Source organism: Asterias rubens, chromosome 2 (genome assembly GCF_902459465.1).
Source record: "Asterias rubens chromosome 2, eAstRub1.3, whole genome shotgun sequence".
NCBI classification, from domain to species: Eukaryota; Metazoa; Echinodermata; class Asteroidea; order Forcipulatida; family Asteriidae; genus Asterias; species Asterias rubens.
The window spans coordinates 3,419,528-3,491,616 of NC_047063.1; the positions used below are offsets into that span (position 1 = coordinate 3,419,528).

At 38.8% G+C, this 72,089-nt stretch overlaps 2 protein-coding genes across 2 annotated transcripts in view; both read right to left on the reverse strand.

Annotated features, from left to right (window-relative positions):
* The window catches only part of LOC117307394 (THO complex subunit 7 homolog), a 6,907-nt gene extending 5,961 nt beyond the window's left edge, over positions 1-946 (reverse strand). Inside the window, exon 1 of the mRNA XM_033792135.1 lies at positions 937-946. Within this exon, the coding sequence (XP_033648026.1) occupies positions 937-946 (10 nt within the window). The remainder of the gene's footprint in view (positions 1-936) is intronic.
* A 6,087-nt stretch (positions 947-7,033) lies between these two features.
* Positions 7,034-52,704, reverse strand: LOC117307130. The gene is made up of 19 exons (XM_033791798.1): positions 51,648-52,704; positions 47,253-47,352; positions 45,164-45,255; positions 42,843-42,991; positions 29,819-29,946; positions 28,786-28,809; positions 28,139-28,210; positions 27,515-27,555; positions 26,877-26,975; positions 24,793-24,960; positions 23,619-23,714; positions 22,829-22,930; positions 21,856-21,966; positions 20,623-20,797; positions 13,781-13,896; positions 12,628-12,721; positions 11,281-11,508; positions 10,238-10,335; positions 7,034-8,573 (listed from the first exon to the last, which is right to left on the reverse strand). Exons 1-19 carry the CDS (start codon positions 52,512-52,514, stop codon positions 8,454-8,456), a joined length of 2,880 nt encoding a protein of 959 aa, XP_033647689.1. The 5' UTR covers positions 52,515-52,704; the 3' UTR covers positions 7,034-8,453.
* Between the last annotated feature and the right edge of the window lie 19,385 nt (positions 52,705-72,089).

The window sequence follows — 72,089 nt, forward strand, 5'->3', positions numbered from 1 at the left end:
CAAATGCTTGATTCGGACAAAATCAAATTTTTAGGTCTCGAAATCAAATTCAAATATTTTAGTGGAAAATAACTTCTTTCTCAAAAATTATGTTACGAGGGAGCCGTTTGTTTCTCACAAAGTTTTATATTATCAACAGCTCTCCATTGATCGTTATTACAGTGATAACTATTTAGTTCCTCATGCAAAAAAAGTTACAAGTATAAGGTCAAACAGTATTTATTATAGATACATGTACATTCAAGTATTTTGTTTAAGCCATTAAACCTACATATGAATTCCTATTTTTTTTTTCATCTTATTCCTTTCTAGTTCATGATTGAAGATAGGTTCATTGCGAGTTGCGATAATGTAACCCACCCAGGTGCGGATCCAAGGCCCCCCCCCCCTTTTTGTCGGGCAAAAAAACAAAGAGGGAGAAAAAAATAAGAAAAGAGAAAAAAGGCTGGCGGGCGGGGGACCGAGACAAAATAAACTACATCATCTTCACCATCTTCCTATACTGTGCAGAAACCTCCTCTGGATTACTCGCACCTGGCAGGGTATTTTTTTCAAAAAAGCTATTATTAACCCGTCGTAAGCCTACCTTGTACATTGTTTCATTAAACCACTGACCATTTCGCCCTTTACGATTCGAGCATGCTTCGTAACACTCCGGCTCCGCCGTCGGCAGGAGGAACGTTATATTATATAACAATTCACAACTAGCGGCCGCGCGCGCCTATCCATTCATGCTGACTTTATTTATCATTTACAAATTCACCGGCGAATTTCTTGTGATTATACCCCCTTTTTATGCTATACAAACAAAAGATCTGGCACACTAGGGCCTGAACTGTATATACAGTAGGTAATGTGTTTTTTAACCCTCCATAATGCCAAAATAACTTCATAAAAAGGTGCCTAAAAAGCAAAACAATAAAATGATTGACTTACCATCGGCCATCGTTGCTGTACTAACTTCTTTGTACCTCTTGAGGGCGTTCGAGTTATTTACACTTCTGCATGTGTAGCAATCAATGCGATGCGAGCAGTCCAGTTCCAACACGACAGACAGGTAGGTAATTTCAATGTTTTACCAAATATTTAAACTGTAAAATAATTTTGGAACAAAATGACGATGTTGAAGTGACAGTGATGGTGTTAAACGTGTTTCCAGCAGTACCTTTTGTTGGCCTAGATTACTCCTAAATATGTTGATGTTTACGATGACACTGGATGGACTGAGCTGAGTAAATACTGACAGATGAGCCCCTCGATTTGTCGTCTGTCATTTCTGTGTATGTATGTCGACCGTTTGTTGTCATCATCATTCATATATGTCACGGACTCAAGCCGGGTCTCAAAATCAGTTTAAATACTTTACTGAGGAATTACTTCTTTCTCAAAAACTACATAAGAGGGAGCCATTTCTCACAGTGTTTTATACTATCAACCAACAGCTCACCATTGCTCGTTTTTTTTACCATGGCATGGAGGTTTTATAGCTCCATGGTTATTATGTCCAAGTTCAACTCCAAGGGTCCAAGTAAAAAGTAAGTTTTTATGCAAACAAATATTTTAAGTAATTACCAAGTGCCTTTTATTTTAACTACATTAATTACAGCTTTCTTTTTCTACAGATTCTAGAATGCTAATTAAGTGCACACTTAATTCTTTGTAATGATGTGAGTTAAATACAACAAGACAGTAACGATGGAGGACAATGTGTCAACAAAAGTCACGCAGTATGAGAAGTTTGTCAATGAAGTCTTAAGAAAAGATCTCCAGTAAGTCCTCAAATTAATTCTCTTGTCTTTTCAGTCTAGGACTGTGCCAAGTAATGAAGTGAAAGAAGGTACAACTTTTTATTTGAAATCATGTGGAGAATATCTGTATTAAACCGGCGAGTCGTCAAACTTGCTCTCATTGAATTGAAATGCCAGTTGGTAAACAGGCTTCATTCAACATTGACCTTAATCATGCTGCGTCCATCTTGGTCATGTTCCTTGTATCAATTTGCAGCAATGAATGTTAAAATTTGCTTCTAAGAAAGGAACCAGACTATTTTGTTGTCCATTCTCAGCAGTTGGGTTACATTGGTTTAAATAAGCATAAAGTTTGCATTGTTGTGAATGGTGCCCCACTCAATTCTTGCTTAGCAAAGCAATAATGTTTTCTGCTTAACACCTTCATGAAATTGGACCAAGGTGGTAACTATCACCGCACAGTACATCGGAGTGAGTTCCAACTGTCGATTGAGCCCGGTGACTTACGCTGGGAACCGATTGGAGTGAGAGTGGTCTTTGGGTTTCCTTACCAAGAACCAATCCCCACTTTTCAAACCAACAGAAATATTTGTGTTGAAACTGAAGTAAGTTGTATCTATTCCGGAGGACAGACTCTGGCATGTTAGCCAAACAAATCCCTGCAAGGGGGGGGGGGGGGGGGGCTGTAAGCAGTTGTTTATCACCTCCACGCCCCCCCCCCCCACCCCCACATCAGCCAGCTTCAAAAGATACAATCACTTGTTGGTTCATGGAAGTAATTTGGGCAGCATCCAGGGAAGACTGGCCATCCTAACCAGGAATTTCAATATGTGCTCATAAAGCTAGAGTCATGACCACATTATTGGCCTTCCTTAGAGCGGTCCCTATCAAAGCCTCAGTTACTCGAGGAACAATTTCATATTCGTTTCGTATCGGTGGCATAAACCTACGCGACGCCAGCCGACCAAAGAGTGAGCCCTAGATCGCAAAGTTTTTGGGGCAAGGTTTAAAAATGCCAGGGTTCAGGGTGTCAAAAATGGGTGGCATACAAGTTCGCTCCGAGGAGTCTGTGAACTTGACCATAACTAGGTATGCTAGAGAATCTGAATACATGTGTGTTGCTTGGTTATTCCCGTATTCGATAATTAACTTCCGGGGACCCTGCAACAAGTCCGTGGTGCTCAAAAAGACGATTATGCCCATCATGAAACGTGACTTGTACACCTGACCAGTTCGCAGAATTCTCAATGAAAATCTTCTAAGTTTACAGGTTGTTTCTGCTGCTGTGATTGCAATAATTTCATTCCTACAACCTTTATGAAAACGAGTCATTTGATAATCCCTCTGATTCACCATGGTGCACGTGATGTCATTGCCTTGGATTGATTTAGATGAAAATATTTTGTACAAAACCACAAAGCACCGAGTTCAGTTGGCGAGAGCTTATAGCAGCCAGTGCACATTGAATTGACGTGTTCAAGTCACTTCCCGCGAGATTATGACATCATCATCGTTCAGAGAGTTAAAGGCAGAAACTTCTAAAGTGTTTTGCAGCTTCTTGCACCACACCAGTGCACTGATAAACTTTGTAAGGACCAAATTCTTGACCCAGAGTTTGTAAAAGTTTTAATTGTTACAGGGTTATGCAAATCAGTCTTGCGTGCCTGAGTGACCATTGACCTCTGGCAGTGCTATAGTGGGTGCGTTCGTTTAGCTTCCCTGGCTGGGTCGACCCCGGTGTGTGTCGTTTTTTTTTTCCCAGGACGAACGTGGGTAATTATCTGCACACGTTCGTCCTGGAAAAAAAAACCACCACACACCGGGGTCGACCCAGGGAAGCTAAACGAACGCACCCAGTATGTTAAGGTGTGGCTCACAAGCCTAACAGGGGTTCATGCAGTGAACATGTGTTTAGTCTATAGTGGCCAGGCAGTCATAGTGTGGCAATTTGTGCTGTTACCTTTGGTAAGTTAAATCATTTTGCTTTGTTTCATTTTAGTAAAAAATGTGGAAATAGCTTGATCATTTATATTTGATACTGTCATTCCAGAGATTTGAGAGACTATTGGTCAGTAAATTATCATGTACTTTAGACGCTCATTTTAGGATTTTTGTGCAAGTATTCACCGTAGTAGATTTTCCAAATCGGTTTCACGGTTTCATGAGAGATACAGTTACAAGTTTGGAAGTCGATGTTTGTGTTGGATTGAGAAGCTGTTATGGATCCAATAAACTGTTTAGCAATCAACAAATTGTGTGTTTATTTGAAGTTTGAACTGGACCACTATAATTATGAAAAGACCAGAACAACGACCCCATAGATCGGATTGAAATAAAACAAGCTAAACAAAAAATGTATATGCAAAAAAGAGATATGATTGAGAATCCATGGATTACTAGACTTGTGGACAAGTCGTTAATGGTCCCACGCGGTGAGATAGGCGAGTTGTTACTGCTCTCGCTCGAACTGCTGTAGTCGCGCAACCAGCGGTAACTCGACTGCACCGCTGCAACTTGACTATCTCACCGCGTGGGACCATAAACGACTTGTCCACAAGTCCAAGGGATTACGGGCTCACCCTGTAATAAAAGGTCATTGCCGAAGGTTTTAGAAACTTTTTAAAAGATTGATGCTCGGACGTTTGGAAAATTATCCTGGTGAAGCGATGGGATTTTTATTGAGGAGGCGGTGGGGGGGGGGGAGGGGGAGGGGAGGGGGGGCTACCCCATGGATTGAGGATTAAAGTTCGAGAGTCAATGAACAATTTACTATTTTACTGTCAAAGGTATAAGTATTTTCGTGTAGTTTTTAATATTTGGCATTTTGGCACTGATGTTTTATTTGAGTTTTAGTTAATTTGGTGGGGTGCACCCCGAACAAACCGTGACGTCATCGGTACGGGGATCTTTAAACAGAACTGGATCACAGAAATAAGCAACAGCACTGTTGAGGTTTAACCAATATTTTATTTGAGCACATTATATGTTAATGAGTTCACATACATAAATGAATAAATTAATCGGTGTTTATGACCGGTTTGTGTACAAAAACTTTAATGTACAACAGAAAAATACAAATTTCAAAAGTACAGCATTTCTTATTGATAAAAATATTATTTTCCGTGACACATCGAGAACAACTGGTGAATACGACAATAAAATGTATTAATCACATTAAACAACAAGAACAAAATGTATTTAAATAAAAATAACTGCCAATCGAAAGAATCGATAATCAGGACTCAAACATTTTCAATAACCAAGTCTTCATCGGAAAATATTACAACTTGATGAATGATTCCGGGGAAACAATAAATTACAACTTAATAATGTGGTTCTCAATTAGCAGTTTTGTTGTTGCGTTTATGCCCATCAGATTTATTAGCACAGTCCTTAAAATGATAATTGTTTAGGGTTGGAGCTTCAACATCCGAATTTAATCCATAAAAAAAAAAAAAATAAAAATAAAAAATAAAAAAATGAACATTTTGTTTGGTGACTTTCCCAGTATTGATTTCTTATTTTACACTTTATAGTTTTTATTAAACAGTTAATCAGCTGGACAAATCATGTTGGGCCTTCCCGTATTTCAAAATTTTAATTATCCAGGAACGCCCATAATAGGTCACCTTTTGACAAGGCACCATTCCTTACGGTGACGTCACATGCATTTAAAAATGTGAAATCTCGAGTGAAAATTATTATTAAGTATTATTTTGTCATTCCTTTGGCAGACCCTGTTTCAAATGAAATATTAACTGTAAAACATTGTTTAGAACTGAATGTCTCAGCAGTAGTTTTGTACCCACACGTTTTCACATATTATACACATGGTTAGCTTGTGTGTATGGAAATGCTTCAAACCAACTGAGTAGGTGTCAATTAGTACGTTAATCATTTAACCCTGTTGAAAAATTGGGTTCAACATTTTGGGTTAAACCCTACAAATAAAAGAGTTTAACAGTGTGCAATGCAAAGATGACGTCACAGAAGTAATCAAGCCTTGTTAGAAAGTGAAATAACTCGAATTTTATTTCGAGACATCAGATTTAGAATTAGCACACAACTTCGGGTGTTTTTTCTTTCATTATTACCTCGCAACTTCGACGGCCAATTGAGCTCAAATTGTCACAGGTTTGTTATTTCATGCAAATGTTGAGATACCTCAAGTGTGAGAAGACTGGTCTTTGATAACTACCAATAGTGTCCAGAGTCTTTAACAAACTAAAATATTTAATTGCCCGACGTTTCGACCCTAGCAGAGTCTCTCAAGGAAGCTAAAACAAAAATAAATTTTAAACAAAGGAAGGCACAATATGATTTTGGAAACACTAAATTTGCTGTAATAAGAACAGACCTATAATGTGTCAAATAAATTGTTTAATACTTGTTCACCAAACTCATTGCGCATTTGAAAGGCTCACACAAATGAAAATAATATGACGGGGCATTAAAAGTCACCAACCATATTTAAGTTTTTAAAGTTAAGTTCAATCTCACAATCCATCACTCAAAGTCAAATTTAACCTTTCTATACAAGCAAAGATTCTTTGTAAAAATCAGCAGCTCCTTTTTTCCAGGAAATGTAGACACATTTTCGGTTAAAAAACACCAACGACACCAACCTTCTCTTAATCACATTGGATCAACCAATGAGATTTACCCGTAAGTTCTAAAATCCACTGTGCATCTACGTCATGTAGTTGTACTCGTTATGTACAAGCGTTTCCTTGTCCACATAAGTATAATCTTGAATACCAAAGACTCATTCGTGCATTATTCCAATTAATCCCGCAATGTGCACACAATAACAAATCTGTGATTTTATTTTTACTCGTTTGGTCATCGAAGTTGAAACAAATTTGAAAGAAATAAAACCCTAGTTGCACAAATAATATGTGCGCTTTCATATGCCTAATGAAAGTTTCAGGTCTGAAGTATTTTATTCTTTGAGTGAGAAATTACTTCTTTCTCAAAAACTACGTAACTTCATGGGGAGCCATTTCTCGTTTACCAAGTAAGTTTTGATGATAACAATTTGTTTGAGCGATGTCCAGTGCCTTTAAACGGATGGCCAACCCCCAGGTTTTCACCAAACACAGATCTACTAAGACGTAGTAAGACGTAGTAGGTGGCAACAGACTTACCAGGTAAATTTCCATTGTTTACGTAGTTCTGAGCATGCGCACATTACTGAAAACAATGGATTTTACCTGGTATGTCTGCTGCCACCAAGCGTCTCAAAAGTCTCCCATTAACACTTTAAAGGCACTGGACACCTTTGGTAATTGTCAAAGACCATTAATCTCATCATCTCTCCATTGCTCGTTCCGGGCGAGTTCTTATGCTAACAATAAATTTTAGTAATCACCAATGATGTCCAGTGCGTGTGACTGTTCCATTCAATTCCGACGTTCTTTCATTTTTAGTTTTTATTAATAATAGTCTTGATAAAAAAAGGCATCGGTCACGAGCAGTAGCTTAGTTTGATTTTACCATTGCATCAACGTATGATAAAGCACCATGAACTGCATTAGTATACAGTCTTTAATTCTGTACTCTTTTGCGACAAAGCGTCCCACCCACATAAGTTTCAACTCCCACACGACACAAGTATAATAAGGCAAAGGGAGAGTGTGGACCAGTGAAACGGAGGACTTTGTCACATTGAGGGCGCCCTCTGTGTACAAAACCAACGGAGACATCGCTTAACAACAAAACAAGGTTTAACCAACGGAAGATCAACAAGAAATCCTTATGTGTTATAGACAAACAAGTGTGAAAAGGGTATTTTTATTTTATTTTTTTTTAATTTTGAATTTTCCTACTTTAAAGTTTAATGTATTTTACTGATCCCTCTCTTCAGACAGGAAACGGTTGTGATTGGCCAACGACACTAGCCTTGTTTTCATATCAACAGGTGCAAACATCTTATAATCATTATTATAAAGTTATAATAATAGTGTTAACGGTATTTGGGTGCAAACAAATAAACTGTGTGCACGTACAAATTGTTTGCCACAAGCTTGTGACTAAGTATTAGAGCGAGTTGTGGGTTGCCTTTCCAGTACAACTTAAACCAGAGGGCGTTGCTTAACCATGATTGCTGTTCAATCAATTTGGTATCAGGGAAGGTGTGTTTTCTACCTAATAGAAAATGTTTTCAGAAACAGCAAAAATGTCCTTCAATTTTCCTCTCATGTTTCAAGGGCCTTCATCAGCTGCAAACAAAAAACTGCGTGGCGAAGACGTCATCAGCGCACAAAATAAACGTGTTCGGAGGTCGTGACAAAAAACGGCCTGTTGTTGCTCAAACCGCGCTCACGTAAATTTTCGGAACTCTTGTCTCGACGAGAATAACAAATCACAAACTTTCACTTGGCAGTTCAAGGAATCCCCAGCCCTTCAAATCTTCATTCTGCACCATAACGAGGATCCATTATTTCAAACACAAGTCCCAACGTAGTCGCAATGATACACCACGGAGTGTAAAAAGTGCAGTTTTAGTGCTGTGTCGTGGCATATTGGTGACTTGTGTGAATAAAACACCATCAACGCGCAGTAGTTTACACTGTCTACCCCGGCCGCGTGCCCCAAATCGCACGGCCATCATTCGCCTTTCAATCAGGCAGACTCATCATGTAGACCGCCATTTTGTTTTCAGCATTCATTCCATTGGCACCGTTGGTGCCTCCCTCGGTACCCTCAAAGAGTTCTCTTTCGGTCTCTTTTGATGTCATCGTTACCAAAGTCATCCCCTTCGTCGCTTCGCAGCATGTGGATCCACTTTTCGCGAGCGTTTTTCAAATGGGTTAACCAAGTTTGCTGGGGAAAAAAAAAAATCGATTACATGTAAACACACAGTACTAAGAACCAGTGGTAAGAATTCAAAACAGTAAGGCTTATTTGACTGTTTGTTCTTGAAGAAAATTAAGCTCAACAACAACTGAGACACACAAATAAACTTTTATTTTTAAAGCAGCCATAGCAAACTGTCAGGTTTGCTGAAAAGTCTAAAACAATTCAACCCCATGTGAACACACAATAGAGAGTAGGGCATAATATCCTAGATTTTACACCTTAGATACATTTATTTTTACAGCAGCAGCCAAAGCGAATTATCAGCAGCTGTTGGCCTTTTCGAAACCATGGCTTCGGCTACAGGATCGGCTCAAGCTTGCTTGGCCCCGCGGTTGCTTTGCAATAATTACGTGGGCTTTGCGTATGTGCTCAGGGCTTCAGACGATGAGAGCGGAACCTAAAGCCGAATCCAAAGCCGAAGCCGTGGATTTGAAAAGGACCTATGTTCACATAAATTTCACACACAAATTGTATACATACTAAACTTGAAGCGAGAAATTGTCCCAAAATCAACCTTCTCATACAAAATCTAAATCTAGATGTTCCCTTCAACGCTTTCATTTTTAGAACCGGTAAGCACTAGCAATCGGGTTCAAAGACAATGTGCTGACATTCGAGAATGTCTTAAAGGCAGTGGACACTATTGGTAATTACTCAAAATAATTATTAGCATAAAACCTTTCTTGGTGACGAGTAATGGGGAGAGGTTGATGGTATAAAACATTGTGGGAAACGGTTCCCTCTGAAGTGCCATAGTTTTCGAGAAAGAAGTAATTTTCCACGAATTTGATTTCGAGACCTCAAGTTTAGAACTTGAGGTCTCGAAATCAACGCACCATTTAAACGCACACAACTTCGTGTGACAAGGGTGTTTTTTTCTTTCATTATTATCTCGCAAGTTTGATGACCGATTGAGCTCAAATTTTCACAGGTTTGTTATTTTATGTATATGTTGAGATACACCAACTGTGAAGTCTAATCTTTGACAATTACCAATAGTGCCACTCCCTTTAACAAGCATCAGTGTATAATTATTGAAATAGCCATGAGCCAAACATGGTACCTATAATTAAACAAAAGAAAGGGGTAATTGACCGTTTGCTGTTGACGAAAATAGCACAGACACTGAGATTCACAAACACTGCAAACAAGGCCAGGCACAACAGGAAAAAAAGAAGCTACAAATGAATTATTCGGCAGAAGTTGACTTTCAATTCAATTCAATTAAATGAAATTCAATGAATCTTTTAGATCCCCAAAAAGGGTTATTCAAATGCACTCATACAGTGAATACAACATTGAAACATCAAAAACATTACAAACAGTTCTACAGCTTTATAAAATTACAATAAAAACCACTAAAAACTGATACTCATTTAGGAAAAGAAAATACCTGGGGTCGATTTCAGAAAGAGTTAGGACGTCGAATCAGACAGAGTTAGGACTAGTTCTAACTTAGGACTAGTCCAGGGAGAATGTAAAACTTTATGTTAGTCCAAGGTTATAACGAATAACTCGTCCTTACTCGAGATAAGACTAGTCTTTAACTCTTTGTGAAATCCACCCCATGTAATAGGGCGATACAATTAAAACTTAGTAAACAAATAATTGTTTTTCAAAAGGCTTACCTTGCTAGTCTCGTCTGCAGCCGTTAACGTGTAAGCCCCGACAAACTGCTGATATCTGCTGTTCTGTAGCAGAACAAACCCATGTTTTAACCCACTCGCTGCGAAATTGAATACAACGAAAGTTTTGTTATGAGTATAAGCATATTGGATCATACTCAACAATGATATTTAATGTGATACATTTTGTAGATCAAAATTAAAAAAAATTATTGTAGTGAGAAAATACCTCTTTCTCAAAAAGAAAAACCTGTTACTTCAGAGGGGGTCGTTTCTCACAATTGTGTTATCATAATATTATCAACAGCTCCCAGTTGCTTGTTATACCAAGAAAGTATTTACGCAAAAATGTTTTGTTTGAGTAAGTTCAAAGCGAGTACATCGCCTTTAACAGGTTTTTGAAATTGGGCATAGGGCCATCTCATCTTTGAAAAGTCAATTTGTTTTTAAATATTAAAAATATAGGGTGTGGTAATCGGCTCTTTTTGAATCATTTTTAAAGACACTGACTGGACACTATTGGTAATTGTCAAAGATCAGTCTTCTCACTTGGTGTATCTCAACATATGCATAAAACAACAAACCTGTGAAAATTTGAGCTCGATTGGTCGTCGGAGTTGCGAGATAACTATGAAAGAAAAAACACCCTTGTCACACGAAGTTGTGTGCTTTTAGATGCTTGATTATGAGACCTCAAATTCTAAATCTGAGGTCTCGAAATCAAATTCGCGGAAAATTCCTACTTCACTTCAGAGGGAGCTGTTTCTCACAAGGTTTTATACTATCAACCTCTACCCATTACTTGCAATCAAGGTTTAATTATTTTGAGAAATTACCAATAGTGGTGACTGTTACAGAAATCCCAGTGTGGCAGCCTTACTTGCGCATATCAACTGTGACTTAGCCGACTATAGGTATAGCCCAACATTTGTATGTAGTTTATCATTGTAAATATAGCCTTTTTATATTGTCAAGTGGATCATGGGGATCTGTGATCCAGAATGCGCTACATATATGCTGTTTTATCAGTATTATTATTTACAAACCTGCAGCTCTTTTGCTCTCGATCTCAATCACAGACACTCTGTCAAGGGGAATGGGCGGCTTGTATACGACGAAGGAGAACCCGTCCTTCTTGCGGGGTACGGGCGGCGTGGCCATGATCCCCATGCCGTCTGGTATCGACTTTTTCTTCATGGTGTTTTTGCGGATCTTGCTGATGAGAAGCATGTCGTCGAAGAGAAAGACGTACATGTCCGAGGACTTTGTTCCATCTGTCAGAAAGAGGATAGACAACAATATTTACATCTTCACTTTTTTTGGCTGAACAATTTTGTGAATACAAAGACGCCTATCCCCCTAATCAGTATCAACGTTTATTCAAAGAGTGATATCTGTTTTCACCCTGGGCACAATTTAATTAATCTGCTTAAAACGCAAAAAGCAAAGCAAATGTTCTTTACAGCAAACAAAACAGTTTCAAAGAAACCAAGATACCATGTATATACATGAATTTACCTTTTACAACTACTTTACTGAATATTTGTCATTGGCAGAACATTTTTGATTGCCGTTTTTATTTTATTTATTTTATGATGTACGTACTTAATTCAAATTCGGACATAAACAAAAGTAAAAAAGAAACTGACATCATAATTGTGTCAGATCCAATGAAACCTCTACTATCAAGACAAAAAAAACCTAAAATATCAAATAAATATAATAAGATCACTACCATACACGTAATTTTACAGTGAACAAGTGACACAATAAAACAAAGGAATTCATCTGCCCTCAATAAGCAGCTCTATAGTTATGGACCCCCTTCGATGCTCAGTAAAAATAATAACAAAACTCGGACCGTAATAATCACGACTAAATCACCGTAGCTTAGAGCTGTGAACACTTGTTCGAAACAGGTTTTTATTTGATTTTAATAATGATCATTCTTTTCTTTGATTGACCTTAACAAAAAATATGTTGCTCGTTGAGCAACTAAGGCAGTTGACACTTTTGGTAATTACTCAAAATAGTTATTAGCAAAAAACCTTACTTGGTAACGAGTAATGGGGAGCTGTTGATAGTATAGAACATTGTGAGGAACGGCTCCTTCTGAAGTAACGTAGTTTTCGAGAAAGAAGTATTTTTCCACGAATTTGATTTCGAGACCTCAGATTTAGAATTTGAGCTCTCGAAATCAAGCATCTGAAAGCACACAACTTCGTGTGACCAGGCTGTTTGTTTTTCTTTCATTATTATCTCACAACTTCGATGACCGATTGAGCTCAAATTTTCACATGTTTGTTATATCTATGCATATGTTGAGATACACAAAGTGAGAAGACTGGTCTTTGACAATTACAAATAGTGTAGTGTCTTTTAAGAAGGCTTACCTATCATGGTCAGAGGACCCTCGTTGAGTAGCGTACGTTTAGTACTTGCCAGCAAATTGCTCTTTGACATTTTGGAAACCATGTCCTTCAAAAACTGTGGAGAGAAAATACACACCTTATTAATAGACCCCTTGATAGAAAACAACAACTACCAAAACATGACAATAAAATATAGAAATTGTACTTGAAGACTGTATTTCAAAATGCTTCTCTGGAACATTAACACGCAGAACCAAAAACACGAGTACATTATTATTGTTTTACCTATTATTAGGACAGATGAACTCGTACCACACTATGCCAAAGGGATATTTTGTTGTTTACCAGTTTAATTGCATTACGAAGTCTAAATTTGGGGACAGGAAGGACGTTGATGTGTCCTTCGCTATGAGGCTGGAAAACGAGCGGGAAAGTAAGAGATCTGGAAAGCAGCTGTTGCTAGGAGGCGTCGTCAATTACACAACTCAATAAATCCTATCTCGGAATAACCTGATCAAAACTTTATAATTGTCTGAAGCTTTAACTGCACTGGACTACTTTGGTAATTTTCAAAGACCATTGTTATTGGTGTATCCCAATATATTCATAAAATAACAAACCTGTGTAAATTTGGGAACAACTGAATAATGAAATAAACAACACCTTGTTCCACAAATTTGTGTGCTTTCAGATGCCATAATGAAAGCATCGGACCCGAAGTCCTATATTATTTGATAGAAAAATGACTTCTTTCTCAAAAACTACGTTACTTCAGAGGGAGCCATTTCTCACAATGTTATATACTATCAACAGCTCTCCATTTCCCTGTTTAGCAAGTAAGTTTTTATGCTAACAATAATTTTGAGTATTCGCCAATAGTGTCCAGTGCCTTTAAATACCTACTTGAACAAACACGGTAACAAGTGATCTTTGCTGAAATTCATTTGTAACAATTTCAACTTATGAGGAATTCGAGTTAACATGAGATTGAACAGATTTTAATTGTGTAAAAGACAATTGCTTTGAGTACTCTTCTCCGGTGTGTTTTAAACAAAATCGCGGACCAATAAGTTTTTATGCTAAAAACATATTTTGAGTAATTACCAATAGTATCCAGTCCCTGTAAACCCTCTCTCAAAATAAACCTGATAGTTAAAACTCAAGATTGGCTCACCTCGGGTATGGCAACCTTAGAATCCATCTCCTCAACTGGAGGCCACGTGATCATTTGTTGCAACTCTCGCAGTCTCTCGAAGTTGCTGAGCCATTTCACCTTGCCGTCCAGCTCATCTATAGAAAAAGAGAGACGAAAAAGAAAAAGTGCCAAAGTTGATAAATAATTGAGCAAGAAGAGTGCATTGTCGTAGAAGGGATTTATATTTTAAGCAATGTATGATAGTCATGAAAAACTCATATGTGAGTTACGAAAAACTCATTATGTGAGTTATGAAAAACTCATGTGAGTTATGAAAAACTCATATGTGAGTTATGAATAACTCATATGTGAGTTATGAATAACTCATATATGAATAACTCATATGAGTTATGAATAACTCATGTGAGTTATGAAGATTTATGTGAGTTATATGAGGAGGTGACTGTGTTTACTAACATGAAGTTAGCCAAACTGATTAAGTCTAATCGTTTAAAGCCAGTGGACACTTTCGGTAAACAGTATTGTCCAAGGCCCACACTTCGTGTTTCACAACTAATATATAAAATAACAAACCTGTGAAAATTTAGGCTCAATCGGTCATCGGAGTCGGGAGAAAATAACGGGAAAACGCACTCTTGTTTCCGCACGTTTCGCCGTGTCATGACATGTGTTTAAAATAAATCCGTAATTCTCGTTGTCGAGAATTGATAATTGTTTTAAATGTTTTCTCAAAAAGTAAAGCATTTCATGGAATAATATTTCAAGAGAAGTATTTTACCATTACCTTCTGTAAATCCTGTAAGTTATTTGTAAATCTGTGAACTTTTTCTTTCTTTTCTGTTCCGAAAGTGTAGAATGGCTTTAACCAAAATGATTAACTAGTTAAAAACAATGGTTACCGGGAATGGATGTTTTTTTTTAGGGTGAACAAACGAACATATTATTATGAAATTACCATGTTTATCTCTTGTAATGTATACCTCTTTGTTATTCATGAAACAATAAGAGATCCATATAAACATAAGGCCATCGTGTGACCAGGGCCCAGCTTCATAAAGCCTGTAAGCACAAAAATGTGCTAAGCATGAAATTTCTTCCTCGATAAAAACAGGACAAGCAGGTCAGGAAAATTACTCTGGGAAGGTTACTCCATCTTAAAATGTGATACGATGGTGGCAGGAATGACTCTCGTATAAAATCGAATTCCTCTAGGTTGTTGTTCCCCGTCTTGGCAATGAGCTGACTACGAGGGCTGATTCTATTTCCTAACGAAGCCATACCCGTTATTGTATACCCTTGTTCAGCGTCTCACGCATGCCGACTGGCCTGGGGCCCGTGTGTATAAATCGGATGAGAATATCTGAAACCATATATTATTTAATTTGGGAGAATAAATTAGAGTTGAAAAATGCTTAGATACCCTCCCCTCAATAACAAGTACCGAGCTCTCTACTAAACAACAACAATTTCTTTATTTCAAGACTTATAAAAAATATACAACGAAGAGAACTTCTACAAGGGAAAGAAGATTGCTATTTTAATCAAACAAGAATTAACAACCATACTTTTGAGTTTCATCAACATCATTCGCCGTCAAGTTTTTGTAAAAACAACATCAAAATTTATGATTTTTCCCCGAGTTTTTTCTTGTTTTAATATTTAACTCGGGCTTAAATTAGTTTGTCTTAGAGAGCGGATGTCTATACAGTAATCAGATTGTAGGTTTCAGTCCTGGTTGTGACACTTGTGTTTTTTGTTTTACATTCCAAATCCAAGTCGTCATCCTGGTTTCATTTCCAATTGTCAAGCTCTCTGTCGTTCTCCACAAATTAACATATGAACTTCTACAAGCAGGAATGGCCCTTTTCGAAACCACGGCTACGGGTCCAGATTCGGCCCAGGCTATAGCTTGGCCCCGCGGTTGTTTAAACAAATTGCGCGTGCTTTGCGTGCGTGCTCGGGGCTTCAGACGAAAGGACAGAGCCTGAAGCAGAATCCAACGCCGAAGCCGTGGATTCTAAAAGGGCATGTGAAACTACATATGAGAATAAAGCATGAAAGCATTCTTACAATGCGCTTTATACACATGCACGGCTCGTGAAAAAAGAGTGTCATTGCAAATGCATGATTCAGGAAGATGGAAGCATCATTCTCCCCAGAGACTTGATTTTTTGGTGATTTGCAGAACGGGCAATTTATTTCTCTCTTCAGAACGGCAGGGGTGAATCTTTTGAATTTAGGTCAACCATCGATCAAAATTGAGGACTGAGACGCGTTGAAGAGTACTTGGGTTGGGGGAAGAAGGCTCTCGAACTGGTTACAAGGCGGTCATATTTCTCTCTGAGGAATGATAATAAAACAACGTGGGTTCTTGATCCCATTTTGTTTCTGAGAAGCGTACAGCAAACACCTGCAAGCATTTGCGTGGAGATCATCTTTAAAGGCAGTGAACACTATTGGTTATTACTCAAAATAATTATCAGCATAAAACCTCACTTGGTAACGAGTAATGGAGAGAGGTTGATAGTATAAAACATTGTGGGAAACGGCTCCCTCTGAAGTGACGTAGTTTTCGAGAAAGAAGTAATTTTCCACGAATTTGATTTCGGGACCTCAAGTTTAGAATTTGAGGTATTGAAATCAAGCGTCTAAAAGCACACAACGTCGTGTGACAAGGTTGTTCTTTATTTCATTCATATCTCGCAACTTCGACGCCCAATCGAGCTCAAATTGTCAAACAACAGGTTTATTATTTTACGCATATGTTGAGATACACCAAGTGAGAAGACTGGTCTTTGACATTACCAATAGTGTCCACTGTCTTTTACTCAAAGTAATTGTTAGCATAAAATAATATTACTCTTTGATAACAATCAATGGGGAGTTGTTGATAGTGTAAAACAATGTGAGAAACGGCTCCCTCTGAAGTAACGTAGTTTTTGAGGAAAGACGTTATTTTTCACTAAAAATAATAAAAGACTTCAGCCGAAGCCTTTTATTATGCATCTGAAAGCACATCAAGTGTCACAATGACCTCCTATTCGTATACTAATTATCGATATGGTTTCTTTTACCCCTCTAGATCAGAATGTCTGCACTCGTGGATAGATTGTTCACTGCTCCTAGTAATCTGTAGACTTGATTCAAGTCACATTCTCGTATGAGAGGTCCCTAAGCATATACCCCAACTTACTATAAAACAACACGTAGCATACACAGTACAATGCGCGCTCGCCGTCAAAAAATGTGGTCCCGGTTTTGGAACAGTATTTTCCTGGGGATGGCACGGGATTGTGACTTGAGTCAAGTCTAAGTAATCTGTTGCTTTTATTTGGTACTTTGGCTGTGGTTTCACAGGTCATTAACCACTCTTTTCTTGTATTATGTAATATGGGGGTGTACTAGGGTGTGTGAGTGGAGTGTGAAAATGTGTGTTTTTTTGCAAGGGGACCAAGGGGAGCCTTGTGACCGTCAACTAAGACGGCGGCCATCATTTTGTATTGCTGCGTGTTTTGTGGGTTTGATTTACCCAGGTTTTGTGCCGGGTTTTGCTTCTGCGATCATTTACGGATGAGAAACCGTAAGTTGATTTAATTTCATTGTGTTATTATGTACATAAGGTTATGATTTAATATATATTGCATGTACTGTAAAACGGAGGGGCAACGCCCGATGTAGACGCAATGGATTTGGCATTTTGAGTATATATATATGCTGCATTTATTTCTGAGGAAGAACGAAGTGTGTTTCACAAGATTCTATTGTTTATAAAGCTGTAGGGCTAAGTAACTGGGTGTGGTATATTCTTGTTCTCTTTTCTTAGACGGCTTCTAAGTGGGGATTGGTATACAACCCGCCTGGGACAGAGACACCCCTTGAAGTCTTGGTAAAATTCGTCTCGGTAAAATTATCAAGAACCAGGCCTCGGGTTTAAACCACTAGTTGAAAACCTCTTCACCACACATTGATTCCCTTATTGTTTATTTATTAAATTAGTTTTTTTCTGTCGTCACTTTGGGTAGGTAAACAGCCCGATAATGTTATTGTTGCTGCGCGTTTAGGAAGGCTTGTGACACATAAGTAAGGCACCAATGTTTTTTTCTTTCATTATTCTCATGCAACTTCGGTGACCATCTGAGCCAAATTTTCACAGGTTTGATTTGTTATGCATATAGGCCTATCATGTTGGGATACCCCGAGTGAGAATATTGGTCTTTGACAGTTAGCAAACGAGTCCACTGCCTTTAAACAGAATAAAATCGGCCAATGGCTGACCGAAACCTCATATATAATAGCTGTGAAACATCTATGACGGGCCCTCATTTTGATGTATTCTGTCCCCTGTGTATGGGCCGTGGTGCACGGCGTAGCAGCTCGTTCCGCTGCGCTGGTGATGTTCAGAGAAAAATACAATTTTGACAGGAGCGCACTAGCTGTGATGATTAAAGCGGCAATGATTAAAGGTGGTATAGTGTTCGTGCCTGACGATAATTATAGCTTCACACTAATTTGGTATGAATACAATCCTCACAAATTAGGCCTCATTTTCTTCGATGCATGATTGTGTCTAAATTCGATTGGATTTGCAAAACTATTTAGGCCTGCGACCATTGTGTAAATACAAAAATATAGCCCCACTTGTTCAGTGACTCATTTCATTTGGTGAACATTCTCGAATGTATCAATGTACCAATGAAATAATAGATCATGATGACGGTCTCCTTGATTTCAATTCTAAAGACAACTTCTTTTCAATGATTAATCAAAAACAATGCTCACTTCCAAAACAGGAAACAAATATCGGGGACATCAAACAAATCTAAAATCTGTATGTGGCAGAAAAAAAACCGCCCAACCACGACAATAAGAGAACTATTTAGAGTATGAGGGTAAAATGTATGCTCCACACGTACTCACGTCGTCGTGAAGTCGCAACACACAACTCAGAAATACATCACTCACATTCCAATTATATAAACCACAACCCGTGCCGTATTGTAAAACCGTATTGTAAAACCGTATTGTAAAACCGTGTGATTTCATAGTCACTACATTATGGATACCCGAGCACAAAACAGAAAAGGGAACATAAAGGTATGCATTACAGGGATGAAATGTTGTGTACAACTCTTCGTGAGGTTCTTAAAGGAACACGTTGCCTTGGATCGGTCGAGTTGGTCTTTGAAAAGCGTTCTGTAACCGTTTGTTATCAAATCGATATGGTTCCAAAGATGTTGTAAAAGTAGAATATAACTTGATCCAAACAAGTATCACTCAAAATTGCACGGTTTTCGTTTTACCTCGTCGACTAACACGGTCGGCCATTTATGGGAGTCATATTTTTGACTCCCATAAATGGCCGACCATGCTAGTTCGCGACGTAAAATGAAAACCGTGCAATTTTGAGTGACACTTCTTTGGATTATTATATTCTACTTTTAAAACATCTTTCTAACCATATGCATTTCATAATAAACGGTTTCAAACACTTTTTATAGACCAACTCGTCCGATCCAAGGCAACGTGTTCCTTTAACTACAGGGACACAGGAGAGAGCAACTATATTTCAACAGGGATGTAAAACATGGCATGTGTGTACTAATGTATGCATCATTAATTAGGTAAATTTACATTGTCTGGTTGCGTAATCAAGACAAATTAACATACCAACAGTGGTCTTATTTAGAAAACAATACGTGGCCCTTAAATGAAATCCAAATGCTCAAAACAACAGTCTGCCTCATACGTACAGTGCATGCAAACATAATTAACTGTTGAAAGTAACGGCACACAGTTTTAGTTTGAAACTAAAATGTAAGGAAGGGATTGGGTAAGGGATTCTATTTACTTGATCGTACACATCCGGGTCAAGCTGTGACTCAAATTACCGCTGTAACATTCCCGGAACAAGACTTCGTTTTTTAATTTGTGATGGGATTACGAAATGAACTCCATCAAATTTAATGCGGTAGTCAATCACTCCGCAAACCTGATGTGTGGGGAGTTTGCTGGCCGGTTCCCCCCATGTTGACTGTGTGCAGCATTCCGGATAACTCCGGATAATTAGCCCGGCCGAGTTTAAGATTAATGGCCCTCAGAGCAAGATAGCAAGATTCGATATGTCTCTTTCCTAGAATATTGGGACATACAATCCATTCCACATAAACATGTACGGCAGCCATAAGCCCTAACTCATTGGGTTCACATACACGCCAATTTCGTCCTATTTCCATGCATGTGTACACTCTTAAAACTGCCTCCGGCTCTAGCTTGCGCAATAAAAAATGGGGAGTAACACCACAATTTGTTGGGACGATGGCCTAACATTGGTTGAAGAAGATTTATTTTAACTTGCAAACAGGGCAATAATATTTATTGACTTATATATCACTTTGTTTCTACTGCACCAATTTTCCTACGTCGCATATGCGCCTAGAATTTGACTTGTGGTTCATATATGGGAATGAAAAAGGGGAGTTTTTTTAAAATAAAGTGTATATTGTGATCAAACCGACAAAAGATTCAAGGAAGAAGGTTACGCGAAAAAAAAACCACAAGTTAACAGGCCCTCTCCCTTTTTGTTAAAAACATACTCTATGCCTTGTAAAAAAACCTTGCTTATTGGTGACCTCATTATACACTATCTCTCATCATGAAGTATTGACATAAATGTGAGTATGAATTGCATTGATGAAAAAGGATACATTTTAACAAACAAAGGATATATACATCTCAAACGAAAACAATAAATTTTGAAAAACAGCCCACCAGTTTTCTTAAGAAATGTGTCTATCGGCGATTTTGAAAAGTAAGGAGGACAAAACAGGCCCTCATCCTTCCCTTAATTACGTTTGACTTACTTAAAGCGACCTCTACGGCCTGCAGTGTGGCGTTCAGACTTGCTCTCTCCGTAGGGTCTTCCGTACGTTCCCGGATGTCCTTCAGAAGTAAGGGGTACTTGGTAACGTGTTGGATGGGAGCCACAAAGAGATCGGCAAGTTGGAGTCTCTTGCAACGAGTGTCTTGTTCACAAAGCTATTAAACAAATTGTGAAATTCAATGAAAAAATATGATCTTTCTGCAAGTTTTGTTTAGGTCTACATGAACAATAAAATCACAATTTGTACAACACCAGACCTAGAAGTTCCTCACAGAGTTACCTTAGGCGCAAAGTATGGCCATTTAATAATAATACTAGAGTTTTCTTTTTTACAAATATGACTTAGGGCCTAATTAGTTAAAAACAAAATAAAATTTACAAATACAAACAAAATAATTAACAAAAGCAGGGCCTATACATGAAGAAAATATTTTTTTTAAGAGAAAAAAAGATAATTTGTTTTGCCCCTATATAAAAGAAGGAAAGTCAACACAACTTCACAAAGTCAAAACTCAAAAACAAAACAAAAAATCCACAAAACCCATGCCGCCAAAAGCTATATAAAGGTATAAGAAACGTCTATCATGACGTGGCTATATGCTGCAGCAAAATGGAGCTGCACGCTAATTTATAAATAATACGAAACATATATCATGCCGTGGTTATCTGCATCAAAATGGACGAACAATCAATGCTGTACACTTGTATAAACTAATGTATGAAACTTCTATCGCAATGTAGCAAAATGGAGCTATGCTCTTATAATATTACAGAAATAATATAGGAAATATCTCTAATGCAGCAAAATGAAGCCATCATATAAGAAACATCTATCATGCCGTGGTTGTCTGTATCAAAATGGAGTAATCAATCAATGCTATAGACTTTTATAAAATTTATACAAGAAACTTCTATCACAATTCCGCAAAATGGAGGTATACTCTTATAATATTATAGAAATAATATAAGAAACAAAAGCTATAATATAAGAAACATATATCATGCCGTGGTTGCCTGCATCAAAACGGAGGAATCAATCAATGTATGCATCCATACTTCCGGCCTCTGTGACTTTGCCCTCCAGTCAACCTCACTGTATCCGACTAAAAGCTCCCCAGTAAGTGCCCTTATTACTGGTGCCACAATCCAGAGGTAATGACCCTGTCTTATAGAAAACCTTTGAGGGGACAGAACAAAATCAATGTTTCCTCACCTTCACAAATTCAGTGAAATCCTCGTGTTTTTTGAGCGTCTCGATGTAGTGGAGCGCCCCGGAGTAATTCATACAGTAGCGCTGGTAGGCTGGGCACACACGGTTACCGAACTGTGTGGTTTCAATCAGAACAATAATATTATTCATATTGCAAATCAATTAAAGCTATTGGACACTTTCGGTAAACAGTATTGTCCAAGTACCACACATCGTGTATCACAACTTCTATATAAAATAACAAACCTGTGAAAATTTAGGCTCAATCGGTCATCGGAGTCGGGAGAAAATAACGGGAAAACCCACCCTTGTTTCCGCACGTTTCACCGAACATGACATGTGATAAAAGAAATCCGTAATTCTCGATATCGAGAATTGATTTTGTTTTAATGTTTTCTCAAAACGTAAAGCATTTCATGGAATAATATTTCAAGAAAAGTCTTTCACCATTTACCTACTGTAAACCCTGTAAGTTATTTGTAAATCTGTGAACTTTTTTTTTTCTGTACCGAAGTGTCAATTGGCTTTAATACAGATTTTGCGGGGAGGTACTTTTAAGAAAGGCTAAGAGAATTGAATCTAAGTTTTACAGTTTGTTCTACTAAGCCTGTGAGTTTAATCTTAGAAAACAAATTGAAAAGGCGTGCGTTTTTTCGTTTGGTAAAAAGATATGGGCATCTAAACAAATAACAAACAAATATTACCAAATTGTCACGAAAAAGGTTCACGTGTTTCATACAAGTAATCAACAAATTTGTACCTTTTGAAATTACCCAGGTTGGAGGTAACTATTTTTAGGTGAAAAGTTGACAAAACTTTGAAGTGAATTGAGTATATTTAAAGTTACCAAACACTTATTCTTGTGAAGTTAACTTTAGTGATAAAGTCTAGCTAAGAGTCAGCAGATTTGTTGCAGTTCTTTTCAAGCAAATAAGTGACAATTCTTTGTGTGCAAAACTCAATTATGTCAACTTACCATGGCAAAGGCAGTTACAACTGCATCCGTATGGCAGAACTCTGTTCTACTTGCTTTGTTTAGCAGCATGCGGATAAGGTCACGACAGAACGAGGCACTGACCTGAACATTATAAACAACATACAGAATTAAAGTAATGATAACAATTTTTCTTTTGTTTTCTAACATTTGCCGCCATTTTGTTTTGCTGGCACTGGGTAGTGGGTTAGTACAAGCGTGTTCTTTTTTAACAATTCAAAACAATTAATTTCAAAACAAAGCATTATCCATTGTTTTGGGTAGCAAACACCGAGTTATGAGTGATTTACGTAACTTGATAGGATTTCCTGGAGAAAATAATGATTCCCTTCCCTTTTTTGCATTGAAGCCTTCAATTTTAAAATAAATTACTTTTAGGTAATTTGGCATGTACCTTTCTACTTGCTATGTTGTGTGTAACTGAAGTGGTAACACATTGTTCCGAGTAGCTATTTGATATCTGATATCTGATAACTGATTAGAGATACAAAAACAGTCAAATATACCAACAATTACATTGGCATTGACATTGTTTTTGACTTGGTTATGTACACTGTTGGTTTGGCGGATGTATAACATACACAATTGCAAAATAACGACAAATGGTTTTCTTCAGTGTGATTAACATACAATCAATGGTCATCAATATTGTATAGAACAAATCGGTAGATCATCTTGTACCGCAACCTATAAACGCATCTGGTGTGTATAGAAAGTACAGGTGCTCTGCTGTGAATGGGCATTGAAATCGTTGGTTACCGTGGTAACTCACCTGGCTAAGCTCGTCTAAATTTGCAAATATTTTAGCCGGTTCTATGTACATGAGGTGGCCCTCGCATTGCATGGCTCGCAGGGGCTCCTGGAAAACCTAGAGAAATGTGGACACAAAGAGAACACTGTCAAATAGAAATCACCGGGAGATGTCAAGACCTGATAGCTACAAATCCAATTCCAGCGGGCCTGATCGAGTTCTATGCAAGGAGTCTCATCCTATACATATATCAATATCCACATGGGAGATTTAATTGAGTGGTGAACAGGTGTTTAGCATGAAAGGTTCAGAAAAGGAACAATCAACTAATAGAAAAAGACATATCACATCACAACAAATGAAAGATTTCAGTCAATCTCTGTTATAATGACTATGATTTATGTGTGTATGATTATAATTTTATTTTCCGTATTATGTTTCTACCATTTAATACGTGTGCAGGCCTGTCTGTATGCTACGTTTGTTGAAAGGGCAAGGGCACCAAGGCACTTGCTCCTTAGGGCACCCTAAGAGGAAACTGTAAATTTCTCTTTGAGCATTTCAAGAGCTTGCTTATAGAGTTAAAGCTTAAATCAAGGCGTATATAAAAACAATAAAATGATTTCAAATAAATCACAAACAAAATAAACAACTAGCTATTATAGCCAAAGTATCTTGGAGCGTTACTATTCAAAGAAGCAGACACAGGATAATGCATCTCATGCTTTTAGCACCGCTATCCATATACCGTGCATAGTTTAAGTGGAGCAACGAAAATGGGTCTTTGCATTGTGCTGTCTCTAATTTGATTGAAAAAAAAAAAAAATAATAATAATATTAAGATGCTCTTTTAAGTAGACACACTCGCTTCCAAATAACAAAAACCTATCTTCCTTTTTTCGATTCAAGGACACACTCGTTTCTATAAAAAAAAAATACTCAAGGCAAGAATATGTTATACAGACTGTTCTCACGCTGTCACCACCTTGGTCATGTTCCCTGTTTACAATAACAGAAAGGAATGCTAGCATTCACTTCGCATGGCACCAGACTATTATTTCGTCCAGCTTCAGTTTTGTTACAATGAGTTGGAATGGAGTAAAATCAAGATGGCCACACCGTGATAAAGGTCTATGAAGTAGACACATACACTTCTAAATAACTTTTAACAATTTGTAAAAAAAAAAGCTCTTACATTTTTCAAGACAAGAATATGCTCTATTAAGTAGACACACTCGCTTCTAAATAACTCCCAGACTTTGTCCCGTCTTTTGATTTCTTCAACTGATGGTGAGTAAGGAACGTGGTTCATTGTGTTGTTGTTATTATTAACCTCCATGATCACATCCCTCCAATGTTTGTCCTGGAAATTGGAAAAGAGAAGAGAAGAAGGAAACATTACAAGTTGTCTTTGCGTAAAATGACCTTTTACACAATTAACACATGTTTCTTAAAGACAATGGACACTACTGATAATTGTCAAAGACTAGTCTTCTCACTTGCTGTATCTCAACATATGCATTAAATAACAAACCTGTGAATATTTGAGCTCAATCGGTCATCGAAGTTGCGAGATAATAATGAAAAAAAAAAACACCCTTGTCACACGAAGTTGTGTGCTTTCAGATTCTTGATTTCGAGATCACAAGGGTGTTTTTCTTCCATTATTATCTCGCAACTTCGACGACCAATTGAGTTCAGATTTCCACAGGTTTGTTTTTATGTGCATGTGTTGAGATACAGCAACTGAGAAGACTGGTCTTTGACAAGAGTGTCCAGTGTCTTTAAGGAACAATAGTAAAATGGTACAGGAGGTAGAAATTAATTGGCTCTGGAGGTCTTGCTTCTGCAGAAGGCTTAATACATGTTAACATCACAATCAATCAATGGCAACATGATTGGTTGCATATCAAACAGCTAATCTTTAGGAATATCATGTACACAACTCTATAGCATTATAATGTGTGTCACCTTCATATTGAGAATGTACTTATCAAGTAAAAGTATACATCTTAGTTGGATTCTAGCCGGATTCAAGGCACTGCACACGTTTGGTAATTGTCAAAGACCAGTATTCTCACTTGGTGTATCCCAACATAATAATATGCATAAAACAACAAACCTGTGAGAATTTGGACTCAATATTAGTCATCGAGGTTGCAAGAGAACACTGAAAGAAAAAAAAAACGCGCAGCACAAATGTGTGTGCTTTCAGATGCCTATTAAAAGGCTTTATGCCTGAAGTACTTTATGTGAGAAACTACCTCTTTCTCAAAAAGAGGTTACTCCAGAGGGAGCCGTTTCTCAAAGTGTTTTATACTACCAACAACTCTCCATTATTGCTCGTTACCAAATAAGTATGCTAACAGTTATTTTGAGTAATTACCTAAAGTGGCCAGTGTCTTTAACCATGAGAAAATGTTTATTATATGATAAACTATCAGTATCGCGAGTATACGAAAACCTTTACCATTTTTCTCACATATTTACAGGAAGGAGTATCCTAGTTAAAATTCTCATAGAGTAATATTTTGCAGGAGCATGCTGCTTGTGTTTCAAAGCTTCATACATCATTGACTCCGCTTGAAGTTGGCAAGGCCTACATTAGATTATTACAATTCCTGTAAAAAGGTTTTACCTTGGGAGTTTGTTCAGAGAATTGCATTATGCCTTGCAGTTGATACAGTTTCAGCACGAGAGAGGTTACACTCTATTAAATACACGCAGACTTGAAGTGGATCAAGGGTATAGATCTGCGGTAATTTGATATCGAATTTTCAAGCAGCCATATATGTGCATTGTACCCCATGTATGCATTAACAATCTAATCATAAAGATCTTACACAGAAACGGTACCACAACGCGTTACACCAATAAACAATTAGCAATAAAATAGTCTAAATATATAGTGAGCAAAATAAGTTTTTAGCTATGCTTTGAATTCAGTTAAAGAAATAGCATGAAGTATCATTTTGATAAATGCACAAAAACATTTGTAAGATGAAGTGTTAGTGAGCAAAATAAGTTTTTAGCTATGCTTTGAATTCAGTTAAAGAAATAGCATGAAGTATAATTTTGATAAATGCGTAAAAACATTTGTAAGATGAAGTGTGGTGTTGCCTGAACTTGAGCGAAGTTCTCAATACATTGAAATTGGAATCTAAACATGTTTTAGGTTTTACATGTGAAACAAATTGTGTACAAAAATTATGCTTAGAAATGTGTTAACAATCTCGACACTGTTTTTAGAGTGTAAACTCTACTGGATGTCCAACTTACTTTGTACGTTGCGAATTCCAAATCCTCCTGGTCTCTGATTTTAAAATTTGCAAAAACTGTTGTGATGTCGTCAATCATGCTCTTGTCTTTGTCCTTTCCCTGATGGACAAATTTACACAAAATTTAAGTTAATATCATAGGGAAATGATGAACTGAGAACTATATTCCGTGGACAATGTTTTGCGAGGTAGTAATGAAGACAAAACCAATCAATCAGTCAATCATAAATAATTTTAAAAAGCGCCTTAATCAAAGGTTTGCTCATGGGCCAAGAGAAATAAGTTAGTCAATAATGGCAGGCCTCCTGAAACAAGTCGACCCTTCAGAAGTGACTTGAACATGTTGAAGGATCTTGTGTCCCTAGTGATTTATTTTGAAGTTTATTCCAGAGTTTGGGAACGTTTACTGAGAAGGCCCTTTCAGAACAATAGATGTGGATGGTTTTGGCATAACAAAGAATGGTGGACATGATCTTTATGATGTTGGAGATGTATCCTTGAGCGATACGCGAATGGATATTCACTACACAATCAGTCTACTCCATCGTATATTGTGCACGCAATCTAACTGGGTTTTTTTTTTTTTACTTGAAAAAAAAACCAACAATGTCGAAATAAACACTTGTATTTTATACTTACAAATTTTTTCTTGAAGAGTGCGTGCAGTTTCTTTTTGGTTTCTAGATGAAAACAAAACATTGGACATGGGGTCATTAACACAATAAACACACATTCTTAAAACTGCACCCTTGTGGTGCAATCTTTTGTTCTTTCCCTTGTCCCTGCATGAAACAGTTTCACATAGACTTTGTACACAAATGTCCTTGTTGGGCACCTCAGTCTTTAGAATTCCCCTTTTGTAGGTAGGCCAACCGAACATTAGGACATTTTCTTTCTCGGGGTTCAATGTTTATGAAATGTATTGATGGATTCCATGTTCGTGTTTACGAAGGTTGGGCTTGTCAAAGAGATCCTCACTATCAAAACTAGGAAACGCCAACGACAGAATTATGCATGGAATTCTTCTGTCTCGCAAAATCTCCCCTGTTGAGGATTGTGATCATATTGCTGTACACATAGAAAGCGAAGTTGTTGTGCAAACCACGCCCACACACTACTCAGCAAACCTTATTGGTTAAGTGTTTATTTGATTGACAAATTTGGGTATGCGAAGTCGTGCTTTACAACAAACCACGCCCACACACTGTTCAAAAAGTCTCATTGGTCAAGTGTTTATTTTGATTGACAGAATATGGTAATCACCTGCTCCATCGTTGCCGTCTTGATTGAACCCATTGCTGTCGAACCCGGCAGTTGCACTAGCCTCAATGTAATCTACGTTAAGGTTAAACAAAAAACAAAGTTAAAGGCACTGGGCACTATTGGTAATTTTTACTCAGAATATTTTTTAGCATAAAAGCTTACATGATAATGAGCAATGTGAAGCTGAAGATGGTATAAAACATTTGTTTGTGTGATAAACGGGTGCCTCAGAGTAATGTAGGTTTTGAAAGAGGATATGACATCTCAAATAATAAAATACTTCAGCTAAAGCTTTTAAAGGCAGTGGACACTTTTGGTAATTACTAAAAATAATTATTCGCATAAAACCTTATTTTTGTAACAAGTAATGGGGAGCTATTAATAGTTTAAAACACTGTGAGAAATGAAGTAACATAGTTTTCGAGAAAGAAGTTACTTTCAACTAATTTGATTTTAGAATTTGAGGTCTCGAAATCAAGCATCTGAAAGCACACTGATTAAAAGGTTTTGATGAGACATGGGCAAACCTCATCAACTTCAGAAGAAACCAAATATAAGTTGTTATCCAAAAGTAATTACAAGTTGTCCAAACCAAAGTCGTTGTTTACGTCTTTGGACTAATCTTTTTATCACCTCGTTATTCTTACCTTGTAAATGTACTGCAGCAACAGCTTTGAAGGGGATAACAAACAAGACAGAAAATACATCATTATAAAAGACAAAAATACATCATTACACAAAAAATAATACATGCATTAAACAGCTCGTAGGTGAAATTGGAACTGGGAATGTCACAAGGAGAAGCGAAATCAAACTAAAATGATATACGATTGATCACCACCCAGTATCGATTGTCCCAGAATTTAAAAATCATTTCCATACTCGTATAATGTACAAAATATGTCCAGCCACAATCTCAAGAAAAAATACTGAACAAAATTACTATGATTTAATTTACTATCATGATTGGGTTGTTAAACCCCCAAATCATTTAACATTTGTTTATATTCAGTTTAAGCTTATATTTTGTATCACACCATCTTTACACTTGGCTGATCAGATTTCGAAAAACTTTAGTTGTCCCCTCAAAGTTCTTGTTGTGACCTGCAAAGAGTCGAACCATACCCAAGTACCTTCCCGTTGGACCAAAATAACCCCCTTGAAGCCCTTTAAGTCCACCCACATGGTCACCGTTACCCTTTCAAGAAGTGTCCGTAGAAATATCAAGTCTCGATCCGTAGTGATAAGTCTAAACCATGCGTTATTATATCACACCAATAAACCCATACAAAGTGTATCAACCCATATTGCTTCATACCTAATTTATTCTCAAGTGGTGCTTATTAGTCACTGTAGCTGTATTATTTTTCAGTGCTAAATGTTACATTATCCCTTAGTGGGATTTCTCTAGTATCAGCAGCCCACGAGTTCGCCACCCACTCGGTCGCTCCGTCCCCCCCCCCCCGGAGAAAAGGGGGCTTTACCCGGGGTGGCCATCGGTCAGGCTGGCAGGGTTCAACCCAAAAACCATAGTTTAAATCACAAAACAAACAAACAAGATCAGGTTCGAAAAAGGGCGAGTTTCATTTTCTGAAAGATGTTGAACGTGTGAGATAAAGATTGCTCGTGTCTTGTTTCTTAACCTGTCTGTCTGTTTTAGTTTTTTTTGTTTCGACTTACTTGCTAAAGTAGAGCTGGCGGTGCTCATGATGCTGCATCTATGTTCATATCCTAATGTCGGTGGAAACAGCGAATCGCCGTGGTGTGGAGGAGAGTTAGTCCCGCCGGGACCCGTTTCTTGTAAACAGCTGCAGAAAAAAGAAAAAAAAAACACAATTTGTTATATATTACATTCTGATAGTAATGGATTTTAAAGCGCCATATCTTTCAACAAAACACACTCTTGGTACATAGAAAAAGAGCTCTGCCGGTGACGGTACCTTATACTATAAATGACGATACAATTGAGTTTTCAGTTCGGTTTTGAAAATGGAGAGAGTCTGATGTTCAGTGAAAGAGTATTCCTATAAAAGATGGCACATGTGAAAAAAGCATGTCTCCTCATAGTGTTTGAAGAGCGAAGCATTCTCGTTATAGAAACACTTTGTTTTGGAATCACATAACATTATACAAATCACACCCGCAGGTAAGAACGAAGCTAAGATTAAGATTAAGCTAAGATTTCAAAGACTACAAACCAGTGCCTAACACAATACAAATGTTTGGTGTGTTCCACTTCACACTAATCTCCCAATATAAATAAATTATGTCAAGGATTTGAACCGTACCGAATATGGACCTAGGTCCAGGACCTAGCTCTATATAAAAAACATAACATTACTGAAAATAAGGTTAACCCCTCCTTAGAGGCATTGGATACCTTTGGTATTTGTCAAAGACCACCATTTCTCACCTGGTGTATCCATAAATATGCATAAAATAACAAATCTGTGAAAAATTAAACTCGATTGATAGTCGAAGTTGCAAGAGAATAATGAGAAGAGAAAAACCCGTTTTGCACAAATTTGTGTGCTTTCAGATGCATAATAAAAAGGTTTCATGCCTGAAGTCTTTTAATATTTGAGTGAGAAATAACCCCTTTCTCACAGTAACTACGTTACTTCAGAGGAAGCCGTTTCTCACAATATGTTTTACTATCAACAGCTCTCCGTTGCTCGTTGAATACAAAGTAAGTTAAGTAGGATTTGAAAGTTTGCATGATGGAAATACGATAATATAGAAAGGTTTGCGGTAACACCATGTAATGACTATCTCGTATGAGCAGGGGTGGTTCTGAAAAGAACCGTTGGTTTCAACTCTACTCTAAGAGTTGAAACCAACGATTCTATTCAGAACCACCCCAATTCATTAGAGATAGTCATTACATGGTGTTACCGCAAACAAAGTAAGTTTGTATACTGAAATTGTTTTGAGTTATAACCAATATTGTCCAGTGCATTTGAAGTACTTGGATACTCGATAAAGCCCAGCACGGAACCTTACACCGACCAGTTTCGCGTGGATATCCCAACGGAAGATTATTTTCGAAAACAAGGGGCGCGGGAACAAAGCATTCATAATCTGGGATGTCCAATGCCATCGATCAAACGTTTGATGACAAAGTATGTTTTAAATACACGTGATCTAAGCGAGGGGGCGAGAGTGTGTGGGCTAGAAAGCAACGAGGTTAAAAAGACTCCTTCCCGATTCCCACATCAATCTTTGTTTGGAGAACATTAATTTTGTCTGGGAAACTAGTTGCGTGTGTTTGTCAGTGCAAATCGCACTGACACAATAAAAACATGAATTGTTAAAGTGTTTTGGAATGAAGGTGAAGAAAAACCTTGTTGATCACCGACTAGAAATTGAGTTGCATACTTGTATGTGGAACTCAATAGCGTGGGTGAATGGAAGAATTCGAACGGCGGGTGGTAGTTGACCTTTCGATAGTAACTTAACTTCGCTTTCTCGTTTGGGTGGGATTATGACATTATAAACTCCTACATGCACAAAATAAAGATCACCGACCGGGCTAATAATGGCACCGAAATTAACACCTGTTACATGCCGTACTTTAAAATCAATATTTAAGCATAATTGATCCTTTCCTAATTTGTTGCAACCCACCCATTTTGATGTATAAAATACAAAATCTCCCAGCTCAGGAGTTGGCATTGCCTTTTATTGTAGCTTCCAGCAGGCAACTTTGTTGCAGAGAAAAGTTTTAAATATTGACTGATTGATTTTTAATAGATTCTTTAACCTGAAAAAGTAAAGCCTCAAATGAATGAGATCAATTCACACAAAGCTCAGGAATTTGCAGTGACTTTTGGTAGCTTATTGCATGCGACTTGGTAGTAAGAAAGGTCACTTTGTTAAATTTTAATTAAAGTAACTTTTAATATTTTTTATTGCACCTCTGACTATCAGTGTCCTCGGTGAAAGGTTTCCACAGGGTAAACAATAAATAAATAAATAAATAAAGTGGATACCTACATTGAAAAACAGTTCATTGACTTACTGGACCAATCTAGATGGATTCTCCCGTAGTACCTCGTCACCCTCCTTCAAGATGATGTTTGAATATATTATTTATATATATCTATAGTCTTTTGTTTGGGGATACCTTACATCTTCGCCCCCACAGAAAAATCCAAATCCTTCTATCCCCCTCAAAATGTCAACGGGTTACCAAAGAATACCACTCGAGCTCTTCAATAAATATAGAGCGAGTCAATGGGGTTTTCGCACCCAATCATACCGTAAATCCCTTTGCAGGTGCCCGAGGAGGGTTGTGATGTTTGACCAAAATTGAGTTCGATCGCCGAGGGCCAATCTCACTGCTGCTGAACTATTTTCCACTACAGATTGAATCTGTGAACGGCCTTTCAACCGACATAGATAATATAATTCGTTGTTGGTTACATGCACTGGATACTATTGGTAATTACTTGCAACAAGTATTAGCACACCACTTTACTTTAGTAACCAGCTATTTAAACGTAGTTTTTGAGAAAGAGGTAATTTCTCACTAAAATATTAAAAGACTTCAATGTGGTGTTTTTCTTGCATTATTCTCTAGCAACTTCGATGACCAATTGAGCAGGAATTATCACATTTTTTTTATATATATAAATATATTGGGATCAAGCGACAAAACTGGTCTTCGACAATTCCCAAAGGCGTCCAATGCCTTAAAAAAAGCAGAACATTTTGTGAACTCAGTTAAAAGCAAGTTAAGGCCTACCGCTTCGGTAATGAAACAAGCACACTGTCTCGTATCCACAATGAAAGTGCACTCTTGTTTTATTCATGACAAGCGTTAAATTTCCATGTCAGTATGTCGACTGCAATGTATAGATAGATAATTCAAGGATACAATTAAGCCCGCAAGGCGCATACGTGACATAAACAGTTCATACGCAGGTCCCTATGCGCATGATCGGCGCGCAAAGGATTCTGGGTAAAATCCAAGTTTTTTAAGAAGTACGGTACACTAAAAACCTGACATAGTAACATGTAAGCTTAAGAATGTCATCCATCTTGACGGCAGCTTGATCAACTGTCTTGGTTTACCAAGATGGCGCTTGTGCAGATTGACAGTGAAGTTAGTTTGCTATTGGATATTGGATGCTCACGTGTGGGATTGTTAGTACAGCGCATTTAGACGTTGCTTTTTAGATACTGTATATTGGACATTCCCGAAGGTTCGTACAGTGAATGTCAACCTGCTACATCTTTATTGTATACTGGACATTCCTGTATGTTTGTACAGTAAATGTCTACCCTGTACATCGATATTGGATATTGGACATTCCCGTAGGTTTGTACAATGAATGTCTACCTTGCGCATCTATATTTGACATTGGACTTTGCCGTAGGTTCGTACAGTGAATGTCTACCTTGTACATCGTTATTGGATACTGGACATTCCCGTAGGTTTGTACAGTGAATGTCTACCCTGTACATCGATATTGGACATTGGACATTCTCGTAGGTTTGTACATTGAATGTCTAACCTGTACATCGATATTGGGTATTGAACATTCCCTTAGGTGTGTACAGTAAATGTCAACCTTGAGGCTACATCGGTATTCGATATTAGAAATTCCCGTAAGTTTGTACATTGACTTTCTAACCTGTACATCGATATTGGATATTGGACATTCCCGTAGGTTTGTGCATTGAATGTCTACCTTGCTGTGCATCGATATTGAATATTTGAAACTCCCGTAGATTTGTACAGTGAATGACTATACCTTGTGCATGATTGGATTTTGGGCATTCCCGTACGTTTGTACAGTGGTTGTCTACATCCTGTACATTAATATTTGATATTAAGAAAAAGTAAAAAAATTCAAAGACAATTTTACAGGTTTTCCAATATTATAAAGCTCTTTTACCAAAAAGGGCATTTTATGAATGGGAATAGAGTATTGACTCATCAGTATGGTGGGTCGTGTGATAAAGGAGAAACGACCCTGCGCGGTGATAAATTACGGCCGTAAAAGACCTCGTGATGGTTTCGCATCACGACCACATGAAGCTAAACATCACGTACATTAAAAGGGTTTACATGTAGGTCAGTTTACTGCCTTCCCGTTTAACAGCACTTTGTCTTCTACAGTCATCGAAACACTCTATACCCACGCAAAGTGTAATGCTTAAGGCCGACAACTATACCTCTCGAAAAAATCGTAAATTGCTTGCTAACAAGTGAAATGAATCCATGTAACTTGAACCTGTTCTCCCCGTGGCATTACATACATTATGGTGTCTCTTTCATCATGGTATCTCCTTCTATCCACAATCAAAGATGCCGCGACTACTCACACAAAACACATACGACCACCTATTTCCATCACCTTCTGCCAAGGTCTTACGCTTAAATTGTCCCATGACACCTTGCCTGGTGATGCTGATAAATATAAATCAAGACAAATCGTTGACACACCCATTGTTTGACTTACTGCTAAATAATACTATGAATAATACATGATTTTGTATAGTGCCGTGAACAGCGCCTCAAGGCCCTTTACAGTAGATTTACAAACACGTGGTTGTTTCATTAAATACGTGAGTAAAATATAAATACGTGAGTCCCTGCATGGTCTAACCCTTACCCGGCTGCGTGATAATGTATTCAGAATAGATTATTCAGATTAATTCAGACCATAATTTCAAGGAACATGTATTTAGGCCTACATCCTGAAATACATTTTGTGAAATGTTTATAGAATTATAAACCACTCAGTTCCGCCAACATACAGTAAAACTTATATCACTCGGTAAAGTGAATATTTTGCTGTCATCACTTAACCAGACAAAAACGAGATGCGGTTCGTCATAAGTTTTCCTCCGAAAGCAAATATTTGTTTAAAGGTAATGGACACTTGTCAAAGACCAGTATTCTCACTTGGTGTATCCCTCTATGCATAACATAACTAATCTGTGGAAACTTGGACTCCATTGGTCATCAAAGACGCAAGAAAACAAAATGAATGAAAAACACCCTTGTTGCACAAATTTGTTTGCTTTCAGATGCCTAAGGAATTCAGACCCGAAGTCTTTTAATATTTTGAGTGAGATATAACCCCTTTTCTCAAAACTACGATTCTACTTCAGAGGGAGCCGTCTCTCACAATATTTTGTTATACTATCAACAGCTCTCCATTGCTCGTGACCAAGTACATGTTTATGCTTACAATTATCTTGAGTAATGACCAGGAAGAATCCAGGAAGTTGTATGGATTATTCAAGGGACATTCATCCCTAACCTCAGGAGGCAATTAGGGGCGTTTCCTCGGTAGGTATCATCAGCTGCTCTTCTACGAACCATATGGATTGGAGGTATCATGGATTTCCGTTTGGACGAAATACATCTCAATATCAATATCAAAGGGGGAAAAGTACCTGTTTCATATTTCACTGATCGTTCAATCAAAGACATGCATCGTTTAAGATTCAACTACCTTTTTGGTTATGGCTATACCATGCATTGATCGTAAAAACATGTGTTTTGGGAGGAGAAACAAAAACGATGCCTATAGAACATCGGATCATACAGGGCACCCGAGAAGAAAATTACACTTTTGCTATCTGCTTTCTCATAATGTATCATATATACTGCGGTGTTTAGAGTAAAAAACAAACGCATCCCAGTGTTGTACATAATGTACGGCAAGAATAAACATTATTAAATAAATAGCCAAGCCGTGGCATCACAGCTCCAGGCACCAGATACTGTGTCTTTCAAGTTTCAAGTGGTAATTTTGTCCCTGTAATAATAACTAATAAAAAGACCAAGAGCATTTTGGACATGAAAGCGCTGCGAGCACGGTTTATAATTTTTGGCCGTGTTTTACCTTGTAATAAATCCAGGGGAAGGCCCGCGGTGTTATCACATTAACACGTACTTAATGGTTTCGTTTCTGCGAAGTCGACCGTGTATTATTTTGGTGTTAAAGTACTATGTTCAACCCTGGGTCTGGTCCTTGACCTATAGTATAACATACCTGCAAAAAGCACGTACTGTACTTTATACAAAGTCAAGGTGAACAACCCATCATGGTGCTTTGTTTTGTACATAATTACCTCGATTACGGAAAATCACTCTTAAAACTTTAGGGTCAATATAAATGTTCCACGTTTCATTGGTTCAATGTGACCTTCACGGCAAGACAAACCGATAAGGGTTCAGCAGCCGATTTCACGGAACGCTGGGATTAGTCCTTTCTCGAATTAGGACTAGTAACTAAGGATGGGCTCTATATTATGTCCTAACATCTATGGATACGAAACTTATCTCGTCCTTAAGGACTCCTTAGTCCCAAGATTGATCCTAATTGGGGAACAGTTTGGTGAAATCGACGGCAGTGCTCAAGGCCCGGAATGTGGGGCAATATTTTGCCCCCTCAGTTATAATTAGAGTGTAAGCAACTGAACCAATGATATTACAGGCCTAGAAATTAATTAGTTCCCCAGCTGTAATCACAAGTCATAGCCTTCAGAATTCATCAATGGTATATCATACACAGCCAGACAGTCTATACAGGCCCTTTTCGAATCCACGGCTTCGGCTCCAGATTCGGCTTAAGCTAGCTTGGTCCCGCGTTTGTTTCGAGAACCGGCGTGCTTTGCGTACGCGCTGTCAGGACTCCAGACGAGAGGAACGAAGCCTGAAGCCGAATCCAAAGCCGTGATTTCGAAAAGGGCCACATCCTTGTGAATTTCCATGTTAAGATTTCTGGCCATAGGCAAGCAGGTGAATCACGTAGACACCTCACTGCGGACTCAACCGAACCAAACACTAAAAAAAGTGTCAATTGCTATACGAGAGGTAAGATCGAACAAGAAAAAAAAGGCCATGCAATGAAACCATGATACGGCACTGCAGCTGAAATGAACCCAAAATGCACTGCATCGGTTGAAAGTGGTTCCGTTTCACAGCGCGACCAGCAAAGAAAAATGAGTAAATATGTCACTTTCAAAGCTGTCTCAATCCACCATTTTACGGGTTCAGTTTCAAGAAGGCTTTTACGGACAAGATTATAGCACCTTTTACTAGAATATGGTGATGTTTTAGTGGTGCTACATCGGCATAATTGATTGCATTTTTTGTCTTAAATTTAGCTTCTAAACGACTTGTGAAATTAAAGGCAGTCCGTGGTCTTGATCAATGAAGATTTCTATCTCACACAACACTCTAAGATACAACGTGCTCTGAAAACCAATACTTTAATTATCTCAATAAATATTTGCACTTCTGAGGGCGGGATGTACGTGCGCTTGGTGGGAAACACAAATTCAATGGATTTAAAGCTCATTCATATTTTGTATTTCAAAACTCGTATCTTTAAACTATATTTCTAAATTGTTGGTAGCCTTTGGTTTGTTTGTAGCAATAGTAGGACTAGATCATTCATAGATAATTAATAAGTATTTACTTTATCAATAATTATACTACCTTTCTAATTGTACTGACAAATTCTCATATTGAATGTTTGTTTTCCCAATATGGAATAAACGTTAAAATTATGTGCTCTATGCTTACAGAAAAACCATAGCACCGACTTTGGAGTTTTTGCTAAGACGGCACTTTCTCTTCGAATAGAGGTATTTATGGACTCTAACGGTGTCACTTAATCAAAGCATCTTCATGATCAAACCGACCGGAAGATCAGCAATATTTACCGGTAGTGTATTTCCATCAGTCCGCCTCGGGGACCACCAAATCCTACCCGACTATATTTATATTAAATACGCGCAAAACCCCGGCTCTATTAAACATTATTCAAGTTTCCATAAACTAAAAATAGAATTAATTTCTTCAAAAAATATTATCGGGCTTTCAGAGAAATGCATCGGTGTGACAATTTTTTAATATATTTTGGACTCCATGAGGTGATGACTGGGCCTCAGGGGGCTTCAATTAGTCTCTTGAGAGTGAGAATGGTGTCGAAGAGTGAGTCTGAACAACATGTGTATACAATACAGCTGCTTCTATTTAAGATCGCACAATCACTGGCACAATAATAACAATAGGAGGTACTGAGTTATATTGACCAAGGCCTGATTTCATAGAGCTGCTTATAAAGCACAGTTTAGCTGGTAGTCTTATTATGGTAAACGTAATTTTGTTAAGCGTAGCTACTTTTTGTGCTTAAGTAGCTGAAATTGGGCCCACGCCAATACGCCACGAGAGGATAAGGTAAACATGTTAAAACAACAAAATTCAAAGTAATGAAGAGGGGGGGGGGGAATTCCACACACCAAAATACGATACTGTTTATTTCAGAAAAAAAAAATTGGTTTGACGATTTCGTTCCAAAATTTAAATTACAATTTTATGTAACAATGATCCCAAGTCATCATTTTAAAAGGTCAAACCTCTTCGCGGGAAAAACACATCAACTGCTCAATGACTGGCTGAGTAAACGCCAAATAACATTTCGCAAGGTCTTGAATTTTGCTACAACTAGTAATAGTAACTAAAACAGAAACTTCATCAAACTTCAATAAATGGATGCACCATTCGTCATTGAAGACCGAGTAACAACATGACAGGCATAGTGATTAATAATTTAATTGCATTTAACATCAACAACATCAACAGCAACAGCAGCAGCAGCAACATCAACAACAACAGCAGCAGCATAATAGCAACAACATCAGCAACAACAGCAACAACGAAAACAGCAGCATCAGCAGAAACGAGTCGAAGTTTCCATCATTACCAGACAGAGAAAGACAGTATAGAATTTATGCAAAGTAATACCTCATAATTCATTTTAACTTTTTAATGGACTAAAAAAAGTTATTTCCTTCGAGTGCAAAAAATGAAAGTGATGCGATTTAAGATGAAGTCTGATGGAGGGGTGACCGGTGTGTCATACCTCCTCAAGAAAGTGTTCATCATCCCGTCTAATGTTTAAGTGTTTCCATGAAATCATAGGAAGTAATGGGAGAAAGTGATCTTCGTGAAACTGCTGCATTTCGGGTTGTCGAAGCAGCCCGTCCGGTTCGTCGGTGTAAACCAAAACCAGACTGGGAATCGAAGACAGTTGATGCTTTTTATTTTGCCTTTGAAAGACAAGTGTTTGTGACAAGGGAATCGGTAAACTTCCTTTAAAATTAGAACAGTTGCTGAATGAACATAATCCCAAAGACAAACCAACAACATACGGCAGCAGACCACAAGACACAAGTCAACGACTTTATGAAGAACAAGGAGACTTCACTGTTTACTGAATCAGGGGAAATGTGATGGCCTATTTTCCTGATTGCAAACACCGCCCAAAAATCAAGAGAAAATTGATCTCATATCAGGTTGCCAATAATACAACTTATGGTGAAAAAAACCCAGAACGCAAGGGACAAGAAAACTAATCAGGTAAAACCTATCGTTCTCAGAATGATGTAAGTCTGACGCCACTTAGCACCATCAGCAGTCACCCGTTTCGCCCCCAGGTGTTGCAGACCTGGTAGTACTTGGAAAGGGTGGGGTATGGGGGGGAGGGTGGAATGATGTAGGAGTGGAGACCAATCATCCCTCAACCAGAGCAATTAGCAAAACTCTCCTGTCTTTTGCGAAGCGGTTAAGATACAGAGTGGACATGCAGCAGACTATTGCATGCTGAGTGTTAATAGCAGGGTGTTGTTCATGGATGGTTTAACTGCTCATAGCTGTTGCATAATCTAGACGACCTCGTCTACGTTTTTGCAAACTTTACAGAGAAAGTAATTATCGAATTGGCCGGCTAATGAGCAATCTCAGGGGACGTGCACATGATACCCTTAATTGGGGGATTACACAGCTTCTGACTGATTGGAGACTACAACCCCCTCCCTAACAACTTCTTCATCGGGACAGTCATTCATTTACTCACCCGTTGACGTCATCACAAAAACTGTGGCGTTGTTTCAAGAGATACAATACAATTCAAAACATTTCACACACCGACAATTCATCTAGACCACAGCGGTTTGTGGCAATACAGCTTTAAAACAATACAAAATTGCAAGTTAAAGTCAATAACAACTACCAAACAACCGCTGTGGGACAGAACAGGTCAGGTTTCAGATGCTTCTTGAAAATATGAAGTGAATCAGCAGAGCGCAGAGATGGGGGAAACTATTCCGAAGCTTATAGGGGCAGAGGTGTCTGTTTAATGAGAAAACAGTTACAAATGAGCGCACATACAAAAAGGGTTTTTCCTTAGCCACTTAGTCACTGGGAACGTGAGTCCACTTCAGGACTAACTACACGGTCATATCAATTACTCACAGAAGTTCACGGGCGGCGGAGTAGGGAAGAAATCACACGAGTAACAGAGTCGAGTAACCATTTATAAATAATAATTAATAAAAAATTGGGGGGGGGGAATAAATTTCTCCAAAAAAGTCAATCATCATCAATAATTAATAGGCTAGGAAATTATCAAATTAAGTCAAATGAGCTTGCAGTTGGCATATTGTGCAGAATTATAAACACTTCATTGTAAAAGTAAAGACTTTCCGTGTTTCCCAAAATAAGTGAGGATCTTTATTAGAGAAAAAAGCTAAATGTAATTTCTACTTATCCAAAGTCACTTAAATAAAACGAGGCCCGCAACACTAAATGGAGTTGGTATAAACATACTTCAACGTACGATGACGCCGTAAGTCTAGCCGTAGCCCTAGCTGTACCCGCTATTCAGACACGACTTTAGTCCCCAAAAGGGACTCTAAAAAATAAAATAAAATAAAAATGATCTACTCATAGGCGCTACGGCTTATACAATAAGCCACTTTGGCAAGTTTTCCCACGCGAAAGGCTATTCTAAAAATGTGTTGTTTGTTTTCAAAATCCATCATCAGATCCAATCAAAACGTCCCCCAAAAAATGGAATTCGATTATTACGGTTATGCAACTTTCATTATTTCTATGCACTGCAGAAGGCGTACAAATGTCATTGCAGTTAGGTTATGAACTATTTTAAGTTCATGTGACTATTATCTGGGAACCAATGGGACCGCAGACACACAAGGTATTTCCTTTGTAACGCGATGACGTAGTTCATCGAATCTCATTGCTATCAGAAGTACTGGATTTGATAACCCCGACGGCTACAGGGAACTTACGCATGCCGTAATGTTTTCAACTCACGTTTGGTAGCTTGTACAGTTCAATTATGCATCATGTATGATTTTCAACCAAAAAGGAAAGTATTTTGTTTTCTATGACCATTTGAAATGGTAAGGAAATAAAAAGGGCAACTTCAGCAATAAAATTGACTATGCGCTATGTAAAAAAAACATTGATTGATGCCGTGATCGAATTACAAATACAATTGGGAAATGTTGTGCTTCTTTTTGCTCGTCTTAACAAGCGTTTCATCAATTTGATTGTAATGTACGTCTGTGCGTTAATATATCTAATTGGACTCGAGGTTGTCACCACATGGATGGACATGGCAGATTAACCATGGAAAGTGGTGTACTGCTTGATTGCCTAGAGTGAGCCACCTGGGATAATGCAACACTTTCGTTTATAATCAACTTTACAGCTTGAGAGGGGACAACATTTTAACTCATATTATGTATAAAGACAAATAAACAGACACAGTACAAATACCCTCATTATTACGATGCATGCACGATTCATCCTGCTCCAGGTCTCATGACAGCCACTTATAATGGGCCTATGAGTATTCATGAATCTTATTAACATAACAATTATTATTAGGAGGATCTGCTCTACGCGTGTTTACGTACCAGCATGTTTGGACTATCTATTCCCTGGTTTCATTACGAGGGCTTAACATGTCTTTTGCATTCCATTGTCTGGTTTATTAATGCATTAGGGGTGACCTCAATTAAAAAAATACCTCGCGTATTACCAGGCGAAACAAAAACACGCATCGTGTAATGGTGTGATCGTTGATTTTGTTTAACCAATTAACATCAAGGAGAGATTAAAACCGTAGTTTATATCCAATCACTTTGACTTGATGGTTCCCACGTCACTACTGAGTTAACTCACGTCATTCTTAATAAGAAATTCCTGACTTTTTGATTTGGTATTTTATCAACGACAAATACAAATCACATGAATAGGGAATTCTTACCTCCGACGGGCCATCCTCTGTTTGCAATCAGAATTTATTTACAAACACAACTGGCATAACTGACACATAAATACCAATTTCGTATTTGCTTCGATTGTAAATAAATAATAATAAAACATTAAAGCACCGGAATGAACTAAGCAAAATAAGTAAACCAATAGTTTGAGGCCCAGTATTAGCATAATATCAACATCAATAAAAAGAACTTTCACTGACACCACAAATTATATGCATAGATATAATCATTGACCAATACAACGTTGAGCTTGTTAAAAATAAAAAGCCTGGTAGGGAGCTATATCTCTTATATATATTGTATTATAAAATTGTTTAATATGAGCTATAGCTCCCCTTTGTAGTACTGCATAGCTTATACATGTAACGCGATAAATACAACATGTCACCGACAATGATAGGTTACTGCACTGCTCTGATCAAAACTGTGTAACCAGATAGCCTAATCACACAGCGTTAATAGAGATATGTTTCTTCACAGGACTCGTGAAACTACACATCAACGGTAAAAACCAAAATTATCAGAAATGTTTCTGTGTCAAAGTTTTTCTTGGTTTCAAAACAATTCGGTTTGCCCTTACCTGACACTGCTGCCACCGCCATCATCGTCGGCGACATCAGAGCTGGACGGTGGGACTTGCGAGATGACAGCACCCCTTCGCTGATGGATCCTGGAGTTTGGTGGCCGGGCCGATGGCTCGTCATCCTCCACGTCACTGCTCGAAGTCACCTGGTGTTGGGAAGGGTGACAAAGGACAGCGTCAGACGACACACCTCTCGGCAACAGACGAAATAAAGTTTCGCGTCTCATTTTGAGTAGGGACCTCCGGACTACAGTGACCGTGGTCCTTATAGCTGATACTGGCATTAGGGGGGAACAAGGCCCGTCAGGGTACCGCAAGTTTTTAAATCGACCGTCCAGAAACCGATTATGAAACCATTAGCAGTAAAATCCAGACTTGGGCATTTCATTCCTTCGGTTAGCACCCAGGTGATAGTAATGTCCACTGAACGTTGTTGGGTCAGCACCCCTGTCTGATGTCAGTATCTGTTTGTAACTCGTTAAAGGATGGGGAGCGTGACTCGGCCGTACTCAAGAGAGCATCGTGTACTACGTCAGTTACAACCCATGAGCCTTCGTGTAGTGATCGTCAACTCTCCCGTCGTCAAACTAAATAGATGTATTAATACACACGCACGGCTGCAGGCTACCTCATCACTCGGCAGCCTATTAGGTTATCGGTTCGTCCAATGATAGTGGAGCATTACACACACACACTATACGGATACTATATATTGAACGCGACTCACGATCTCGACACTCGGAAGTTGAACTCGCGGGGGATGTTTTCCACGAACCCCCACTGCTCCTCGTCGTCACGTCGACTGTCTCGACACAAAACACGGTGTTGTCATCATCCAACAAACCCACCGAGGGGGTTTCCCCCATAATGGTGACTCTCGCGCAGGCGCACTGCCTACTCTGAGCGACAGATATTGGCACAAATATTGGGGATGCTGACAAAACAAGAATCTATTTTAGGGCTGTGTGCATTCATAGTTGGAAGGCCCCCGGGGACGTTAACATAATCAAAACCGCAGCCGGTCGGAAAATTGACACAAAAATAGCGCTACTTTTTAAAAATAAAAAATGCCGCGAATACTCTGGAAATGTTGTTGTTTGCTTTCAAGAAATGCTCGGTAAAAGTATACATTAATTCAACTTGGTAAGTCAAAACAGTCATGTTCACAAAAAGGGCATGATATAAACAAAGGGACACAAGTCAGTGATGTTAAAACATCCTGCCATAACGACAACAAAACTGCAACAGTAAAGGTGTACATGATGCATGAAGCTTGGCGTGATGTGGGCTATGATAAGAAGTGAATCTTGCAGGTGTTGAACCCGATTGTAATTATTTTGAGAATAAAATGGGATTCAAACGAAATAAATTAAAACATATTTGTTTTATAAATAATTGGTATTAAAGGCAGTGGACACTATTGGTAGGATTGTCAAAGACTAGCCTTCACAGTTGGTGTATCTCAACATATGCATAATATAACAAACCTGTGAAGATTTGAGCTCAATCGGTCATCAAAGTTGCGAGATAATAATGAAAGAAAAAACACCTTTGTCACACGAAGTTGTGTGCATTTAGATGGTTGATTTCGAGACCTCAAGTTCTAAATTTGAGGTCTCGAAATCAAATTCGTGGAAAATTACTTCTTTCTCGAAAACTATGTCACTTCAGAGGGAGCCGTTTCTCACAATGTTTTATACCATCAACCTCTCCCCATTACTCGTCACCAAGAAAGGTTTTATGCCAATATTTATTTTGAGTAAATACCAATAGTGTCCACTGCCTTTAAAGGGTCTATGTACTTTTTAGTAACAAAAAAACACACAATGTCCACAGATTTACATTAAACTTACACAGTTAGAAGATTATAATAGAAGAAAGCTTCCCTTGAAATTTTACTTACTGAGGTGTTGTAGTTTTTGAGAAATGAGTAAAAGTAATAATTTACGTATCAGTTTTAGCATGTAAAAACGTATTAACCACTTATGCTATGGTTTTGGTATAATATCATAACTGGTTAAGGGGATTTTATTAGTTAGTAATATTTGAAGGGAAGCTTTCCACTGTCATTATCTTCAAATCCTGTTAGTTTGATGTAAATCTGTGGACATTTTGAAAAAGTACCCGAATCCTTAAAGAAAAAACAAAATCAACTTATTATTGGGAATTTTTTTGGTATTAATGGGATTTAAAACCAATAAAATCAGAACATATTTGGAATTTGTTTTCTATAAAATAGTAATTTCTCATCAGCTCTTTCATTGTGGTAAATACAGGGCAGAGATCAAAACAATTTTTAATCAATTGGGTTATCTTACCGATCTCTCCTTGGTGAATATTGCCTTTGTCTGCAGGAATTCCGGTGAGGGTACCCGTAGGGAACTACTGTCGCTAGAAGAATCTTGAGAACCTACAACAACAAGGAGCATCGTCGGTTGAATGTCAAACTAGGGTACTGTGCAAGGTCGACTTGACCAGTAGTTCAATAGTCGTGTTAATGCAAAAATACACATTATAGTAGTCTTAAAAAGATAGACGAAGTGTTCCTAGTTCGCCGAACCGTTCCCACGCATTATCGTGAAGAAAACTTCGAAACCCCCCCCCCCCTAAAAACAAAAGAAATCTTTGAAAACGACTATAGATTTACATGGAGAGGCGTCGAATGCTGATTAGCTAATGTATTTACAGTGTGTGAAAGGGGCGGGGGTTTTGGCTGGGAATAAAGACCACAAGTGCAGGGGGAACCCCCAGTATAAAAAAAAATAGAGAATTGTTCCTAGTTTGCCGAACTACCAGCCGTTCCCACGCTTTAGTCGCACGTATGCATGATCGTCGTGTTTCACATGACTGAAGGCAAGGGGTAAAAACATTAATGAATGTACTAGACGATCTGATATAGTGAGAGTTAAATCTCAGATCACCACGTTGAGGGGGAAACCCCTTCCCCCGCACTCATCGGATGAGAATCACCCCGTGTTGCTTGATGAGCCACCGTGGCCAAACGGCACGCCCCGGTAGTCTCCGCTCTTCGAACCCACTCAAAGTCTAGTCAATCTATGCAAAAACAATTGTGTGCTTTCAGATCTCAATAAAAGGCTTCATCAGGCTTGAAGTATTTTAAATTTCGTCTGAGAAACTACAACTCTTTCTAAGTCAACTTCAGAGGTAGACGTTTCTCAAAATGTTTTAAACTATCAACAGCTCTCCATTGCTTGTTACCAAGTACGTTTGTATGATAACGATTATTTTGTGTTATTACCAATAGTGTCCAGTGCCTATAATAATAATAATAATAATAATAATAATAACCGTATTTATAACGCGCCTTTTGCCAAAGGATACAAAGCGCCAAGTATTATTACTGCAAGGAGTGGGGGCGATTTCTGAGATAATATAAGACCTAATCCTTAAGCAAAATGTAATGGTTTACAAGGTGCTGTGGCGCAATATGCTGCCAATCCAGCCAGGAACACCGGGGCGAAAAGACAGCGCTTGGTCCATTGCATGACACATTGAAATTAGTGAAAAGGGTACGGTATCATGCTTAATGATTCAATGTCACATTCCTCATGTCATGTTCAAGTATGAAATGAAGCCTCAAAGAGAAAACATGTCTATAGTTTAATTATATCTGAGGATACTATGATCGGAAAGCTAATAACTAGAGCTTTTTTTCTATTGGCGTCCTCATGAAACAATAAACCAGACAGTTAGTCACATGATGCACATGTATACTCCGTGTGACTGGCTAGCTCGCTACTATTTTTGCTTCAAGGAGAAATGTGTCTAGAAGTATCTTCTTCCAAGTGTTGACGTCAGTTATTATTCAACCAAAGGCGATGGCTGGTAAGACTCAGGCTTAGGCTCTGACATCGGCTCCATCGGCCATTTTAGTATTGTAGTTCGAACACATCAGGTTATGCACACTGCTTCAAAATCGAAGGAGCCAAAGCGGAAGCCCAAGCTGAAGCCCAGGTTGGAGCCAGAGCCCTAGCTGGATTCCTAGCCGGAGCCCAATCCTAAGCCCATAGCCCAAGCCGGAACCGGAGTCCAAGCCTGAGCCCAAGCCCCAGCCACATCAGGAGCCTTAGCCGGTGCCCAAACCCAAACCGGAGCTTATCCAAAACGGAGCCCAAGCCTGAACCCAAGCCCAAGACTGAGCCAAAGTCGGAGCCAAAGCTCAAGCCTGAGCGCCGAACCCAAGCCTTAACCGGAGTAAGGCTTTAGACCAAGCCGGAGCCCCGGCCCAAGCCACACCCAAGCCTCAGCCCAAACCTGAGCCCGACTAAGACCTCCAAGCTGGAGCCAAAGCTGGAGCCCAAGCTGAAGCCCAAGCAAGAGCCCAAGACGGAAACCAAGCCCAAGCCTAAGCCCATAAAAGAAATATACAGTTAGTATATAACATACCATTACTGCTGCTCCTCCCTAATGAAACGTCATCTGGGTCGTCATGGTGAGTGACTATAACCTTGGGCTTCTGTCTGAAGTAGGACGAGCTGTCTAATTCCTGTATTCAAGAAAAAATATATATATGATTTCAAGTTGGTCAGTGTCTTTTGGTGTTATGGTTTACTTGTGTAGTCTTACTTGTTAAAGACCGGAGACCTCATACTTTGCACACCTGCTTGTTTGTTTGTTTGTTGTGAAAAAAACATTTATGTGATCAGCTTAAAGTTTCAGGTCTGAACCTGACCATGCAAAGGATTACCTTTTTTTTTTCTTAGTTTTTTTTCATTTCACAATAAAGTCAGTAAGATATCAGTTAGCCTCAGCTCAAGGCAATTGTAAAATAATATTCCTGTTTATACTTGCCAGTAGGCACACGTACCGACGTGCCAGTGGGTTCGAGTATAATAGCCTCGAACAAGACTAGGAATCGCCATGGACATCGAATTCGAGTCGTGGATTTACAGAGATTGAAGTGAGTGTTTCACAAACATGCATTTATTCGAGGATACCACAAATCTACATAAGCAAGTCCTTGATATCCTATACTTTAGTATTTACCAGATGATGATGGCGTCTCTTGGGACGCTTAATATATTGATAAAGATCCTCAGGAAATGACTGGACTCGTTGCTTGTCCACGCACCGTAGAGCTATTATTTGCTCAATGAGGCTTGCCTCATCGCACTTCACAAGACGTTGTCACTACTAAGTACAGGCGCCATCGCTGCATACTCCGGGCATACAATATTTTGTTGTTGAAGTTTGCATTTTTTGTTTAAGGGGACTGGACACGTTTGTAATTGTCAAAAACCAGGGGCCAATTTCATAGGGCTACGCGTCATCAACCGCCGTATTTTATGTATTTTCCACGTGAAAAATGCCATGCCATATACATTGCATGTGACTGGTATTTAGCTGCTGTTTACTTAGCATGACAATTGAGTGGAGTCTTGACCAGTTATCTAAATTTACTTAGCAAGGATTTGTTAAGCTTAATCAACAGTTGTGTTTCAATATCTCTCTGAACTTGGGGCCAATATTCTTACTATCACTTGGTGTATCTCAACATAATATGCATGTTGCATACAAACCTGTAAAAATTTGGGCTCAATTGGTGTAGTGTGCAAGAGAATAATAAACGAAAAACACATGTTGCTCTACCGTGCGTGCTTTCAGATGCATAATAAAAGGCTTGAGCTGAAGTCTTTTGTTATTTGAGTGAGAAAATACCCTATTAAAATTAGGTTACTTCAGAGGGAGACGTTTCTCTCAACAGCTTCCCATTGCTCTTTACCAAGTAAGTTTTCATTCAAACAATAATATGTTGACTAACTACCAACACGGTCCAGTGCCTTTAAGGCAAGTATTATATGGAAAACGCATGGCTTCGCTAGGGTGTCTGCATAAACGTACGTTCTCCTCAAGAACAGTCGCTGATGCGGTAACATTAAATCACATTATTGTAATTTATGGAATTCCGAGTAAGCAACCAAGTTAACGTCGCTTGGCATACAGCGAGGTCGTACAGAAAGAACTAATTACGTTAATTTCCATAAACAAATCTCTTCATATAATGCTTAAACCGAATACCACCCCCCCCCCCCCATTTTTTTCTTGTTTAAGGTTCTTGTTTAATATCCTAGTGTACTTTGATTCCTTTTAATAGCCATGATATTCAGCGTCCAGATGCGATTGGTCTAATAAAACAAATCATATGAATTTGAATATACATCATCAGCAAAGTGATTTTCTTGGCCACATTGTCTCATCTAATGACTTGCTTGCAACAAGGCTTTCATGTATTTAATTTCACTCTCCCCTCTGAAGGCATAACATAAACTTGTTTTTGAGCTTAGTCATACGACGTCAAAGAAAGAGTTTCAATTACGTAACCAAAACTGACCCTTTCTTTCTAAGAAGTATGATTTGTTTGCAAGGTAAGAACGAAAAAGTGATGATTAATGTTTCTTGTTTTGTTTCAAATGTCGGTTAAAGGCACTGTACATTATTGGTAATTAACCAAGGTAATTGTTGGCATAAAAACTTACTCGGTAACGAGCAACGGAGAGCTGTTGATAGTAAAACACATTGTGAGAAACGGCTCCATTCTAAGTAACGTAGTTTTTGAAAAAGAGGCAACTTCTCACTCAAGTATCAAAAGACATCACAGACCTGCAGCCTTTAAAACAAGTTATTTCGTTATTCGCTTGCAACTTCGATGATCAATTGAGTCCAAAGTTTCACTCAGGTATCTAATTTGATGCATTATGTTGGGATACACCAAGTAATACCACTGGTCTTTGACAATATTACCAAAGGCGTCTAGTGCCTTTAAAAGAATAGTCACAGCGGTTAACTAGTTTGTTTGTTTTATTTTTCACATTTCAGATTGGTGTGGAAACTGGTGATTGCGTATAAACGGGCACTCAACAACCACACATTTTTAACACGCTGCTATTTGCAAAATTCCCGGGTTGCTGTTTGGACTTCATAATTGGTGAGCATCTCATCTAAAAATTGAAATATTTTCACTAATAACAGAACTGAAATCTAATTGCTTCATTCACCAGTCATAATAGTCCAAGCACACAGCTTTGACGTGTCCAGTCTCAGCGGCTGACGACAACTGCTAAAGCATCACGCGCCCTGTCACAGATTTCCCCGCGCTCGAGATAAAACGCGCCAAAACATTTGACAGTTAAATTAATGTAAACGCCTCGAGGCATATAGGAATCCACCCTAACTTGTATTTTTGTTTTGCAACGACTTTCCAGTTACAGACACGCCTGCAGCATTCTTTCCGTTGAAGGCACATTGACATGTTTATCACAATTTAGGTTTTTATTGAAAAAAAAATGAAATAAACAAATGACGTGCGCAATAAATTCAATTAAACTGGGCCAGGTTTTATTTTTAAACACAGCCGTTAGCTGGTACCCGCAGTGCCCGTTCCACATACACACGCCAGTGCCTAAGTACCATCACCCCGTGCAACTTGTTAGGCCATTGCGTCAGTGAACTGCGCACACATCGGAATTTAATAACTCCAGGCTTCTTGAAACGATCACAACATTTAAGCATGCCGCTAGATTTGGGTTTGTGGCACAATTAACTTTAGCTGACGTTACCGTTGTTTGTTGTTTACCTCTTTGCCACCGGGTTCATGAAATCAATCTGCTTGTTGTTGTTTACAGCAGGTTGTGCATAATTGTTGTTATCGACGTTGACCTAGTCTTGCAGTAAAAAAATGAAGCATCGGGAACTGATTGCCCACTATTAACAGTACTCACGTGTTTTTTTATATTTTTGTTTATACTTGGAAATACATTGTTAATTGTCATCGATGTAGAAATAATTTGTGCCGGGGAAATTTTCGCGTGGAATTAGGTTTTTTTATATATTTTTTTATACTTGGAAATACATTGTTAATTGTCATCAATGTAGAAATAATTTGTTCGGGGGAAATTTTCGCGTGGAATTAGAAATATCGATAAGCAAAACACATCTTGTTCCGTAAGCCTTAATTGAATTTGATCGTGTGTTTTTAAAAGGCAATGGAAAACTAGACTAAACCTCTGACGTCACATATCGAGTCTCGTGAAAAAAGCCAGATCCCATGCAGCTTGGTCGTATGTTGCCAGTTGACCTTTGACCTAATATTCACTTTCATACGGAGATTCACAGTCTATCTGCACATACAGGTACACCCAGATACATAGTGACTACATAATGCAAACAATACACGATGCATCCAGACGACCAGGCTGATAAGCTACATCACCTCAGACCATTTATAACACTGGATATGGAAAGCTAACGTCACGTTACATTATCCAATGGAATCATTGGGCCGGTGAGACCAGTGCCTGTATTTATCCCAGAGACAGGAGACAAGTCTATGAAGGAAAAAAAAAACTGGGACGAAGAGGGCGCTGTAGAGTGAAGATGTTCCTTTCTCTCATTCCGCTGGAAATAATTGAGTCGCACACAAAACCCACATTGGTTTGTATGAATCGTCCATCTAAGAAATTATGCATTACCATTTGTCTGCTGTCTGTCATGGAGAGTGGTGAACAAAGTATTACACGGGTTGGGGTGGGAGGGAGGGGGCATGACCGTCCAGTGAAGTTACAGCTGTAATTCACCCAATGAATAAGTGCGGACAATGGGCATATGACTTGATTCAAGTCCGGTTCTCATGCGACAGGTCCCTAAAAGCATGTATGTTATGTTACTTCATCAAAAAGAGCCGTTTCTCACAATAATGTTATACTATCGACAGCATTACTTTGCTTCTTTTACTACCATGTAAGTTTTGATGCTAACAATTATTTTGAGTAATTTAAGTCTTACCTGTGGTAGAGGTGATGGTATTGGAGAGCAAGGCAACGAATCTGACTCACACCTATCTATCGTCAAGGTTATTCCACTTTTAGATGTAGCTATATTTTCAATAGTTCCCTTGCGTCTTTGGAAAAGCTTTGAGTGTCCGTGGAAGCTGTCCATCGAGCTACGACTGATATCCGAGTCAGATAGAGGGCGCGATACAGAGAGCCGAGACGACCGATTTCTGAACAGGGCTGTCGGTGAGCCTGGTGCTGTTGCACCGTTAACCAATAATCCACCGTTTGATGAGCCTGGGTAATCGGTCAGATCGAGACTGAAGTTTTGCCGATGCAGTTTCTTGCCCTTTGCGGAGGACTTGCGCGATGACGAGGCTGCACTGCCTCGTTTCAACCCCATATACGTCCCGTAGTTACTGGCTGAGTCTAAATCGCTTATATCCGACAGGTTGGAGAGACGTCTCAGTTGGCATTGACTGCAGGGTTCAAAATCCGTCTGAATGCTGACCTCTCGCGTCTCCACGAGATCACACTGAACAGGCACGTCATGCTGCCATGGAAACCGCATATCATGGCGATCCCCGCTTATTTCAAATTGCTCATAGATCGACGACCCGTCGGAGTTCTGATCCACATCTAAGATGACCCGTCTTGCGGATACAACATTATAGCCTGAGTTGCGATCTTTATTGACTGTCTTCTTCGGTGTTGTCACAGAAATGGCGCGCTTTCTTGACACCGGCGAACAGGGCGCTGTCATCTTATTCCCAACGGAATAACTTCGACTCATCATGAAGTTTTGTTTCAAACGGTTATTCCCCGTCATGACACTGGTGCCATCTTCCTCCTTGCCATTTCTCTGTTGGGCCACAATCATTTCGGAGGATGGTTTTGTTGAAGGTTCGATTATAGTGTTCGTTTTGACGTCGTTGGCGACCGGGTTGGTAGCGTCATGCTTGCTGCTACCCGCCGTAGGGTCGGCTATAATCACGGTGGTTTCTGGTGTTTTGTGGTGCAGCTCGTTGTCCTGGTGGTGGTAGTCAACGTGATTCGTGACATTGCTGCTCGGCCGAGTCTGTCTGCTGGGAACCTCTGTAAATAGAACAAATCGCAGAGGAATTACAAAACTATAGTGTAATACCATCATGGCAGCTGCACATCACTCGTGTGATGACAAATGAGCAACCAAATAGAATAACAGTGGTTTTATAATATCGCGGTCATACCGTCACACGGTGAAGGTTCTGTTGTATATTACAGTGTTTCCTGACAGGTATGTGGGACTACGCCCAGTTTAGGCTCTTGCGAATGCAACTGCGAAGCGAAGATTGACGTCACAAATTCGCAATTTAGAGCTGTGCTCAACTCTTTGGAATTATTCTTAGCAAAAACAGAGTTGTGACGTAAACATTAGTCGCACTCACAGGAAGTATGAACTGGGCTTTAATAAATTCATTTCAATTACGATTTTCGTGACAGAGTCTGGTACCAGCTCCTAATGCTTGACCTCTCTGTTGCGTAACGTCGTTTGTAGAATCGACCTGTCCTTTATAAACAAATCTAATCTCCATGGTTTGATGAAATAATTGCAATTAATTCTTGCCATGTGGTGCAAATCATTTCTCTCAAAGACTACCGAAACTTATTGGCCGTGAAGTGACCGTCTATGCGTTCACAGAAACACCAGGGCTAGTCCAAGGTTCGTAACTGAAAAAAACGAACTGACCGATTACACTTAACTTTTTTTGAACAGTTAGAAAGTTGCAGGTAAGTGTTTATTTAAGTTGTCTATAGCTATTTTGAAAAGAAGAAAAGGAAATCAGGTAATCAGCTGAAGGTTACAACATCGAAAGACAAACTTGAACGGGTCACAAATTTACTTTAAGCCCTAATAGTTATCAGAAATACTTGGCACCAATCAGGTAGAAACAAAGACCGAGGCTACAAAGTGAAAAACACAACCAACAAAACCCAAAACATAAGTTGCAAAGAATCAGGCAAGCTCGACCAAAATTAAAAACACAACAACAACAACCACAACAAAAATTGCGAAAGAAATGGGCTGGGAAAAACTCAGGCTCGACCGAGGTTAGCAGGTGCTATACTACCCGGACACTTCGTACCTTTTATAAAGGAACGCTTTGAAGTGACCCGTGGTCGGTTACCAGTCCTAGTCCTAGAGCTCTTTTTGATTTAATCAAAACTTAAAGGCAGTGGACACAATTGGTGATTATTTAAAATAATTATTAGCATAAAACCTTTCTTGGTAACGAGTAATGGGAAGAGGTTGATGGTATAAAACATTGTGAGAAACGGCTCCCTCTGAAGTAATGTAGTTTTCGAGAAAGTAATGTTCCATCAATTTGATTTCAAAACCTCAGATTTAGAATTTGAGGTCTTGAAATCAAGCATCTAAACGCACACAACTTCGTGTGACAAAGTATTTTTTCCTTCATTACCATCTCGCAACTTCGACGACCGGTTGAGCTCAGATTTTCACATGTTTGTTATTTTATGCATATGTTGAGATACACCAAATGTGAAGGCTAGTCTTTGACAATTACAAATAGTGACAGTGTCTTTAAGGCTAGTCCTGAAGTAAAAACGAGTAACTCGTCCTAACTCGAGACCAGACAAGTCTTAACTCTTTGTGAAATCCAACCCAATGTTCGAATGTTTTGATTGTTGTTATAACTTGTTCTCATGGACAAGTCAAATGAATTAAGAAACAAGTAAAGGCAATCGAGGGGGCTCAAATTAATGTGTCATAAAAAAAATAACAATTACGGTTCTTCTTTTAGAACTAATAGTTCTTCGGTTCAGACCTGCTATGGTTCTTCCTACAATAAATTCAATCCCTGAAAGGTGATTGAATTTTTGTTTCGTCATCAACAGCAAGCATTATAGACCATGTATAACCTGTGACATTACATGTTTACAAAAGAGCCACAGAGTCTGGACTTCCTGCAGGCACGGTTTGTACACATTATTTTCAGCTCTTTCATTTATATGTACATGTTACTCTTGGATTTTAGTTGAAATTAGTAATCTTGCCTGCCAGAAAGGCCATGGGATATATGAGGTCACTCTCTAGTGTTTGTAAACAAAGGTTAAAATACAACGTATAAAAAATGATTGAGGCGCTGGCAGAACACAACTGTCTTATTATATGATTTATAGCTTTATTTATGATAAAAACACACCGACAAAACTTCAAAGGAGGTTGTCCCTGAAAAAAGGTGAAAATTCGAAATGAACATCCCAATTAGCATATTATCCAGGTGAAAGCTTTTTAATGTCATATCCATTACAATGTCCATTGGGGGTGAGATCGTGCGCAATTTTATCGACTTGCGTGTCTAGGGTGTAATTTATCTACATTATAAGCAGCTTGAATGGAAGATGTCAACAAGGCTCCGGACAATCACCGAATAGGCGGGAACAAAAGGTGAGGGGGGTCGTTGGGTGGCCCTGGGGGGTTTCTAGCTCATCTATGGAGGGGGTAAATTAACTCGGTCGTTTTGGTTGATTGAAGTTGTTCTGTATCGTCGGCTCGGGTTGAATGGAGAGTAAGTCTACCACAGACTGCGTACAAAAGTGTCAAGAATCATAAACAAAACTTTTGTACCCAGACCCCCTATTTTTTCAATTGCTGACCAAAACATTGCAGTCATGCCGATTGGTTTTACGTAGGTCTACATGACCAACATTAATGGTTGTTGGTATAAGGGTTAGGATGGATTAGCACAGGCATTGGACACCTTTGGTATAACTGTCAAAAACCAGGGGTTGATTTCACCATCACAAAGAGTTAAGAACAGTCTTATCTCGAGTTCGGACGAATTACTCGTCCTAACTTAGGACTAGCCATGCGTTTGTCATATCTCATAGGCCTAGTCGTAAGTTAGGACTAGTCCCAACTCCTTGTCAAATCGACCCCAGTAACTTACTTGGTGTATCCCAACAAGGCATAAAATAACACATCTGTGAAAATTTTGACTCAATGAAAGTTGTAAAGAGGGTAATGAAAGAAAAAACCTTACTACACAATATTGTGTGCTTTCAGATGCCTATTGTAAAAAGGCTTCAGGCCTGAAGTCTTTTAATTTGAGTGAGCATTACCTCTTTCTTCTCCATCTCCATCTCCATTGGTTCAGTCAGCAAAATATCCTGCCGGATACATCTACGCTAACTACGCTTCTTAAAACTACATAACTGTGATGGTCGCCCTTCCCACATTCAGGATGAGTTTAACCTTACTCTACGGTTTAACTCTATGTGAGCCGTTTCTCACAATGTTCTATAATATCCACAGCTCTCCATTGCTCATTACCAAGTAAATCTTAATGCTAACAATTATGTTGAGTAGTTACCAATGATGTTGCGTTCCTTAACGGCCTGAATGGAGAGTCAATTGGTGGACCAAATACTACCTGTGCGAAAGGTATACTGTGTGGACACACCCTTTTGGCCCCGGAATGTTTAATGTATACATAAGGTGCTCTCTGGAGGAGCAATCGGTTACACTTCAGATGCATTTAACGCTTTACTTTTAACCAGGTATAAACATTTAACAATGTATAAAGGCCAGACGAGTACTGGTTTATGAAGACACATCACTCAGGTTGTGTGCATGTTTGTAAAGCGAGAAGACCCAACTAAAAACGTTTGGAAAATTTCCATGATCAAAATATCCAATTGAAATAAAGATCAACCATTTCAAACAAGAAGACTATTTTTACAAAGTCCCAGTTCATAGCACTTGTAAGGGCATTCCCTTGTAAGTTACACAAAAACGTGCTCTGAGCAAGAAAACAAAGCTTACAAGTTGCACAGAAAAGTTGCTGCTAAGCACCTGAATTAACTGATTTCGTAACAGATGGTTTGATTAAAGAAGAAAAAAGAACCTCAGTGAAAATGTGATACTTTATGGCGGTCCACTATGACATGACATACCTTTGCTAAAGAGATCGTCCCAAATATCGATTAGCTTCTCAAACATCGTCGACGAAGAAGGCGTTATCTGAGTGTTGATTCCACTCTTCGTATCTTCCATCATCAAAACACAAGACAACAAATCGTCAACCCATTTGTTGAAGTTATCACTTGCGCTATGTCGACTGCGATAGAAAATCGTCTTAGGCAGTACTTCCTTCCGGAGTTTATCAATATTTATTAGAAATGTTATTTTATGAACGAACAACTAGCCGTATGTAAGATTTCGCGCCTGGATGTACAGAACCTTCTACACTGATGCGTTGATCCACACAGAAAAAAATATATCAAACTTTCAAGGACATCAGAAAAAAAAGTGCAAATGAAGCAGGCATTGCGGTCGAGCACTCCGTGATGCGACACGCACAACAGTTTCTTCATAATGGCACACAAAGAGCTTTGTCACCGGAGGTCCCTAGTGGCTTTACTCTTTTCACGGATCTGTACTCATTGTCCGCTATATCCCCCATGACTGACTGCTTTGTCACGGAGCTAACCTTCTCTGGCTTCCAGTACAAAATGTAAAACACACAGAATACAAGCAACTGGCATCTACAAATGATAATATATTACCCCTTAAAGAGCCCTTAAAGATGTCTTAAGCTACGCATCTTATGTTTTGTTGGGAATTTCCTACAGAAATTTTGTTTGCGTTTTGCATTAACTGCAACTGTCTAATTGTCTAAAAATGGGTGGGAAAAAAAATGGATAGTTGTTGTATGAAACAGTTATCCTGCACTGGGGGAGAAGCTTTGTGCAGAGAATACGACGTGTAATCTGTAGTCAACAAGGCGAAAGCATTGAACATCTTTTCTTGAGGATTAAACCCTGAAGTCGTTTTCCCAACTGATGCATTCAGAAGAATCAACCATCAGCGTCCACCCTCTTGACCCTTTTTTTCGATGAGCACACGAGTGTCTGTGAGCTCCAACCATCCGGGTCAAGAGTGTGCATTAATTGTACTCATTAGATCATGGGATGTGTAAAGTGACTCGCAAGGGATTTTGTTTGTGATATATCATCCGACCCAAGACAAGCATAGCTTGTTCCAAAAAGGAAAAAAACAAAACAAAACAAAACACACCAACTTCCTCAACAATCCAACCACCAGAAAACGTAAATCATAGAACGAAAGGACGAGCCAAGTGTTCATGACCCATGCATGTGAGTAAAAACTATCCATGACAAAAGAGGAAAAGAGAAAACTGGACAAGAAAAACGAGGAAAAGATAATATTCCATATACTTTTGTACACAGAAAGTAAAGAAAAGAAAAGAGGAAAGTCAAAACCAAAAAAGAGGAAATCAGCTGAAAAGAGGAAGTCTCACATGCCTGATGACCGGACTCTAACAGGTGTTCAATAAGCCTTTTTGAGGTATGGTGGCCACTACAGGCTAGGAGTGCACTATGGTTCGGGTGTATACAGACAATTTTAACCAAATCAAATAGTGTTATTAATAAGTTATTATAATGTGTCCACCATATCTCAACGTGGCTTTAATAGACCATGATTCAATGGGGAAACGAGTGCAGGGGTGAATGGGGGAAAATAATAGTGCTAGGGAGAAGTATCACATTGACCCATTTTTCGATGAGCCCACGAGACTAATCTGGTGCTCCAACCATCCCATTCAAGAGTGCGCCTTAACCTAGCTCATTATATCTCATGGTGTGTACAGTGAAACACAAGGGATTTGAATGTGATAATGTAGGAGATCAGACCCATATTAGCTTGTGCACCAGGAGATCGTGAAATAACCCCCTCAACAATCCTAGCTCCATAGAAAAATAAGGACAGGTGTTCATGACCAGACTCTAATTGGACTTGGGTCTTATGTTATACCATTGAGGTATATTTCTACCTCTATGGTTAGATCATGGATCAATGGGAGAAACGAGTTTAAGGATGAGGGAACTTAACAGTGATATTGGGAGAGGTATTCTACACTATAAAATGTCAGGAGTCGACCAATATGACCCTGAATATGATTCGTCACAACACATTAGAGACCCAGATAGCTGGTCCTGTTAACCTGAAGATAAAGAATGTCACTTTGACCCCCCTACCACAACAAAAACCAGCCACGCTGACCAGAAACTGTGAATGTCCATAATACAGAATCTTTGTGAAACAATGAGGTTGTTTAACGAATAATTATTACAGCGACAACTTCATCAGAAGATGGTCAGGGCAGTTTAGAGTGCATACAAAACTTCACCTCTAGAAATAAATCATAGCCAACGAATCCCTACTCTTTGACTGACACCATATTGTATAAAATGTCAAGATAATTGTACAACATAATTTAAGCAATAAACCGTTGAACAAAATAAGCAGAATGAAAAATTCCTAAACCCAATGTGATAACAAGTTCCTTTCATATCAAAGCTATATTAGTCACCCATCCCGGACACCACATTATTTGTTTTGGAGTTAAGATGTTCGAGGACATAGTATAGCGTGTTGTACCTCACTTTATGACGAGGTCAAGAAGGTATGCTCAGCGACTTAAAGTCTTTGGTAAAAATATTTACAAGTGTAAACTCAACACACAAAAACACATGTTTGCATTGTCATTCAGACTGCACGTTTCATCAGTTTCACGTTATCATAAATATCTGGGTCCAATTTCATAGAGCTGGTCAAGCACATAAAGTAGCTAAGCACAAACTAATGAAAGTGGGCCCTTGGTTTACGAAGGTCATTCAGCACTTTTGATTACATGTCAAAAGACAGGCTTTTTCATGTAAAAAACACCACATGTTTTTCACTTAATATCCAACATGCAGTATGTCAGCTTTAAGCTTCATCCATTTAAGAGAGCACTTAAAATTGTTAATCCTCTTTCCCTTCAATGACAACCCCCTATAGTCTCGATTCATGGGGTTTATCAATACCATGGAATAACCGATCAATGGAGAGCTATTGTCAGCTTGACATCAGCTTAAAGCCGGCTCAGGAAACTCTTGAATAATCCCACGCCACGATTGACGTAACCAATTAATCAATTAGCTTGTGATCTGCCAAAATAAATCTCTGAAATTTTGTTGTAATAATGTGCTCACGGTCAGTTTTCAATGAAACGCTCTCCAAAACACACTATGTTCCAGAACGCTTGCAAGAAACAAATTAACTGTTGTAATATATGTTTCATATTATGAGTAATTTTTCTAACCAAAAAGGTGTCCGGACACTTCGTACCTTTACCATTTCGTACACTGGACACTTCGTACCCTGGACACTTCGTACCTTTACCACTTCGTACCCTGGACACTTCGTACCTTTACCACTTCGTACACTGGACACTTCGTACCTTTACCACTTCGTACCCTGGGCACTTCGTACCTTTACCACTTCGTACCCTGGACACTTCGTACCTTTACCACTTCGTACCCTGGACACTTCGTACCTTTTGCAAGGTATGAAGAGACAGACTTTGTACACTTCGTACCTTTTCCAAGGACTTTGGACACTTCGTACCTTGGACACTTCGTACCTTCTTACAAGACATTTCGTACCTCGTACCAATTTTGGATTTTAAATAGAGTACAAATTGATCTTTGCATTGTATTTTATACACTTGGAAAGAAACCTTACTCAAACATTAACACGCTGCATCTTTAAAATTTGAAATTGTGCATGGTGGAAGTAAAACTAAATTGCGGTAACACGATCTGAACATCTCTTGTTGAGTACCAGTAGTGTTGGTTTTGAAAAGAACAGGTGGCTATAACAACTCATGGAGGAATAAATTAATTTATTCCTCCATGAACAACTCAACGTTGCGATCAGTATGCTCAGATCGTCTTCAGGGGAATCTTGAAAAGCTACAGATAACATAACAATAATTTGTACTAGGGTAGAGATACATCTGAGTAAACAGCCTCTCAAACCAATGGTTGCCATTCCTAATTTAAGTGGAAACGTTTCAACCGAATGCATTATACTATTTACCTGCTTTAGAACCCTTTTGGAAACTCCTTTGTTTGTGGTGTAACAATAACAAGGCAGTGCTGTATTCCACAAAGCTCTAAAAGATTTATCTTGTTGTCAATATTGCCACAGTAATTTGTATTATGACGTCACACTTTGCATAGCAATTAAGATTGTAACGTATCTTAAGATCAATTAGGCCCTTTGTGAAATCGAGCCCTCGACTGGAATGTATTTACTTCCATTTCCAGCTCTTCTTCGCCAAATTCTGTCGCTGAACGATCAGCATTCTTTTAATGGTCACCATTCTCTCGTTTGTTTGTTTTATTGTTCTGTCTAACTCTACGTGTTAGTGTCTGTACTGTTTGGATCAACGCCATTTTAAATATCTCCAGTTTTGGTGGGATTATTTTTTTTAAATTGTTACTTTCGCGTAGCATACGGGATTTTAGGCATTGCATGGTGAGGCATCGGTATTTGGTTTGTGGTAACACCATGTGTTTATCTTATGTTCTTTTATGAACTTGTCTTGCTTATAATTCTACTACCGCGTAGTAGATTTCTTGAATTCAGGAGACTTCTCAGTTCTGAAAAACCCTGAATGACCGCATCTTCATGCAAGCAGACTAGATGCTCAGGATTAAACGCTTTGCCGTAAAAACGAATCATGCGAATGCATAAGAGCTTCGGGTTTATTACAAGAGGGCATTAGTGGTGCCATCACAATGGTCCTAGCGAATCTCTTAATCGTGTTAAGCACGAAATGATAATAATGGTCATCTGAGCATTGAAGATTGTGGTGGCTGAAGATGTAAACCCATTTTATGGCACAGCTGTCTTGTTTTCAATCTGACTTCATCCAAAGCTCATCCACTAACAGTGTATTAATTATTTATGGGCATAATGCTCTATCATGGGGGTTCTCCGGAGTTCGTTTGATGGAAGCCGAGTGGTTCCACATCAAACACCGTGACAAAGGACAGTCGTGCCAGTGATTGACCACGCCAGAATGAGCGGCTGCGGCTTGATCGTCACGTGAATACTTGTAGCATTTAGTGTACCGTGGCAACACCCTTAGAAACAGCCACAGCCGTAGAACCAATCAATCGAGCACGACCGTCGTCTTGACTCCAAGAGCCACTGTGTTGATGTTGTTGTCATTGCGTCAGAAGGCAAGGCCTACTATTTGAGTGTTGTAGCCCAACATACTCCCCTCCATTGGTTAAAGTTAGTCAGGTCCTGTTTACACAGAATTACCTCTCGCATGACCACTTGCTATGAGTGGTTTCCATCCACTCTTAAGCGAAGAGATGGTTGGAAGGGGGGGGGGGGGAGAGACATTAAAGCCCATCTGGCCCTTGCTCTATGCATCTCTATGTATACTCGGCAAGTCTGGGGGGGGGGGGGGGCGCTTTCAAACTCATTCCGCCTGGGCAATCATCCCGAGTGAATCAGCCTTGTCTCCTACAAGTGGATTTTCTCGATCGATGATATGCCGGAGTGAACTGGAGTAGCGCACGCATTTCTCAAAATATGCATCACTGCGGAGACACGATTTTCCCTTCGACGTTGTACACAAAAGCAGCAGCACCACAACAACCTCGTGACCACTATGCGGGGTCAACGTCTTAGAGCGTCCTCCTTCTCATTGCCACTTAATAGGATAAGACCGTCCTCTTCTGCTTATCCTAAAAAAGAGCTGTTATTTCAGATGTATATTTCATTGCCACATTTCACCCCCCCAACTGGATATTCTTTGTTGTTGTAGTTTTAACAAGTGCCACATTGCCATAACAGTGCTTCAGCCAATTCGATGGTGACACGGTGTGCGCCTCATCAGTTTATTGCTCAATGGTCTCACATTGAACGTAAGAGTGTAAACGTTGTCTAGCGCCCTCTATCACTACTAATAATGTCAATGTTTTTACTCGGAGTGGGGTTTTCTTGTTTTTTTTCCTTCCTAAGTTTAAAACGAATAGTTCATGTCCAAAACGGAAAAACCTTATTTAACAAACTATGTCAATCACATTGAAAATGGTGGCACGTTGACCTTCTTTTAGATAAGAAATAAGCATCAACATCAAAAGAAGAAGAACAAGGACAACACCAACGACGACAACAACAACACGTCAACAACAACCACATCAACCATCTCCGTCCTCACTCTTCTAAACTCTCAGTATACCCAAGTAATTAAGCATTTTTGTTTTCAACTCCAAGCGGTATAAATGTTATCGTCATTCCACGAGCACATTAAATCATAGGAACACATTAGCAGATAGTCATGCAAACAAAGTGTACGCTACTGTGACGGTACAAGTTACGAGGCTCGCTGATCCCTTTTTTGTCAAAGGGTACCTAAACATTCCCCAAAAGGGCAATATGTGACTTCGCCCCCGCGGCCATTAAAGAAGAAACCTTTTGAAAGATCATGAGCCTTTTCAAGTGTTGATGCATGATGTCCTATCAAAATGTTAGCGAGACAATCAATGTTCACTTGGTAAAATAAATACACCATGCCTGATATTTCACGGAGGCAATGAAGGCGATTGCTTCCATGCCCCCCTAGTCATTGCCTTTGTGTCCTTGAAGTTGAAATGCTCCAGTAGAAATTTAATTTGTTTTGTAAACACCAGGCATGATACACGGAAGCAGTGAAGGCGATTGCCTGAATGCCCCCTGGTCATTGCATTGATGTCCTTGGAATGCTCCAGTAGAAATTTACAATTTGTTTGTATATCCACCATTCTTGATACTTCACGGAGGCAATGAAGGCGATTGCCTGCATGTTTGCCCCCTGCCGTTGCCTTGGTGCCCTTATACTTCCCTGAGACAATGAAGGTGATTGCCTCCTTGCCGGTTATTGCCCCGGCGCCCTTGAAATGCCCCAGTATAAATTTGCAATTTTGTGTACACACCTGCCCAGTCATGATACTTAACGGAGACAATGAATGCGATTGCCTGCATGCCCCCTGGTCATTGCCTTGGTGCCCTTAAAATGCCCAGTGTAAATTTACAATTCCCTAATAGGGTGCCCTTACAAGGAGAACATGCCTTGGTGCCCTTGCCATTTCAAGAACGAAACATACAGGCCTGATACACCACACAAAACACACGGTATTTCTATGTACGGGTCATCCTGCTGACGAAGACTCAAGTTTCGGTTGCATTTATCAGGAACTTAAATATTGCCAGTGTTGTGATCAACAGTTTAATACTAATGTTATCTTTCTATGTCATTTTCCATCTTAACCATTAAAGACACGATGCATCAGAATAGATATGCTAATGTCAAAATAGTTGTATGAATATTCAAAGGTCTGTTGATACAAGTGGGCCTACCAATCACACATCAGTATTAGCCTTTGATTAATTAATGACTGGATAGACTATTATATATTTATAACGATTGCTTACCGGGAAACGTCTACGGTTTAAAGGGAAATAGCACATTACGTCACACTTCCTATATTGTATTATTTGTTTATGAGAATTTGCAAATAACCTGAAATAATCGCTTTTGGGTGTTATACAATTACTTATTATTTTGAGAAGAACAACATTGAGGCATTATTTCCGTCAATGTATATGTAAATCCATCCCCACCCAAATTGACGAATTTTTTAAAACAACGTTACTCTGGGTAGTTAGTTTTCCTGAATGAAATGATCGATAACAAAATGTGCGATTACAATAATCAAGTTTCTGATTTCCTTTTCACTTGAACTCAAACCTAAAATAAATGTACACTTTGTCCGTCTGGCCAAAACAAAACGTAAACCAATAATAATGTAACTTCCAGAGAAAACAAATCATGGGTATCAACACGATCTTTCAATAAGCTAGTCACATTAGACAGAGCAAACAACACTGAAGGTAAGGTGCACGTTTAGTATTAACTATTTAAACTCAATGTTAATGCAAACTTTTGGTTCGAAGCCTTTATTATAACAGCTTTTGAGAAAGCATCTTGAGAAACATTATATTTCGTGTGGTCAAGTAACAAGATATCAGTTTTTCAAGCCCGAAATATGAGTATGAGAAGCGTTTCTGTCAGAAACGCTTCCTAGATTAAAGGCAGTGGACACTAATGGTAATTTCTCAAAATAATCATTAGCATAAAACCTTACTTGGTAAGGAGTAATGGGGAGAGGTTGATAGTATAAACCATTGTGAGAAACGGCTCCCTCTGAAGTGACGTAGTTTTCAAGAAAGAAGTAATTTTACACAAATTTGGTTTCGAGACCACAGATTTAGGATTTGAGGTTTCGAAATCAAGCATCTGAAAGCACACAACTTCGTGTGACAAGGGTATTTTTCTTTCATTATTATCTCGCAACTTCGACGACCGATTGAGCTCAAATTTTCACAGGTTTATTATTTTATGCATATGTTGAGATACACCAAGTGAGCAGACTGGTCTTTGACAATTACCAATAATGTACAGTGTCTTTAAGTATTCCTGTAGGATTTAATTCTTCCTGCGTGGGCATAACTACCCCGGATTTTCGGCGATATCTGAAAAAAGGCGACCACCGTTTGAAATAAAATTTTCACTTGTGAGTTTTATTGACACATCACTACATTTATATCATGATTAACTGTACATACTTTTATCCTAGGATTAAGTCGATTGAAAGGTTCCAAAAACCAGATATATACTTTACCTACAGACGTGTTACAGGTTGCCCGTCCCAATACGTAGCTTTCGCATTCCTCTTAAAACTGGCCAGGTCTACCATTCCACCCGGGGCTTATATCAAAATGTCCCCCCTTAATTGTTCAAGTACTGTCATCGTCCAAGGTAAACTGAATTTGTAAATGGCACTCAAACCGAGACAAATCACACATTTCTAAGATTATTGGTGTTTTTGAAGATCCAGCCCTTCTTGTGTGGGATGCGAGAACTAGACATTCGGACGTCTTCATCAAGTGCCAAGTCTTCTGGTGCCGTGCATTATAATGACTGAGAGATTCCAACAACTCTGATATGAATCACAAATCAAAATGAGGGGAAAATTGTCAAATTTTGACCAAGTCTGCAAGTTTGCAGTGTCGGAAATAAACTGACGGCTTACAGACAATATGAACGTAACATTAATCACTGTTGAGAGAACCAATAAGTTAATCCAGACATCGCCAATCCAGTCAAAAAGCCAACAGTATGCAAGTTCATAATTAAAGGCAGTGGACACTATTGGTAATTGTCAAAGACTAGCCTTCACAGTTAGTGTATCTCAACATATGCATAAAATAACAAACCTGTGAAAACTTGAGCTCAATCGGTCATCACAGTTGCGAGATAATAATGAAAGAAGAAAACACCCTTGTCACACGAAGTTGTGTGCGTTTAGATGGTTGATTTCGAGACCTCAAGTTCTAAACTTGAGGTCTAGAAATCAAATTCGTGGAAAATTACTTCTTTCTCCAAAACTATGGCACTTCAGAGGGAGCTGTTTCTCACAATGTTTTATACCACCAACCTCTCCCCATTACTTGTCACCACGAAAGGTTTTATGCTAATAATTATTTTGAGTAATTACCAATAGTGTCCACTGCCTTTAATATACAGACGTCCCGTAACACCAGAAGTAAAAAAAACACACAAAAAACCCACAGCCACAAAGCCTGGGGTGGATTTCACAAAGAGTTAGGATAGTCTTATCTCGAGTTAGGACCAGTTACTCGTCCTAACTTAGAACTATCCATGCAATTTGTATATCTCACTCACATGCTTAGACAACAGCTTTGCCAAAACGGACTTTACATAAACCAGGTTTAATGATTTTTTTTTAAACGCGTCATAACACGCCGTGTTGGATAATAAGTTAATAATTGCACAGACATGAACGGGTATACATAAATACCTCAAGACAGTTTCGGGGTGTTTAAACATTCGATAATGACCAGTGTATATAACCGGTTGTGAGCGGATACTCCGCGCTAGTCTTGGTGCAAGACGTTTCCTGTTACGGGCGATGTCAGTGAGTTGGTCGCGCTGTGTGTGAAAGGAAAACGAGAACGTGTTGCACCAAGACTATACGCACACACGCACGAAAGAATCCGGAAACTGTCGGAAATAGGCGTCTAAGTCATCACAATGCAACACACGGACGTCGTATAATACATAATATAGAGCTTTTACAGAGTTTCTTAATTTATATTATGAATGGGAATAAAAGAGTAGTGACTCGTTATTTAACGGCCGTTTAAAACCTTGCAGGGCCTTTATCACACGGTAACGACACTGCCCGTTTTAAACGGCCGAGAAAGAAATCATCGCTACACGTTTATTCCCTTAATATAAACCGTTCTCATCTCACCTTGGTAAAATGATTGAAGACGAAAACAGCGGGAAACCTCAAAGAAGGGAAACTATATAACTTTTGAAAGAAACACATTATTGGAAATGTTTACTTCATCGTCTGTTTACTTGCACGATCATGATCTGGGACGTAAAGTTTCACTGAGAACATGTAAACGAGTTGATTCCGTGCACTGTCCGCCACCTATGATGTCAACGATTGGAAACGTCAACGATTGGAAACGTGCACGTATAACACTAGCTCTTCATTTACCTCATTGGGGGCGGGGGGGGGGGGACACACTTGCGGCGTCATATGCAGGGGATCTATTAGCCTATTGATAACACTACGAGGCTGGTGAATTACGCCAGATACCAGCCTGACCGGATGTTGCAAAATGAACCCTTGACCTCGCACTCATTTCACATGGTGATTCGCAGCACAAAAAAACCCCAACTACACATGTTGAGTAATCTGTTGGAGGTCAGGGCGGACATTATACTTAAAATTATACTCTTTCAACACGTATAATTTGTTTTCTTTCTTTTAAACAAAACATATTCTCTTTAAGACCCACAACATCAGTCGTTAAAATTAAATAGCTTTAGTTTTTAGTCGACAGCGTAACCAACAGTTCTCATGACTTTGGGATAGAACAAACTGTAGATCTTTGACTGTAGCATACTTGCAGACGTGTTGACACATCAAACAGAGCGGTTCAAAAGGAGTTTGTGGACTTTCCCGGGGAAAGGCTCTCTTTGACCGGCACTCTTCTTTATGTCCCCCCGGACTCCCTCCCGGCGACTAAACCCCACTCAAACCATCGACAGGGTTGATGACCTCGGAGAATTCACTCCACTCTCACCCTTTCGTATATTCAGAGCATGCTTTAAGAGAACTTTAGATGTATTTTTTTTATGGACACAGTGAAATGTCTTCTCGTAGCCTTTGTAATGGTGAAAGTGCTCCTCAGGGGTTTAGGCAAAGCTGGTGTCAAACAAGCATACTTATGAGAATTAACTTTTCAAAAGAAGAAACACAAAATACACATCGGTCATGCGCCATGTATTTACAGGTGATTTTTGCCGTGTTGTATTTTTGTGTGTTTGTATGCCTGCTAGCAGTATTTCTGTGTGAGGGTTTTTTTCTTTTCAAGTAAGGATTCGCAAATTGATATTGCAGTTTTTCATATCGACGTGTGCAGGAGGAACAGTGTGTGATTGATTTCTTATTTTCTCCCATACAACTGTGTGCATACTGCATTTATACATGGGTTTTTTTAAACCGAAATCTCACTGTTTTTCGTTTAAAATATTTAATGATTGTCCCACTTGTTTCTATTATTGATCCATCTTAAATATTTAACATCCAAAATATGAAAGTACATTCTAACCGTATGTCACTGGTGCAATTGGGTTGTATGTGAGCTATATGTGGCTGTGTGAAGTTATACATTTGAACATCAGCCTTGATAATGGGGTAATGCCTATACCGTCATGCATAATATTTGGTCATTGGAAAAAAAAGTAGGAACATTATTTATCAAAATAATACAAGGGCTGACCATACACAGGCTCTAATAGACTATTCAGGCTCTAATAGACTATTCATGTCTTACTAATACAACATCATCAAAAAACGATTTTTTTTTGGGGGGGGGGCAAACAAATCGGGGAATAGACTTGCACGAAGAATATATAGCCTGCTACACAACAATAATAATCAAATTATTGCTAATTCAAAGGAACTCCATAAACAAGTTTTTACAATATCGCTCTATACGAAATTAACTAGAAAATAAAAGCAAGGAAGATTTTGCAACTATCCTATACGTTAAAATGAACAACCTCCAAGACTTCGATACTCCGTCTACTGTATACAAGTTGCTTTCAGTTAACTCTGATTCAATTGGATGACCATTATAATTGAAGTAGAGTTTATTAATTACCAGTAGGCTAAAGAGCAAATTTTGGTTGAACAAAGAACAAAATGACAAACGCAGGACATGAACTTGCGACCTCCGGATTAAAGTGCGGGTGCACTACAAACTAAGCTATGTAGCTCTAATGGTGGCGGTCTTCCAAGTATGACAATATCTAATTAGATCAACCACTAACCCGATGGCAACTTCTAATCACAACCAAATTTGTACTACAACACATTGCGCCCTCTTGTGGTCGAAAACTTTAGGGGGTTGCGACTACACTTTAAGAAATGCATGCTGCCTTTTCAGTTTATTTTCTGAGAAATAATGCTGTAAAACTGTACCAATAAATATTTAACAGCAAGTTTTATTCACAAAGTGAGGAGAAATGCACAACTTTCAGACTTTTAACTGCACTTCCCACAAATCAATTATTTATACTCCCTTTAACATATCACTATTTCACTTTTAATCTGTCGACATTTTATAAAGACAGTGAATGTATATTTTCACCTGCAGATACTATTTTTAGTGACAAATCTTGGTTGAGACCTATTAATAACGCCACACTGAGCGCTAGCTATGAGTGGTTATAGATCTACTGTACGATCTTTTTTAAACGCCACCTCTAACCTATGACCCCTTTCGAATCTACGGTTTTGGCTTTGAATTCGGCTTCAGGCTCCGTCCTCTCGACCGAGGCCCTAAGCGCGTCGCACAATTGCCAAAACAACAGCGAGCGCCAAGCTATCCTGAATCTGGAGCTGAAGCCGTGATTTCGTAAAGGCCGGACATATAACTAAACCGTGTAACATAATACCGTCTTTCCACGTCCTCCGCTCAATGACAGAGCCATTTTGGAACAAAATTGAACGTCGGGTTCGTATAAATTAAAATATCGATTTTTTTTTTTTTTTGGGGGGGGGGAGGGGGGTCAGAGACGGCGTTCAGTGGTCGCTCTTCGAGAAGTGCCGGGGCTCTTTGTTTATTCTTCTCCCGTTACAAGGTATACTTGGTACGAAACTGCATGTTGAAAGTGGCCCCCATTGAGCTTAAACTTTTAACCAATTGCTACACATGTGTGTGTGTCATTGGACTTTCATCATGTTGCCATGTTTTTTCTATTGTTATGTTTTTAACTGTTGTAATGTGTCTGCCGACTGTCGGAGGTATGCTGCTATGACATTTTAAAGTAAATAAACCATAAAACCACATTTCAACCAAGAAAACAGTTCTTGATCAGTTCCCTAAAATAAGGTCATTGTTTGAGAGGAAGGCAAGAGCATCAACATGTTGTTGAAAGACGATAACCCCATAGAGGGAGGAGGAGGGGATTATCTCCATGACATTGTTTTAAGGGTAGGTTCAAAAAAGCACTATCGATGTCGCCTAGAATGTTAACCAGAATAAAAAATGTGCTTTCGTATGTCAGGAACCGGGTAAACAAACCACTCAACGCTCTGTTTTAAAGTTCAGCCTGGTCTGGGGTCTATAGTTGACTGGCATGGTGTGTTGCGGATATTTAATTTAGTATAGACCCCCTATCAACCACGGCTATATTGGCAACTGTTTACATAAGGGTCTTTTTGAAATGAAATTCTCTTAAAGGCACTGGACACTATTGGTAATTTACTCAAAACAGTTGTTATCATAAAAACTTATTTGGTAACGAGCAATGGAGAGCTGTGATAGTATAAAACATTGTGAGAAACGGCTCCCTCTGAAGTAACGTAGAAATGAAGTAATTTTCCACAAAAATATTTGAATTTGATTTCGAGACCTCAGAATTAGATTTTGAGGTCCCAAAATCAAGCACACAACATCGTGTGACAAGGTTTTTTTTGTCTTCCACTCTCTCGCAACTTCGACGACCAATTGAGTTCAAATTTTCGCAGGTTTGTTATCATGTGCAACAGTGAGATACACCAAGTGAGAAGACTGGTCTTTCACAATTACCAAAAGTGTCAAGTGTGTTTAAATTTGTTTTTATCAACTCATCATCTCTGACCTTGATGTGTTTTGTTCTCACCAACATCTATAGCCCTGTAGCATTTCTTGCTTAGTTTCCTATCATCTTCATATAGCTATATAACTTCAGGCAACAGTGAGTGCTATTGTGAGCATTCATTGGTTTCGTTATAGAAATAAATTATATCTACGAAGTCATATACCTTTAGGAAATGCTGATTAACTCGTCAGAAGACACATTATATTGGAGACAGATGCTATCAACGCTTGAATGATTTCACGATCAGAAAGAAATATGTAAAAGATAATACTAATAAAGGCTAGGCAATAACCGTCAAGAAACATTGAGATGACGTAGTCAACAGAGTAAATTGGATACTGAAGCCAACTACGTTGACTCGAATTATGTATTTTATTTACAGAACCGGTTTTAAATTTGACGCCTTAAACTTGTTTTACTTAATAGGCCCTATTTTACCTAGTTTTATCTACGTCATCTTGGTAAACTCAGTTCAGGGCCCAGCAATGCTTTCCATGAAGGAACCGAGTACAAACATTGATGAAAAAATGGAAAAAATCTAAACATCATGTACGAAAAGAAGAGAAAGACACTATTGTCTCCAGCTAAAAAAGCAAATTAGATTGACAAATACTGGAGATTGAAGGACACATTGGGCCTATGAAATATAAATCAAAAGGAAACGAGATATGCTGAACACAAATACTTAAACAGCTACCTGAGCGGAATGTTTTCAACAGAAATGGTATTTTTACTTGTTTATAATGCACTTGTTCACCATTTTAATATAATTTTGATATGTGTACACTTCTGAACTTTTCGTAATTATCGAGTAAAAAATCAGGCCCCTACCTAAAAGTTTTTTTGAAAAACTAAAAACACTTCTGCCGTTGAGAGCGGGCGTCAAAGGACAATGCCGCTGACGTCATTTGTGTGAGTTTGCTTTGTTATACATCCACGCTGCAACAAAGCGGATTTATCTACTTATGACGTTTTGAGAGTGATTACGTAACGGGGCTTTTCGCAAATCTCGCAGAAAAGCTCTGGACAAGGGCATACAAAATGATTGTTTTTTTACACAATTGAAACCTATTTATAATCATATGACTCGATTTCCTTATTCATCGAAAACATTTTAAGTGGAATTCAGCAAAGTTCACGACTTGACATTTTCGTTTAAGCAGGTCTTTATATAGAATGCAAATGGTTGAACGGATGAAATCTTCCCAATCCTAGGCCTATTGTTTACATATTTCTAAGGGCAGGCTGTACTTTTCAAATACAATTTATAAACTTGGTTACACTCT

Excerpts from the sequence above, each read along its gene's own strand:
- LOC117307130 (XM_033791798.1), bottom strand. The coding sequence starts at position 52,514 with ATGATTGTGGCCCAACAGAGAAATGGCAAGGAGGAAGATGGCACCAGT. Across the intron at positions 26,976-27,514 it reads CACTCTTCAAGAAAAAATTT|GGAAAGGACAAAGACAAGAG; the intron begins GTAAGTATAAAA and ends TTTGTCCATCAG. Across the intron at positions 21,967-22,828 it reads TTGTAACTGCCTTTGCCATG|TTCGGTAACCGTGTGTGCCC; the intron begins GTAAGTTGACAT and ends GAAACCACACAG.